Source organism: Phaseolus vulgaris, chromosome 1 (genome assembly GCF_000499845.2).
Source record: "Phaseolus vulgaris cultivar G19833 chromosome 1, P. vulgaris v2.0, whole genome shotgun sequence".
Lineage (NCBI taxonomy): Eukaryota > Viridiplantae > Streptophyta > Magnoliopsida > Fabales > Fabaceae > Phaseolus > Phaseolus vulgaris.
Window position 1 is genome coordinate 28,593,022 of NC_023759.2, and position 72,089 is coordinate 28,665,110.

Sequence of the window (72,089 nt, forward strand, 5' to 3'; positions counted from 1 at the left end):
GAAATGCTCTACATTCAGAAGGAATGAGTTATTCTTTTAAGACCGATATGTAAAGATTGATTTGGGCGGTATTTTGAAGAGTTTGTGATTCTTTGGGTCTGAATGGCTCCTATTATTGACCCTTCCAAATCTTTGTTATGTCTAACATTTCATTTAGCTGATAAGCTTATTATCCTCAAACATTGGTAGTCTCCTTTACAAAGCCTTGTTTGTTTGTTTTAATTATAGCAGCCCATGTCCTTGCAGGTATTGCGAAATGTTTGGAATTGTTGACCAGAAAGTTATTTATTCAATGCACATTGTTACTACAGGTTATTAGGCTACCGTTCTTTGTCAAATCCTGTGTGTTTGTATTTTCTTCTTCATACTAATTTTCTTAGGTTGATACTTGCTTGTACGATTCTATTTGCAAGGATTAGAATAATATGCATGTTTTCTCTTTCAATCTTGTCTCTATTTGTGCTCTGTTTTCTCATTTTTCTGTTTAGGGACAATGAAAAAGAAAGAAAATATGATGAAAGAGATAATGGTAAAATAAGGGATGACTGATTTTGAGTGAATATTCTAGACTTGAGTGCTAAATACACACTTAGTTGCATTATACATACCTAAAGATAATTAATAGAGTACAGTTCACAAAGAGGGCAATTGAACTATATCAATTTACGAAGATACAATGAACCAAAGCTAATTGGAAAGTGAGATATTAAATATTAATTACAATGGTTGTTAGGTTTGTAATTCTCACTCCTCAAGTTGGTTGTAGATATCAAAACAATCCAGCTTGATACAACATATTCCTGGTCCGTGTCCAGAGAGCTTTGGCAGCTAATTGATTGTTTGAGTTGACAATGGATGTGCACTGTCTCAAGCAAAGTTGGTACAAATTAAGTGAGAGTGAATTCAAACATCTCTGATTTATTTACGGAGGCTTAGATTCGATGTAATTTGAAAGAGCTGTCTGATTGTCACAAATTAACTTTATCGTTCTAATCTCAAAATTGTAACACTACTAAAAGTTATTTCAATACATGGTGGTCAAAATCGTAAGTCAACTTGTAGAAATGCACGATTGTACGCTTCTGCCATGCATGGCGACTTCATCCATGCTCAGAATCGCAAATGTGCAGAATCAGTAGACTTGTCAAGCAGAATTTTTAGGACGGAGGAATTTTCAAGTTTTTTTAGTGTTACTGTTAGAGTTGGTCCATACATCAGTACAAGGCCCAGGGAGCAACCCGTTTGGATGAAGGATTTTATAATTGGATAGGCCCATGAAGTTTAGGAATGTCTGCCATTATTATGTTGTTTTATTTTAGTTGTTTTATTTTACAATTAAACTGTAAGGCCCATGGCCATCTTATGCCCTTAAAAGGGACCAACAATATGAATGAAGACAGAGAAGTTTTTGGTTAGCCCTAGTTTTAGCATCACAGTAACAAAGGTCTAACAAATTTGGTGCTTTCATTGATCCTACCATGGCTTCCCACCCTCCATCAAAAGATATGGAAGCAATCTTATCCAGCATTCAAGCAACCCTCACAGACATGAAAAGCCAACTTGAGGACACCACTAGTAGGCAATCTACCCTAGAAGCCAGGAATGACCACCTTCAGTCCACCTTCACGACCATCCTGGACCAGGTAGCACTCCTAACTCAAACAGAAAATAGAACCCCCAATATGAACCAGCAACACAACCCTCATTCCACTCAATCTCACTCCCACCATCAACAATTTCCCACCAATGCCCTACGACCACCAACACTGAGCCTATCCTTCTTTGACGGTACAAACCCCTACACCTCCACCACCTCATATGCCCATTAAACGTTTATCCTCCTCCCAACTGCAAGAAAGACGAGCCCTAGGTTTATGCTACAACTGTGACGAAATTTTTTTTCCAGGCCATAAATGCACTTCATCTCGGTTTTTACTTCTATTAGATGACCCAAATATTGCAATTCAACCCACGGAGGAGATTTCCCATTCCGATGACTACCCCAACACTATTCACTTTCACCTTTCACCCCAAGCCCTCTCAGGTTCTGTGTCTCCCAAAACCCTCAAATTCACAGGTTTAATTCATAACCTCCCTGTTACGGTTTTGATTGACTCAGGCAGCTCTCACAATATCCTTCAACCACGCATAGCCCACCATTTAAACTTAGCCATATCTCCCAACCCACCCCTCTCTGTAATGGTTGGAAATGGGGAGTTCATTAAGTGTCAAGGTATTTGCCCATTGGTGGACATCTCTCTCCAGAACTCCACGTTCACTATTCCCTTTTACCTTCTTCCCATTAAAGGTGCTGATGTGGTTTTGGGCGTAGAATGGTTAAGCACTCTAGGGTCAATCCAAGCAGATTTCTCCATCCCTAGCATAGAGTTTACCCACAACAACCAACAAATGACTTTGCAAGCCTCCAACTCACCCAACCCCTCAGCTACCACGTATCACCAGTTTCGTCACTACCTGTCCAATAAATCTATTGCCTCTTTACACCTCCTATCTGTGGAAACCCAAGCCCGCTCCCACACATCCATAGACACGAACATTGATAATACCTCTCCAACGTTCTCCCACCTACCCTTACCCATCAAATCTCTTCTTCAAGAATACCAGGGTATCTTTCAAAAACCTCAAGGATTGCCTCCACAGAGACCACATGACCACCATATACCACTGTTACCAAATACACCACCAATCAAAGTGAAACCATACCGCTACCCACACCACCATAAGGAAGTTATCACCACCCTCATTTCTGAAATGCTGCAAGAGGGTATTATTCAACCCAGTACAAGCCCATTCTCCTCACCGCGTTTCTGTGTGGATTACAGGGCCCTAAATGCAGCCACCATTCGTGACCACTTTCCCATTCCCACCATTGATGAATTGCTAGATGAGTTAGGCTCAGCTATTGTGTTTACTAAAATAGACTTAGACTTACACTCAGGCTACCACCAAATACTTCTTATGCCAGAAGACACTTACAAAACAGCCTTTCGCACTATTGATGGTCACTACGAATTCTTGGTCATGCCATTTGGTTTAACTAACGCCCCTTCTACTTTTCAGGCAGTAATGAATGATCTTCTCAGACCATACCTCCGCCGGTTTGTCTTAGTTTTTTTTGATGATATTTTAATTTATAGCCCAAGCTTGCAGGACCATTTTGTTCATTTAAAAACGATATTGGAAGTGCTTCGAACACAATTTTTTTGCCAAGCTTTCCAAATGTAGTTTCGCAACCACAGAAGTAAGCTACCTCGGTCACATCATTTCTGCTCATAGGGTCCAACCAGACCCAGAGAAGATCATCGCCATTCACAACTGGCCTCAGCCACGCTCACTCACGACATTAAGGGGTTTCCTCGGCCTCACCGGATTCTACAGAAAGTTCATAAAGCACTACGCCACTCTCGTCGCTCCTCTCACCGACTTATTACAGCACCACAAATTTACATGGTCGGAGCTCGCGCAGCAAGCATTTGACAATTTAAAATTACACATGACCAAAATGCCTACCCTACACCTTCCAGACTTCAAGCTCCCATTTGTGGTAGAAACCGACGCGTCTGCAGTGGCCGTTGGAGCTGTTCTCAGCCAAACAGGGCACCCACTGGCTTTCTTCAGCAAAAAGATGAACCCCAAGCTCCAAGCTTCCTCCGTTTATGTTCGAGAGATGTATGCCATAACAGAAGCAGTCAAAAGATGGCGTCAGTATCTCATTGGTCAGCACTTCAAAATAATCACTGATCAAAAGAGTCTCAACACCCTTCTTTCCCAAACCATACAAACCCCAGAACAGCACAAATGGACAACAAAACTACAGGGATATGATTTTCAAATTATTTACAGACCTGGAAGGGAAAACGCCGCAGCTGATGCTTTGTCACGACAGAGTCAGGATTCCACACTCATCATGCTTGCAGTATCATCCCCCATCCCTCAATTGATTCAAGAACTCCAAAAATTTTTTGGCACCACAGAAGGCCAGGACGTAATCCACGCGTGCACAAGCGGTCAACAGCAGCCGAGCCTCTTCTCCACCAGTCAAGGATTATTATTTTTTCGCCACCAGATTTTTGTGCCAGCAGCAAACAACTTTCGCCAACGTATCATGACGGAGTTCCATGCTTCCCCTTACGGTGGCCACTCCAGCATCAAACCCACTCTCAAGCGCATAGCTGCTTCCTTCTATTGGCCAAAATGGACCAGAGACGTCCACCTTTTCATCCAACAGTGTTCCATATGTCAAAAAAACAAATATATGCCAACCAAAACTCAAGGATTACTTCAACCTTTGCCAATTCCAAAACAAGTATGGAAGGATATATCAATGGATTTTATTACTCACCTTCCGGTTTCCGCTGGCCACTCGGTAGTTTGGGTTATCTGTGACAGACTCACAAAATATGCACACTTCATTGCTCTTCCCACACATTTCACGGCCCAACAACTAGCAAGGCGTTTCTCGGTTGAAATCTGTCGCCTCCATGGCATACCAAAAACCATAGTTTCGGACCGAGACCCCTTATTCACTAGCACTTTCTGGCAACATCTGTTTAAGGCACAAGGAACCATGTTAAAATTCAGCTCATCATACCATCCACAAACAGACGGACAAACAAAGGTACTGAATCGCGGATTAGAAGCTTACTTGAGATGCTTTGTGGGGAGTCAACCGAACAAATGGTATCAATATCTTCACTTGGCGGAGTTGTGGCACAATACGACCCACCATTCGGCTATAGGAACATCCCCGTTCCATGCACTTTACGGTCGCCACCCACCCACTGTCGTCGACTTCTTACACGTCCCACACGAAGGCACCACCATTTCAACATCGCTGGCAGCGCACATCGTCATCCTCCATGAACTCCGAGAGCACTTGCGTCGCACACGTCAGCGCATGTGCGACCAAGCGAACCGCCACCGCACCGACCGGAGCTTTGAACCAGGAGATTGGGTGTGGGTACGCCTCCAACCCTACCGGCAACGATCATTGGAACCACGCAAGCACCGAAAGCTAGGCCCGCGTTTCTCAGGCCCATACAAGATACTTCGCCGAATCGGAGTTGTGGCGTACGAGCTCCAGTTGCCCGCATCTGCCCGCGTTCACCCTGTCTTCCATGTTTCCTTGCTCAAACCTTTCAAGGGGCCCTTGGGAGAACACCCTAATATGTCTTCAAAACCCACTGACTACATCTCTCCAACCACACTTAACTCATCAAGAAAAGTCACTCAAAACTGTCTGGACACACCGCGATCGGAATCCAATACCAACGCAACACGTGCCCCTTCACAGCTGGCCCACACTTACCTGACCTCGAGCCCAATGCGCATGCACCCCCTACCAAACCCACTCACATGCCTAATTCAAATTTGCACACGCCTTCTCATACTTCCAAGGATGAAGTGCCACGTGTCAGGAGCTGCGCAAGCATTAATGCTTCCCAAGGTCTCGAGCCCAACACCCATGTGCCCCACCAACAGATTCTTCACTCACCCAATCACCCTCACAACGCCCCATTATGAACCTAAGCCAAGGGAGCCACGTAACCACATCACAAAGGGCACAAGTTCCAAGGGTTTTGAACCTAGTGCAGGCACAGAGAACCTACTCACGCCAAACCCTAACGTGCGTGAGGCGCTACCCTCCCCAAACCCTAAAACGATGCCCCATTCCCCAAACCCATCTGCGCAAGCGGTGACCCTAGACATTCCTAATAAGCCCAACATGCCTCCTCCAGCCCAACTTCCTTTCACACCCCAATATCACTACCGAAACACCCCTCCTCACAGCCCAACAAACTCTCAAGTGGCCCAAACCCAACCTCCTGACTCCCCAATAGCCCAACTGACCCCGGAGCTTCACTTTGAAGACAAAGTGTCTTCCGCGGCGGGATAGTAATGTTAGAGTTGGTCCATAAATCAGTACAAGGCCCAGGAAGCAACCCGTTTGGATGAAGGATTTTATAATTGGATAGGCCCATGAAGTTTAGGAATGTCTGCCATTATTATGTTGTTTTATTTTAGTTGTTTTATTTTACAATTAAACTGTAAGGCCCATGGCCATCTTATGCCCTTAAAAGGGACCAACACTATGAATGAAGACAAAGAAGTTTTTGGTTAGCCCTAGTTTTAGCATCACAGTAGCAAAGGTCTAAAAGTTACCCTAACCCAAACCCTAAGAAATGACCTTCTCTAGGGTTGATCATCAAACCCATGTCCGACTGAACCAGATTTTCCTTTGACTTGTTAACTTTACAGATTATTCTTCCGTCAACCTATGATGTTCAATTTTCAATGCTAAGACCATTGATATTTTGAAATTGAAATTTTGAAAGGGTTTCTTTGTAGATGCCTTAATTGCAACCTTTCAGTCTCCAATTAACTAGAAATGTGACCTAAATAAAACTTGTGGTTTGTATGAAGCATTATGTACTGCGATGGATGAACTATTATCGGACTAGGAATTTAACTTAGGGTGTCTTTGCTTCCAAGACGGGAAGGAGGGAGGGAGTGTTTTTTTGTGTTTGTTTCCATGGTTTTGAGAGTAGGGAAGAGGATGGGGGAGAGGGTGGATGATTTTTTTCACTTCACAAAATGAAGAGATTTGAGGGAATTGATGTGGATTATTGTATTTTTATCAAAATATCCTTTTGCATTCATTTTATTACAATATATAAAATTAAATATTATATAAATTTATTTATTATTTATAATTTCAAAAATATTTAATTATACTATTAATAACAACATATAATTGTAAATAATAAAATAAATAAATAAATTATAATATATATCAACAATATATATAATATATATATATAGTTATATAGAGTAACAAATGAATATAATAATAAATATTATTTTCATAAATTTTAATATATTTAATAAATTTATTTCAATTTAACACAAATATTTTCATTATATTTTTTAATTTTTTATTAAAAAATATAAATAATTATGAATATTATATATTAAAAATACTTAATTAATTCAAATCTAAAAAAAATTATAATTTATTATTCAAATATTTTTTAATAACAAGGATAAATTTGTAAATTTACAATAAACCATCTTCACAAATTCACTCTATCATTCCTCAATCCAAACAACCTCACACATCCTCTCTAATCCTCACAAATCCATTCTCTTCCCTCCTCACAGAATCTCTCCTCAATCCAAACAGAGCCTTAATGCTCTCCGTAAAAGGATCGTAAAAGGATAGTCATCCCTTTTCTTGACATCCAACATCTACCAAGTTAATCGGTGCCAGAAAACTTTGATGGTCTTGCTGGACAATAACAACAGATGGTGGAGCAAGAATGACATGTCTTTGTGACCATCTTAATTGACAAAATCAGGCTATAAAGTTGTAGATAAAATAAGATCTATTTTGTTTGAATATTATTGGTGCTATACGCAAATAATTTATGCATGCATAATACTACACTTCGCGAAAGGGTTACTAAATTTCTTAATTTCCTAAGATGCCATGAACTGAATCTATTCTTTTTTTATCAAGTATCACTCTGACCTGAAATAACAATGGAATAGCAATTTAGGGAGTGTTTGTATTTAGCACTCACGAAAAGAAAAATGCAGAAGGAAATAATTCCAATGTCACTAAGCCTTTAATAGTTTAATGCTCTCTGCCTATAACAAAATTCCACTATTCTCTGCCCCCCCTTCTCTCATTAGTCTCCCTAAATACCCTTAATTCCCCTCTCACGTTTTTGGCAAAACATGTAGTTTTGCCAACTCAACCTTCTCTTATCACCCTTGTTTCTCCTAGCATACACCCTCCATATCTTGGGCCTTTCTCCTATTTCCGAGCCCACCCAATTATTAAATCTCAACTAGTTTCACACCTAAAAAAACATATACGTTTCTACAAAAATTAACACTAATAAAGAACGAAACATCATCCCACCAATAATAATCCTGATTTCCAATCCCAATCATAACAACAATGAATAAAATAGGAATGCTAGGAGTATTTTAACTCATACAAAAAAATCCCGGCATTAGCTATAAAATCCATTAAAAACCATTCATTTTCATAATGACGGTTATATGATTCCAAATTTACACCCCTCAACAAAAAAACCAGTTTTACGAATGCATAGGAATACCCATGATCACATACAAAAGAACTAAAAGCTTACTTAATCTTAATTCATCTTAGTTTGCAGCAAAATACATATATGTTATATCCCTATAAGAATATGACAATGGATCAAGAACTAAGGGGGCAAAGGGGTTGTCTAAGTCATACATGCTAACCTCTACTAATTGTGCAACTATTACCTTTCAAAGGGAGAAAAGACCAAGATTTGTAAAGAAGCTTTCACTGTCGTTACAACTTTTGTACCATGAAGATCTTGTTCGCAACATTATAACTTTGCATAGTTCGTTGACCAACTTTGTCTTGTATCACTTAGAAGACACCTCCACTAGACGCTTCTTTAGCGAACCATGTTTTGATATCATACACTGCTTCCCAAGACCCCTGCATAGCCACAAGAAGTGTCTTTTCCAGCCATCAAAGCAAGGAGAGCAGAATGGGCCTTATTACACCAAAACATAGTAGATACAAGACATAACAGATAAATATACAACAAAAAAAGAAGCAAAGTATTTAACATAAGGACGCCTTATACAACACAAACTCCCTATCTATGAGACAAGCAAATATAAGGATTCAACACCCAATCAAAGTAGAAAAAATTAAAAGAAGGAATTTTCGATTTCACTCATAACCAAGTCTTTAATTGGGTAGTGTAGAATACTTCCTCTACATCCACCCTTCCTTGTTTAAATACAAATTTATTCCTGTGCTCCCATATGTTCCATATCACTGCAACCTATAAACCTTTTCAAATCAAATTCTGCTTATAATTAAGATGTATGATGTGAAATTGTTCAAAATGGCACCAATGATTGACATGATGAATGCACATAATGCCTAACCAATTCCAACATTCATTCCAGACTCTAAATTTTTTTTACAGCTTAAGAAGAACAAGTGTTTGACTAACACAAAGGGTAGATTCTAGAGTCTAAAATAACCCCTCTTTTGACTAAATTAACTCTAGTTGGAACTTTACCCAAAACCACAACACACAAAGGTTTGTGCACTAGGAAATGCCTTCACAGACCAAAAGGATATAAAAATTGATATCTTCATTCCTGGCTCGATAATGTAGGATATCATAAGTAGTCTTAACAAAAAAATAACCTAGTTTCGTATGCAACTCACACCCTCGAGTCCATTACATTTACTTTGTTTGTAATTGTACATTATTTAAGATATTGTATAGTTCACCTTATTGTGCACATTCCCACACAACATCTTATCCACTGTAATTTCCACTACCACCCTGTGTCAGACCATTCACCAACCTTCCTCACAATGCAACATTGGTCAGATGAGATAGAGTACAACTTAGGAAAGGATTGCATCAAACTTTTTCACCTACCAATTTGTCCTTCCAAAATCTAATGGGAGGTTTATAAACTCAACTTGTAAACTCGACTTGTAGACTCAACTCATAGACTCGTAAGAGTTTACTATATAAACTCGACTTGTAGACTCAACTCATAGACTCGTAAGAGTTTACTATATGTAAAAATTCAATAGAAAAAATAAACATCCACGATATCAATTTTATAATATTAAAATAAATAAAATCATAAAAATACACCAATAAATTTTCAAAGTGATAAGATAATAGTTAAATAACGAAAATAACACAAATATTATTAAGTTTATACGTCTCAATCATGTAATCTATAATGAAATTATCTCCAAGATCTTGATAACTATATTAAAACTGTAATTAATTTTCTAAACACAACCAATAAAAAAATATTTTAATTATTATTTCAGCCACACATATCAAAAAAGACTACCCAAATAAGTCTACTTTAATCACCTTTTTATTTTTAATTTGCGCACCCTAATCCCAAACAAAAACAACTCAGATTAAACCCTAATCAAAAACTCAGGAGAAACCTAAACCCATGAACTAGAAACACAGTAGAAACCGAAACCTAAAAACTAGACCTACATGAAAATGCAGTAGAACATGACAACACATTAAGGCGATGACATGGCGAGGCAACAATGTAGGCGACGACAGCGCAAGAACCCTAAATCCATAAACTAAGCGGAGCAACCCATGAGTGGGTCATTTTGGGCTTTTTTCGAAACTCGTTTACTCGACCTCTGACAAACGAGTTTCTACGGAGTTTACCAAGTTTGTTTGAGTCAAGTCTACTAAAAAATGAGTTTACACACAAGTTCACTTGTGATCCACTAGTAGAATCTTAAAATCAAATGAGTTAGCGAGTTAATTCGCGAGTTTGATAACCATGATCCCCACCACCTATTTTCCAACAAAATGAATCATGAAACCAACTTGCATCTTCTCCTTCACTACACACTTTACCTAACTCTTTCCACCACCATTATTGATTCTTAAAATGTAATCCATTAGGTCGACCGGAATCTAGTTCAAATTTAGACCTTATAATGTCTCTCCCCTCCTTGGATCATCCGTCCCCAAACGCCACTTCATTTTTCTAAGAGTGCATTGTTAAATTTCCCTACATCTTTAAATCCTAAACCCTTTTCCTCCTTTGGCTTACACAATTTTTCCTAACTAACCCAAGATATAGTTCTGTTTTCCCTCTCCCAACACCATAGAATTTTTTTTCTGTATATTCGTGATTGTTTTATAAACAAATACTGGAGCTTTGAAGAAAGACAAATAAAAAAGGGGAAGAGAAGTAAACACAAATTTGATAAGATAAATTCTACCTGGCATAGTTAAATATCTACCCTTCCATGCATTAAGTTTACTCCTAATTTTTTCCACAAGAGGAGACCAAAATTGTTTTCTCCTAGGATTCCCACCCACCATTAAGCCTAAGTATTTGAAGGATATCTCCATATGTGTACAATTTAATGTATTTGCAAAGTTTTCTATCATACTCTTATTTACCCCAAGTGCAACAACCATAGACTTGTGAAAAATAATATTAAGCCTAGAAGCTAATCATAACAATTGAGAATGATTTTAATAGTGAAAATACTTTAATGATTGTCCTTACACATAAACAAGTTATCATTCGCAAACTGCAAAATACATGTCTCTACCTCAAGCCTACTAGTCTCAGACCTTGGAGAAGCTTCTTCTTGAGATCTTGTCTCACTAGACCAGACAAACCCTCAACTGCAACTAGAAAAGAAGGGCATCATAGGGTCCCCATGTCTTAGACCCCTAGTTGGTTTGAATTCTATTGTTGGGCTCCCATTAATTAGATTTGATATTGAAGCCAATTCCAATCCACTTTTTGTTAAAGCCTAATCTACTCATCATATGGTACAAAAAATCCCTCATAACATAATCACATGCCTTTTCATAGTCAATTTTGATAAAAACCCCACTTTTTCTTTGCCTTCTTATATCTCAACAACTTCATTGGTCCATAAGACACTATCCAAAAGCCTCATATATTTTAAAAAAGCTGATTGAAAGTCAACAATAATGAAGGGTAAAACTACTTTAATTTTGTTGGAAAGATATAAATTTTGTACAGAACCTCTACAAGGGAAATAGGTGTATAGTGATCAAACTTAATAAGGTCTCATACTTTAAGCACTAGAGCCACAAAAGATGCATTACAAACCTTATGAATCTTCCCAAAATTATGAAAATAATGTATAACCATCATGATGTCTTGTTTTAGGGTTTCCCAATTATACTTAATGAGTTTAAAATTAAATCCATTTGTTCTAAGCTTTTTGATCCTCACACATCCATACTACACCTTTAACTTCTTTAATGAATTTAAAATTAAATCCATCTATCCTAAGCTTTTTGATTCTCACACATCCATATTACACCTTTAACTTTCTCCTCTATGCTGTTAGAGGTAAGAAAATCATTGTCCTCCCCATATACAATCTTAACTCAACTCCCCCCTAATCTCACCCTACAATCATGGGTTACGGTAAACCTATTTTGGAATAGTTGTTTCAAAGCCTCCCTTCTGACTATATAAATGGCTCCTCGCACCAATCACTGTTTACATTAACAACCTTTATGTTAGTCCTAAACCTTCTCCAATGATAAAATTTGTATCTCCCTTGTTTAGCCAATTTGGCCTCGCGTTGTTAGATTTTTTGATGAGGAAAATGCAGGTCAGATGGAGAAAAAACTTGGTTGTATAGACATTGGGAATTCAAAAACGCACGTTAGGCAAGGGATACTTCAATTCAAGGCCACAACAACAGTGCCAAGTATGGTACAAGGAAGAAGCAGAACAAGTAGGTATGGAAGGAAAAGAAAATACACAACAATAAAAGACAGATGAATTATTTGTACAAATACTAAAATAAATTTGTATAGGAATTGTATTTTGGTTTCTTTTCAAAAGTATTTTGTAGATGAAACAAAGACACTCTAGAAATCCTAACTTATCACACAAGTAAGGGTTCCTAGAGTATCTCCAAGGAGCATCCACAACCTCTTTAAGCCACCACACCTCACTTTAGTTAAGTCCACTTAACTATGGTTATGGTAGCTTAAAGAGCAAGCTACCTTCATCTATAAAAACCCTAAAACTTACTCAAGTATTAAGATTTACATATATTGAATGAAAAGTTCAGAATTGAAACCTTATTCTCTCCCAAATCTCTCTTGCTAGTGAGCCTAATTGGCCTAGTGAACATAAGGAAAGTTGGTCAAACCTTTTTCCCTTCATTGCACCTTCAACTTCACCGAATTCTTTAATCATCTCTCAACTTTGGTGCCCCTTCTTTACTCCATTTCCACTACCACTCCAATCATTCCATCAACCACAAGCTTGGACTACATCAGGTGGATCACAGCTCACGAAATATCCTTCGGCCAAGCTAAGTTCCTTTTTCACAATTTTTTTTTTCTTTTGTCAAGTGTGTTCTTCACGGTTCATGCTTGTTCTTCCATATTTCTTTGTTTTCCACTATTTATAATCAATTTTCACCGATTATAATTTGTTTCCACTGTTTAAAAACAATTTTCCATTGTTTAATTTCACTTAAACATTCATCAAACACTTTTCCTTGCCATTCGTTGCATAACCTCACTTATTGCTCGCATTTTTGTTTTGTTTTGCATTTTTCTTGCTTTTAATCGGTTCAATTGTTGTTCTAGGTCATATTCCACCGTTTGACCTCTTTGTTTTACAATTTAATCCGTTCATATCATGTTTTGTTAGTTGAATTTTGCTTCTTTATGTTTCATATAACATTCATACCAAAACCTATCCAAAATAGTTTGTGTTCTTCGATTTTTGCTTTAATACTCTTCATTGTTTATTGAGTTTATGAGTTTTAATCCATGTATGTGTATGTTTACATGTTGTTTACTGTTTCTAATCCTCGGATGTTCAATGTCATGTCCAAATCTTCGTAGTTTTGCTCAAATCAGTCAAACCTTGTTGCTGCATTCTAAGTGTTTGATTTTTTTTTCTTATGCACACCCAATGTTTGTTAAAAGTTCTTTTGAGTTTTCCTAAGTTTGTGCTTTATTTCTTTTCTTGTTTACCTATTCATAAGTCTTGTAACTTGCTATTAGTTCATTAGGGAGTTTCTTTCATTAATTTCCACTTGTTGTCTTGAAGTTTTGTTTTTTTGTTTATTGCTTCTTTAGGCTTTTGTTTCAATTTCCATATGTGACTTTCACTTTGTTTCAATAACTTATTCTAATTTTGTTCTGCATCCAAACTTTGTGGATTTTTTTTTTCTGTATGTACCTTAACATGTCTAAAACACCTAGTAAAAAAGGCATGTCCTAATCTCAACTACAAAAAAAAATAAAGAATCACAAAAGCTAGGATGTTTTTGTTGTATCTTGTTTAAGGACAATTGAAGCTCTTGGATTTTAATTTGTTCCACCTATTGGCGATTTAACCTGAAAATTTTACCATATGTTTTTTCATATGTTACCTATATCTCGTTAAATGTTCAACTTAAAATTCGCTATAGAAAAATTACCAAAAATTTTACACTTTACTCGACCAGCGCTAAACCTAGTTTGCCTAATTGCCTTAAATTGCTTGCAGTGTTTGCAAACTTGTTGTATTTATTTCTCTATGAAAACATATCCAAGTGGCGTGATCATCCCCTTCATTTCACCTAAGCTCTCTTATCTTTTCTCTATTTTTCTTTTCTTCATTGCGCCATCATCCTTCATCTTACGTCTTGTTATCTTCTTTTGTTATTCGATATATATTTTTCTTTATCTTGTTCCTTATTTTAATTTTGCACCTCATCATCATCTTTACCATATAATTGTGTTTTATCTTTGCCCTCTAGAAGTGAACCTTCACACTTACTTAACCACTTGGTTAAGTTCGTGTCCAGTGAGAATCTTCTTTGGGTTTCTCACCATATTCTACTTAAAATAAAAAACCATAAACAAAGTGCAACCCATAAAAATGTGAAATTCTAAAATCAACTCACATAAGAGATTATCCTTCCATGTGGAGGAAAAATGAAAAGATTAGAAAGAAGATAATAAGAAAAGTAAGAGACATTAATGCTTTGTTTTTCGAACCTGTTTTGTGAAGCTTCATCCCTTCTCCCTGAAGCTTGCATCTTTTTATAGGTTTCTTTGCTCCAAAAATCTCAGAATTATACTTTGGTTTAGATATTGTTCACAGTTTCTGAGTTTTCAACTTTCTAGAATTGTCAAATTTTGTTTATAGTTTTATCGTGAATTCTATTTTTTCGTATTTTGCACAAGATTTGCTTCCAATTTTGTTTCTAAAATATTGTAAATTTTATTTTCTAAGTATTCTAATCAGATTTCGCTTCCTATTTTGATATAGAGAAACACCTTGGTCTTTCGCATGATTTGACCCACTCACAATGGTAGATGCTTCATTTAGACCATCTAGTGAAACACTTTTATCAGATCATCTTCTCTGAGAAATATTAGACCGTCTACTGCGACTAAAACACAAGATTAGCATAATTAATAGTTAAGACCAAAATAAACCTAATTAGATGAATATCAATTAAAATAGTTGATTTTTCATGATTACAGTTCAAAAATTTATGATTAAAATTTTAAAGTGTGAATAAAATTATGTTCAAAAAAAAAAAATCGCAACAATGTCTTGTAAATATATGTAATAATTATGGATTATACTCAGGAACCACAACAATAAATTCATGTTTTCATAAATCCTACGCCTTTGCTTTATAACAACAAGTTTCATAATCATTCTCATTCTTCATTTTAGAAAAAATGAAAAAAGAAAAATCATGCTCTTAATGCACGATTTTAAAATAATAAAATAAAATAAGAAAAATAAGAGTAACAGTCGTATATTAATATACGATTTCATTAAAAAAAATGTATATTAATATATGATTTCATTAAAAAAAATGTGTAATCAAAACACAACTTCTATTTTAATATAAAAATTATGTTTTAAAGACACGACTACTTATTTCAAAATTGTGTTTTCGAAACATGACTTATCTATTTTTATAATTTTTTTTCTATATTTTTTTTTAAAAAAATAAAGAAAAAATTACACTAATTTCGTGAAATTATTACACTAATTTTTTTAAAGCTCACTTTTATCACGATTGGTGGATTAAAATGTGAGCTCAACGGATTGAAAGGCCTGTAATGCTTAGATTAATAGTTGTGGCAAGACTTGAGAGTGTGAAAGGAATACACTGACTTTCTCAACTCAAAATTATTCTTACAAAGGTATCTTGTAAATCGGAAAAATGAGTCTGAATAGGGAGAGTTTTTTTAGTTAGTGCTTTCAAATAATGATAATCATTTCATGATAATGATGTGTTCCATAAAGCCACCCATTGCACAAATAATAGCATTAGACATTTTGATGAGTTATTGAATAGGAAGAAATCACCAAACTTTATAGGTTCTATATTAACTCCACAAAGTTACATCGTTCTCATAATTTAATTCCTTGTTTTCTCTTTAACTTCTCTAGGTTGCTTTTCTAAGGCTCGTCCTTTCTTTTCAAAATCTTTGAATATATTGTTTACAGTTTGGTCATTCCTTTTGCATTACATTTATTCATTGATACAATACAAAAAGAAAAAGAAAAATATTTTGGCACAAGTACCCTAGCTCTATTCACATTGAAACATTAATTAACATAAGCTTTGTTCTATGTTGAACCCGTTGATTACAAGTAGGTGAATGCGTTTCGAATTCATAGGTAAAGTATACATAATCATATTGGGAATGATATATGTGAGTAATAAATAGTGTTCTAACAGGGTAAATATCAATTTAAGAAGCAAGTTACAATCAATCATTAATGAAATAATAAATATTTATAACTTCAAAAAGTATTTATAACTTCTCTTGGTTGCTTCAAAAAGTAAAGGTAAAGGATGAGAGGTACTTTTGGAGAGATTTATAACTTCTCAACTAACATTAATTTTCTCACTTTTTTTTAGTCTGGGAGACCCTCTAACAACTCTAATTCTCATTCATTATTTTTGGACACCTTTTCTTCAAAAGGGAAAAAGATGAATGTATAATATCTCTCCCTGCCCAAAGAATAGACACTTTATAACATAATCCTTAAAATAACAATAGAAGGGAACAAATTCAGCTGTGGTTTTCTAGGAAGAGGCTTTCTTCAAAAAGGAGAAAATGAGACTTTACGGGCACTAATTTTGTAGAAAATGATTTTCTGATATTTTCCACTGTTTTTGTTTGTGAAATTCTACGATAAATGGTATTTCCACATTACCTTAATTTTTCAAGCTAACCCTTGTTAGTCCTTTGAAGCATATTCAAAGGAGCCTGACCCTATGATCTCCTTTCACTACAGCAGGCTTCTTATGTTCTATATCAATGATTTTATGTTTCAATAACAAATTTTTAAGTTTCGAATATTTTTTTACATATAGACGCTTAAGTTATAAATTTCAAACTTTTTATTTAAATATAATTATATTCTAGCAAAATATTTAGGAGAAATCTTTAGTAAAACTCTTATTTATAAGTGGTCACTTCATTTAAGGATATCATTAGGTTTAAATGGAAGGTCCATTGAATTTTTTAATTATATTAATGCGATTAAAATATTGTAACTTAATAAAATACTATCAGAGAGATCGACAATGTTATATGGATCAAAACTTTTAGAGAGATCGACAAGATTTCAATCATCACACATGTTAGATTCAACGTTTACTATTAGATCAAAAGTTATAACTAATAATCAAGACATAACTATTTTTTACTTAAAAGCTTAGCGCTACAACTTAATTATGACTTATTCCACCTAACATACACCATAGCACAATTGATATAATCTACAATAATCTTACCTCAACAATTATGTCGTAAGAATTACTAGTCTCCTAGTCTTGAGCATCTTCAGCATAAGTGAAGACATTGTCAAAGGATCAACAAAAGTCTTATAAGAACACAACCTCAGTTTTGAACGTAACTGAAGAGACTATCAAAGGAGTCAACAAGATTCTTGTTGACACATAGCGTAAGTGTAAGTGAAGAAATTGTCAAATGGATCGACAATATTCTTATGAGCACACAACCCCCAATGTGGAGTTGTCCCATTTTTCAAAAGCTTCTTTTGTAATGTAGAGTGAGACAATAAATGCCTAAATTTTTGTTGTTTTTTCCTTTTGTAACCACCTTATCAACGAACAAGACTCCCTAACTTGCCACATGCTTCCTTTCTATCACTATAAAAAAACATTAAATAGTAACTAATTTAGAAACAAAAATGATTAGTCATTATATTGATTAAGTAAAATACTATTATTACGAAGTGAACTTTACGCCTAACTCAACCTCATAAAACCGATTCATGGGTAAGGTTTGCACTCCCTTATATATAATGAAATATTTTCATCTCTAGTCGATGTGAGATCTCCAACAACTATTTTATAAATTAAAAAACTATTGACATTTAAAATAGTTTCTATAATTAATAAAAAATTATAATATAATTTTTAAATTGGTATATAAATTTATAAAATACCAAGTCGTAGACTTAGAGTTTTCATTTATACTTCTTTCAGTTAATCTATTTTCTGATTTTTCTTTTTCTTTTTTCTATGCTAAGACTTATTCTTTTGTAGAAAATATCATGGACTTCATCCGAAAAAGATGATGCACCGTACAAAGGAAATGCAGGCCAAAGAAGTTGTTGAGACCAACATCCCTATTACCAATGTAGTGAATGGACCATTGTTAACACTTGGAAAGTCTATAAGTGTTTAGAACCACTAGACCATCTCTCTACAAATAAATTTAATGATAAAAAAAATATAAACATGTTATCTTACAGGTTATATTATAATGTTTATGACCCTACTATTGTGTTCTTTGAAGTTGAAGTTGTCACACCTTCTAAATACCACAAGTCCATCACAAGATGGTCTAATATTACTTTATCTTAATTGATAAATCAATCACACATTAAAATTGTAATCATACAAATATTTTATACATAAAATCAATTATATTGAATAAATTTATATTTGTTTAAATAAACTTAATATGTAAACTCGGTATCTGAAGTGTTATTTTATAAATAAGAAAACTTATGATTTTAACGTTTCAAAAATCTATGTGTAGAATTAATTTATTCTAAATGAACATAAAGAAATTTCTTTCATCTAATATTGTTGAACATTATCCATCATATATTTGTGTTTGTTTTCTTGTTTAGAAAAACGCAAGAGTCATATAGAAGTGAAACCTAATTTGAATCAATTTTAAGAAATATCAATACAAGAGATCAATGATTATGTTATCAAGAAAAAAAGATTTTATCACTAAAGATTAAATAGGGTCATAATCATATTTTGAATGATCTATACATAGGCCAAGACTTGCAATAATTTATAATTCAAGTATTATAACAATGTTTTAAGCTTAAATATAATATGTTCTTTTATGGAAATTGTTAACTTTTGCATTTTTCACTATGTTAAGCAAATTACCTATGAGAGTCTTTTTATATCCTCTCCTTAAGAGTTACATTTGTTACCATGTATCGTATGTGTTTGCATCCAAGAGTAGTATCAAAATAATATTGATGTTTTCAATCTGAAGGAGAGAAAATTAAAAGTGATTTGTGACATAAAAAAAATGTACAAAGATGATCACAATTGTACAAAGATGATCACAATGAGAACTTCTTAAGCCAATGATATGGATCAAAGATTAAATAAAGAAGGCTTCAAGAAGTATTTTTTAGCTAAGATCAGAGTCTCTCTTAATAGAAAAAGTGTTTTCATAAATAAAAAATTTGATTTTATGTAATTTAGTTTTCGGATGGGAGAAATATAAAGATTTTATTACTTGACCACTTTAATTGACTAAACTATTTTAGTAAATTAAAATTGAGGTTAGAATTAAGCTCTCGGGATTTTACTAAACCTAGCTTCTAGAAAGCTCCTCTCATGTGTCGCCCCCTTCTCTAGCTTTCTTGCTCACCAAGACACTTTGGGTTATAAATAGAGTGCCTTGGCCCCTTGTAAAAGACATTGAATTGATAGAAAAGAAACTCTACTTGAGTGAAATCCTAAGTGGTCTCTTTTCCCATGAGTCTTATCTTGGCAAAGATTGTTGCAAGTGGAGACTCACTTCTTCACTCATCTCAGAGCTTCCAACCCCAAGTGGCGTGAATCCCCTCCATCTTTTCATCTCCATAAGCTTCTTTACCTTTTATCTCTTTCATTATTTCCTTTCTTTATTCTGCCTATGTTATTTCATTTTTTTTTCAATTCGCTTCCATTTTATTCGTCAATTCCTTCTCTATTCTATTTTTAATTTTTGTGTTCATCATTCATAGTGTGTGTGTTTTTCCTTTACTCTTTTGAAGAAAACTTTCACACTTACTTAACCACTTGGTTATGTTCATTTCCAGTGGCAATCTTCACTGAGTTATCACCATAGCTTGCCAATAAAAAATCATAATCCAAGTGAAACTCCTAAAACTATGTTTAATTGCAAAATCAACTCTCATCATATGGTATTCAGCGAACGGTTTCTTTGTGCTTAAATATTTTTTTGAGTCGATTTCGCTTTACATTTTCAAGCACCTTTCAATTTTGTCTTTATTTTCCAACACTTTGAATTTCGCTTTACAATTTAGAACCTTACAATTCCTTGTCATTTCAATTCCTTATGTGAGTTGATTTTATATTTATCCATTTTAAGGGTGACACTTTGTTTATGATTTGGATTTTAGAAAATATAAGGTGAGACCTAGGGAAGATTCCCAGTGGACACGAACTTAAGCAAGTGGTTAAGTGAGTGTGAAGGTTCACTTCCAAAGGCAAAAGGAAAAACATATTATATGGTGAAAATGATGCATATTGCGGAATTGAAACACATGAAAGAAAACAAAAGTAATGGAGAAAACCGAAATGGAAAAAGGAAGAAAAGACAAGAACACAATTATAAAGAACAAAGGCATAATGGAAAAATGGAAGAAGAGATGAAGGAAAGAAAGCTTATGGTGAAGGACAAGAGAAGAACACACCACTTGGAGTGTGGATTCTCCAAGATAAGTGTGGAGGACCGCCACTTGAAGAGCTCTCAACTCTCACAAGATAAGACCTAAGCTAAGAGAACACAAGTCTCACACAATTTGTGCAAAGTTTTCCTTCTATATCAAAATTCAACTTGTCAATACATGGAGTAAGGCACCTTATTTATAGGAATGAGTGCCTTGGAAAATAAGATGAGCAAGGATAGGATGGTAAATGTGTGAGGGGCTGCCTTTAGGGTTTGACTAAGTCAAAACCGCACCCTAGGCTTGTTCTTCTAGAAGTTATGTCAACTTTCCTTCCTAAAGGGCTAGGTACAAGCTAAAATGATAACTACACCCCCTATTATGCTAAAGGCACCTATTCTAGCCTATCTTGCTATTTGGACCCCTAAAGTGAGCCTAAATTATTTACAACAAGTTTTATTTTAAAGAAGACCAGAAGAAAGAACATTAGGTGTTCTGGTTTATGCCCATTTCTTCTTCTGGTGAGGTTTGTTAGATCTTTGGTGGGGTCTTGTCTTGATTGTTGAGATGACTCCTCATAGTGTGAATGGTCTCTTGAGGCCTTGGTCATCTCCTTGTTTACTTGGATTGTATCAATTCCGCTTTTACAATTCCTTGTCATTTACAATTATGCTTTTATATTCATTAAACAATTTAAAATTCATTTTTGAATTCCTTCATCATTTAAATTTTCCATTGCCATTTTCCTTGAGTAATGATGTTCTTAGTGTTCTAGGAGTCTTATTCTTTTCGGCTTATTTTGATTTTAATTTTGAAGAATTAAAAACAAATTAGAAGTTGTTTGAGTAGTGGTTAACTTAATTCCAAACATAGAATGCAAGTGTTCATATGAATGAATCCGAATCCAAAATTCATTTAAGAATTTGAAATGTGAATAAAAAATATGCATGAAAAGAATATGAAATTTTTGAATCCATAGAAACAAAGAAAAATAAGTGCATTCACATTTCAAAAATCAAGTTATTAAAAGGATTCTATTTGTGAGGCAAATTGTGTTCATAATTTGTGGAATTTTATCCTTATTCCTTTGATAATTTCTAAACATAAACTTCATAGTTAAAATTTAAGTAAGTTTCTGTGAGTCTTAGAAGTGCTTTTATTGATTGTCTTGTTAAAGTTTTTGTCTACAGCTTAATTCAACTTTGGTTTAGCTTTCTTGTTTTAAAACTTTTTTTCTTGTCTTCAAACTTTCTTTAAGTTTTGTGAGTCCCTTTTGAGTGAGTGATAAGAGTTTTGACATTTTTTACTTGAAGCATTTTTTGCAAGTTTGGTCTCTTTGGAGTTTTAGACCATTCTTGATTGACTTGATTGAGTAAACTTAACCTTCCGTCATCTTTTTCTCAAAAAAGGACTAGTGATACACATTTGAGGGTGCTTCAAATTTTTGTATTGAACTAATTGATTAACTTGTTTGTGCAATAAAGAATCATCCAAGCCACCTTCTCCTCAAAAGGCAAGCCTTATGGTGGAGCTTGAAGAGACTAAGAGGAGCTTTGTCCAAAAGGAAGAAAATATGTGGCAAATGATGGAGAGGTTACAAAGACTAGAAGAAACAAAAGAAAGGAAAAACTGAGAAAGGAAATGGGAGCCTAAAACAACAACAAGATATCAATGTTTAAAGTTAGCTTCCTTTAGTTTGAGGACTATGTCAGTCGCATCAAATTGTATTGGACATTGGGCTAAATAAGAGGACAATCGTGGTCTCTTGGAACAATTTAAAAGTAGTCATGTGTGCGGTTTGTTCCTCCTTATTATAGGAAGGAAATCTTGTTGCAGATCCAACAACTTCTTCAAGGACCTAGAAATGTATATGAATATTTTAAAGATTTAGAAACTACTTTGACTAAATTTAATATGCATGAAATTGATGAGTCAAAGATGTTAGAATTGTAGGTCTTAAACAAGAGGGGAGGTGAATTGTTTTCAAAAGTTTTTTGAAAGTTTTGAAGGTATGAAGAACGTCAAAGAAGAATCAAAGCCAAAGGACTAAAAGAATACAATAAGAAAACAATTTTAGTTGAATTCCAGAAATTCAACCGGTTGTTTTTGCAATTCAACCGATTGTTTTGATCATCAATGAATAAAACCAACTTAAAACAGATATTAAAGAGTTCAGGAAAAAAGATAAGCACACAAACAAATTTATACTAGTTCACTCTTATCCCAAAAGAGCTACATCTAGTTCCTAGAAACTATTGGGTATCCACTATGCAATCAATCACAAATTACAAACACACAACCACCAATGAAGTGATCTTAATCCCCTCAAGAACACACACTTCCTTTGGCACACCACAAACACACCACAGATCAGAACATCCTCTGACTCTGTGAACACCAGTACTTACAGAATTACAAATCAAGAAGAAATAGGATTGATCACACCTGGTACAAATCAAAACAAAGTACACAACAATTCCTACTTCACTCTTAGATTAAAATCCAAAGCCTTAAGCAATATTAGAGAAAACTTGATTTCAAAAACTGATCTTGTAAGTTCTCTACTATGAGCGTATAACAGAACATTTATACTCCAATTAGCAGTTGAGAATATTTATTATAAAAGCCGAATCAGTTTGAAAACATTTAAAGCAGATTTAACACACTTAACAGAATTCTGTTAAGGCAGTTAAAAAAATAGTCAGATTAAATTGGTTTGACAGCAAAGCCAACCAAGTTCAAATCTTCCAAAACCAGTTTCAAAAACATTAAGTATGAAATAACCGATTGAATCGATAAAACAACTGGTTGTTTTTCTACTTCTTCATAAAACACTTTTTTAAAAAATATTTGAATTAAACCAACTTTAGATTCAAACTAATGGTGTGTTTGGATTGGGGAGGAGATTTGAGGGAGTGAATTTGGAGTGATTTGAGAGGAAAGTAAGGTTGTTTGGATTGGGTTATGTAAGAGTAGATTTGTAAATAAAGTTTATTGAATTTCGTAAATGATGTGATGGTTGTGTGAAATTTTTTAATTTTCTTTAAAGATGTAAAATGTAAGTTTATATATTTATCTTTATTTCTAAAAATATATAAATAAAAAAATAAAAAATTATTTTATATATTTATTTTTTTATAATTAATATTAATATTAATATTATTATATAAATAACTATATTATTTTTATTTTTATTTATTTTTATTATTAATATTATTAAATATTTGATACAGATAAAATTAAGAATAATTTTGACTTTTTAATGTATTATGTAAATTTTTAATAATTATAAAATATATAATTAGGATAATATATATTTTGACTGGATAGATATAATAAATTATAAAATAATATATAATAATTTATTTATTTATTTATTTATATTATTATAAATTAATTTTAACTAAATAAAAAGTAATTATTTTATAATTAATAAGTAATTTTAATTTTATTATTATTACTATTATTTAGTTATATTTATTCTTTATAATTATTTTAATTATTTATTATAGTTATTATTTCATAAGTTTATTATTTATTATAATTATTATTTTATATATTTATTAATATTTTTTATTTTTTTATATTATATTATACAACTAATTGTATTTATTTCATTAAATATAAATATTAATAAATTAGTAATATGAAAATATAAACTTATATGTAATAAAAAATATAATTCATAATCTTGTAAATATATATTTTATTACATATAGTTAGTTTTTTCGCAAATCTTCGCAAGTGTAGAAAGAAAAGTTGCCAAAAATAATTTGTCTCATTTTTTGCTTTTAAATAATATTTTATTCATTGATATTTGTGTATTCCGCGACATTCTGCTCTTGCAACAATTCACGTCTTTCCGTCGTGGGAAACAAACAAAGCCTAAGAGTGAATTAACAAATTCAAACTACCCCAAAACACACCCAACTAAGCTACAATCAACCTTCAAGCAATCCATGGAGATTATTCAACAAAAGGTAGCTAAATTTGTGAGTGGGTTAAGCAGATAAATACAAAATGTTGTAGAACTATATGAGTATACATCTTTGGAAAAATTGGTTCACCTAGCCATCAAGGTTGAATCACAATTTTTTAAGAAAAATTCTATAAAAATACTCATAATGATGGCTTTGGAAGGACAAAACTAAATTTCAAAACCAAGATTCTCCTTCCAATTTTCCAAGAGAACCCACCCCACAACATCAAAATTCTAAAGACAACCCTTCTAGTTCTACTTTTAAATCGCCAATCAAGACCTGAAGTAAAAAAATTTAAATGTCTAGGTTTTAGACACATTGTTGCAAATTGTCCAAATAAAAGAACAATATTGGTTAAAGGGGGGAATAATAGTAAGTGACCATAGTACCCAATCTTCTAGATGCAACTCCCCTTCCTCTTCAAAAACCCCAAGTGAGGATAAGACCCAAAGAGAAAATATTTTTCACACCTGCTAACTTATCTATAACAAGTTATGTTCCATAATCATAAATCAGGGAAGTTGTGCTAATGTGGCAAGTAAGAGTAATGGAGAAACTTAGATTACCCACTAACCTCATACAAAGTCCTATAAATTACAATTCATTAGTGAAGAGGGTGAAATAATGCTTAATAAACAAGTCCTCATAACATTTTCCATTGGGAAATATAAACATGAAGTTTGGTGTGATGTGCCAATGGAAGCCACACGTGTTCTTTTGGAAAGCCCTTGCATGGTGGCCATACCAACAAAATTTCTTTCACCTTCTAAGGGCACAAGATTATATTAAAACCTCTCTCTCCAAAACAAATTAATGAGGATCAAATAAAAACGAAAAGAAAAAGAGAAAATGGAAAGGATGGAGAAAACAATCAAATCAAAACGGATCTGATCTGATCATTTCACCACACGCAGTCAAGACGATAATGTTGGCCTGCTCGAAAATAAATATCCTACTAAGTATTCTCCTTCGTTGTCTTTTCCATGTACTAATAGTTCTAAATACTTGAAATATTTGTTAGAGAAATTTGGGGATGATTTACACATCAAATTCACTTTATCCGTGAACATTCTCTACAAACACAACATGTATATAGAACTAATCCAGAAGAACTTCCAAATCTCAATGCACATAAGTTTGATTCACCTCTTATCCAAACCACCTTGACAAGCAGATGACTAAGGACACAACATACACTTCACAATTAAGTCAGTCATCTCAGCATACAAGACCAGGCCCCACCAAACCTCAAGAGAGCCTCAACAGAAGAAGAATCAAACATAAACCATAATATCAGATGTTCTTCCTTCTAGTCTTTTCACAAGACAAGTTTATGTAAATAAATTGGGCTCACTTTGGGGGTCCAAATAGAAGAATAAGCTAGAGTAGGGTTCACTTAGCATAAATTGGGGTGTACTTAGCATAAATTGGGTTTGTGCCAAGCCCACCTTTCATGACAAGTGCACCTAGGTTTAGGGATTTTTGACCTACCTTCTAGAAGGTTTCTCACAAATGATGTCCCTACCCCTCTCACTGTTTCTCCCTAAGTCATTCTCTCCTATATAAAATGTGTCTTGTCTCATGTAATTTACACATTGAAATTGAATAGAAAAGAAACTCTGCTTGAGTGTTTAGTGAGTTTTGTTCTCCTAAAGTTCTTGGGTCTTATCTTGAGTGTAGTACACCTCAAGTGACGGCTCTTCACCACTCATCTTGGATTCTTCCACCACTCCCCAAGTGGCGTGTTCTTCCTTTCACCATGCATAAGCATTTCTTCATCTTTTCCTTTCATCTTTTACACCATTATCTTTCATTTATGCTATTTGATTCCTCTGTTTCATTCAGTCATCATCTTATCATTTCTATCTTATGTTGATCTAAATTCAGTTATTCACCATCTTCACCATATAATTGTGTTTTCTCTTTTGCTCTCTAGAAGATAACATTCACACTTACTTAACCACTTGGTTAAGTTAGTGTCCAGTGGCAATCTTCTTTGAATCTATCACCATAACTCTAAATCAAAAACCTTACAAAGTGCAACTCATAAAAATGTGCAATTCTAAAATCAACTCGTATCAACCTCACAGATCTAGAAACATTCATATCTTTACTGTGAACAAAACTAACTATGTTATCTACAGGAGTTCTAAATTTGAGGTTGAATTCTTTCTAACCGGGGGGTCATGATATGACCCAACTTTACAAGAAGGTGACCAAGAGTCCAAAAGACTATTCAACGTTAGGTCAAACATCTCATGCTAAGACACTAGAACCCACCCAGACACTAGAATATCAACTGTTCTTTCTTCTAGTCTTTTTAAGACAAGATTAAATTGTAATAAATTGGGCTCACATTGGCCCAATAAGAAGAGAATAAGCTAGCTTAGGCTTCTTGAAACCATAGGTCTAGAAACACTCCCATGTGTCGCCCATGTGCTCCATGTTTAACCTAGTTTATAGAATGCCCCTCCCATGTGCGGCACCTTTGCTAAACCTATCTTCTAGAAAGCTCCCCTCATGTGTCTTCCCCTTCCCTAACTCTCTTGCTCACCAAGGCACCTTAGGCTATAAATAGAGTGCCTTGGCCCCTTGTAAAAACATCCAATTGATAGTAAAGAAACTCTACTTGAGTGAAATCCTGAGTGGTATCTTTTCCTCTAAGTCTTATCTTGCCAGAGATTGTTGCAAGTGGCGACTCACTTTCTCACTCATTTTGGTGCTTTCTCCCCCAAGTGGCATGAATCCTCTCCATCCTTTCATCTTCATAAGCTTCTTTATCTTTTATCTCTTTCATTCTTTCCTTTCTTTATTCCGCCAATGTTATTTCATTTGTTTGTTCAATTCTTTTCCATTTTATTCAGTCAATTCGTTCTCTATTGTATTGCCAATTTATGTGTTCAATATTCATAGCATGTGTTTTTCCTTTGTTGTTTTGAAGAGAACATTCACACTTACTTAACCATTTGGTTAAGTTTGTGTCCGGTGACAATCTTCAGTGAGTTATCACCATATCTTGCTAATCAAAGATCATAATCCAAGTGAAACTCCTAAAAACATGTGTAATTGCAAAATCAACTCACATCAAGTGTATTGAAGCAATCTATGGAAAATGTTGGTAGTATAATCATCTAAGTGTTTGTTAAGGTCTGTGGTTCCTCCATAGCGGTCAATCGACAAGCTTTTTTAGCATAACGACATGGCCATTTCGATGATCTCATCCATGAAGGAATATTTACAAGACCCACCAATAGTTAGGCAGGTGGGAGTAAATTTATGGAATTTCGAGCCAATTTTTTGGTTACTGTCCACTTTAGCTCCTCTTAGAGCATACAAGGGCTAATGATGTGGTTTCTGTTACAAACAGCTTAGGACCTCTTTCTCTACTTTCTCTCACTTTTTGCTAGGTGCACACAAGGTATCTGGGATCTTTTTTTAACTTTTTTCTCATCTAGTTGTTTTCTTATCTTATTATATTCGTCTCTTCAACATTTCACTTTTTTAGTTCAATTAACTCCTATCGAAGCTCAAAAACCAATGACATTTCATTTTGGGAATTTTCCTGCATTTGTGTTGATCATTGTTAATTGTTGTTGTTGATTATTCACTATGTTCCTTATTGATACTATGCAATCTACAAAAATTCAACTTGACTCCACGGTGAAAGCCAATTGTTCTTACAAAGACCAATGTGACCCCACTAGATGAAAGCCTTTTATCTATTAGTTGCTCTGTTTTATTGGTGTTCTCTACTTATTCTCTTAATAGGTTAAGAGGTATCTTCTTGGTCTTCTCGTCCAGCGGATGAGTGTGCCTACTAAGACACTTTGACACTCAATTCAACAAAAAAAAATTGTAAGATAGTAAATGGAAAATAAATGCACTATGCACACCTAATGATCTTGGATTTTTGCATGTCGATGGTGCAATTTACATCCTTTATTACAGATATGGATAAATAAAATTATTACGAATTTAAGCAAATTGTGCCCTAACTCCACAAATTTAGTTGAATTCATTTTATGTACAAGTTGTGTTGTGATGAATAGTTTTCTATTACATTTAATTAAAGTCGTGCTAGGTCGGCATGACATCAGTGTAAAACTAATACAACTACAGTCATGCCATGTAGAACATGACTTTAATTTTACTATTTTTTTTTTAAAAAAATAGAATACTTAATTGAATTATTAAAAATTTGAATTTTAAATTTTTTTATAAAATTAAGAATGATTTAGTTATTTTTAATTAAAAATTAATTAAAATGGTTTTAAAACCCTAACCCTAACTAAAAACGTAAACTAAAAGCCTAAAATATAAAATAAAATGCCTAAAATATACTTAAAATATAAAAAATAAATGAGTAGATAGTGGATTTTTTGAAATTTTGGTATCTCCAATCCCCTTTCGTTATTGTCCATCAGATTCCTAAGCTCATTTTGAACAACTTTAATTTTTAACTGTCTCAAATAAATTCTCTAAAAGTTATAAATATTTAAAGTTTTTTATACAAAATTTTATAAAATTAATCAAACTTTTAATAATCAATAAAAAATTTACTGTTAACTTAATTCTAAATTATACACTTAAATCCCTCTTTTTTTATTTCTTAACTATAATCCAAATATATTCAATTTAAAATTTATAATTTAAAAAACATCAAAATAAAGTGATGCATACTTGCATAATTTTAATGTAAAAAAATATATTTAAAATCTTGACACGACTTTATTTAAACGGTTTAAATTCAAAATTAATCAAACTCGTCAGTGTCACATAATGACACGACTGGTACAATCTTATAATAAGTTATTTTTTTACCCATATATTCAATCTTATAATAAATTATTTTTTACCCATATTCGTAATATGTATACTGAATGGTACCACATTCATGCAAAAACCAAAGATCTTGTATTATTGTGAATGGTACCATATCCATGCAAAAACCAAAGATACTACTTATATTATTGTAATAGCTATTTTACTTGAATGAGTCTAGACTAACTATGTAACTCGTTCTAATATTGAATTAACAATTGATTAGACGATTAGTTACACAACACAAATCAATTATATTATCCATGATGTCAACTCCATAATGAGTCTGCGTAACCTAAACCCACTTATACTGTGAGCTAAATATATCAAATAAAAAAATGACCAAATTTAATTTAAATTATAATTTTTATAGTGGACCTTAACTTATTTGTTGGATTATCATAATTTATAATTAAAACTACCGTATCCACTTATAATTATAAACTCAAAAATTAATTGTTTGTGTACTTATCCCAAAAAATTATCAATTTTAATTGTCCCGACCAGTCCTCGACCATCGACTCAGAGACTGACCTCAGACATCATGCACTCGATGCTTGGTAATGGAAGGGGGTCACGTGAGGTGGGTCCCAGACTCACCTACCAGAAAATTGGTTAGTCTTTGATATTTGTATCCTAAACTCTGATGTTGGAGATCGATATCGAACCTCAGCAGTAGAGGGAGAAGATCGGACATCGATCGTCAGGACAATGTAGAGGGCCACGTAAGGTGGGCCCTAGAGTTTCATTAAGATAACAGTTAAAGACAAGAGATGTGTGGGAAGCCTAAGTCACGAGGGATCCATGCACGTGGTGTGTATGACGCATGAAGGCGCAACACGTGTGGATAGCCGTAGGAGGCATTAAGGCCCATTAGGGTTAGGGTCTCCAGGGAAAGCTGCATGCATGGCACGTCAATACTTAGGGCACCCACAAGGCAGATGGCGCTAGAGATTAGGTGCACAAGTTGGTACCCACGCGGCCACTATGTCATTCGTTGCACTCCAGTTAAGGGAAGGTCATGTGCTAGATACGCTAAGATTCTATGAATAGCGACGCAAGTACATTCTCCAGGGAACCCTAGTCGAGGGTAACAACGCAAAGGTAAACCCTAGTTTCAACCTATATAAAGGGTGCCAAAACCCTAGTAAGGTACGCAGCTTCTAATATTGAAGCTAATATACACACTTGGTGTTTCTTTGCCCTAATACTGACTTGAGCGTCAGAGTGAAAACGACCGTTAGGGCGCCCCTTTGTCTTTGCAGGTGAGAGGTTTCTTGATCAAGAAGTGATGAAGAACAGATAAGAGAGGCTTTTACCAATGGAGGAAGAGGTCATTCACCCACACATTTAAAGTTCTTCCTTCTAGTCTTCTCAAAATTAAAAGAAGACAAAATAAAGAGAAGATCAAGCCTAAATCCAAAGAAGTATACAAGCTTTCAAGAATGGGCTTCAATTAAATATCTCTCTTTATAGTTTCTTTTGTATAAATTTGTAAATAATATAGAATAGTGTTTAGGTAGGTGATAGCTGTCGTTTTGCTGTCAAATTAATATGATTCTAGCGTAGACTTGTCTAACACTAGAGAGATGATGGTATAATCGTGGACAAATGTCCCCAAGTCGTCTCCCAACGAATCCAATAGTAAAATCAGTTGATCAGGGTTTAAAATCTATCTGCATGCAATAAAAGTTAGCAATAACAATAAAGATGAAAAGGGGGTTTGAGATAGTTGTGCAAAAAATATAAAAGATATTAAAATAGCAAATAAAAAGCGGTTGATCCCAAGTTCTTCCACCATTGAATTCTTCACAGGTTCTCTAAAGATTAATCTTTTCTCAATCCTCCAACAGAGCTAAACCAGATTGAACATGCGCCGATCTAATTCAACTGAAACTCATCAGTAAAGCATGCGTCTACTAGTTTAATCAATACCCACTTTGTTCCATGCGTATACTCCATGGGAATGCTTACCTCCTCTCCCTTGAATCATGCGCCCAAGAAATTAATTAGAACAATGCGAACTAACTAAGAAACCAAAGTTTAAGATAAGGAAGACTCTCAATCATGCGTTCAAGTACAACCTCTCACAAAAACCAGTTTTCCAGGAGATTAGACAATAAAAACAACTGCTATAGAGAATTAAAAATCGAAACTTTTATTGAACAAAACCTCAGAACTCAATGGGGAACATGCTGCACATGTATCATCAAAATCCTTTGTGTCTTCAGCAGTCATATGCACTTTGGGAGTGTCTGGATAAGGTTTTATTCCTGCAAATGAAATGGAAACTGGAGGCATGGCAGAATTAATCTCAACATATATATCAGGATCACAAGTATAGCATGTATCAAAGTTGGAAAGATTTTCTATATCTAAATTAGGATCATGATGTGAATTCAAACTTTGCTTAGAAATATCTTCAAATTGTCTAGTCAATTGACCAACTTTCTCTTCTAACTTTGATAGAGTAGCATCTATGCTTTGCTGAGATTTCATTGTATTTACCATTAATTGTCTCACCAGCTCCTCCAAAGATGGCTCTTCAAGATTATGAGTAATATTATCAGTTTGCAAAAATGGTTGAAAAGGTGTTTCACTTTCATCAAAATAGTATTGCTGATAATATGGTTGTTGTTGAGGTTGCTCATATGACGACTGACAATATGGATTAAAATGCTGAGGTTGTTGAAAATATGGTTCACATTGTTGTAGAGGCTGCTCATAAAACTGTGAACGTTGCTGCAAATATGGCTCATAATAAATATCATAATTGTAAATTTCTTCAGCTAATTTCCGTTCCATTTTAGAATTGAAAACAGGGGATGTATATTATGGACACCAACACCTATTAGACGCCTTAGAGCAAACTCTTTTTTGTTTAAATTGAAAAAGCAAACCAAGTAAACTCCCAGGAAAGAGAGGTGAGTCACAAATGGACAAACTTAGAAACCAAGTCTTTCCTAGCCAGAGTCTTCCTTGAATTGCTTTCAATATTAAAAAATCAAAGAGTAGCAATTGAAGTGTCTACCCTAAATGCAAGATCCTATAAAAAAAAAACTAATGTAAATGCTACACTTAATGCTTAAAAAAATAGTTAAAGAAAAAAAAAGATTATGTAAAAATAAATAAAGAAATAAATAAAATATAGAAAATAAAAACAGTAAACAAAAACAAAAATAAATAAAGATGACAAAACAAAATAAAAGAAATAACTAAAAACATAAAAGATATAAAATAAAGGCAAAATAAGATAAAGATAAAAGATATAAAGAAAGAAAATCAAAACAAATCAAAACAAAATAAAGATAAAAGATATAAAGAAAGAAAATAAAACAAATCAAAACAAAATAAAGATAAAAGATATAAAGAAAGAAAATAAAACAAATCAAAACAAAATAAAGATAAAAGATATAAAGAAAGAAAATAAAAACAAATCAAAATAAAATAAAGATAAGAGATATCCTAAATATTAGATTTTTTATTTTTATTTTTATTTTTTATTTTGTTTTTTTTATTGCTATACTAAATAAATAAAAACTAATAGGAAGAAAATACAGGTTAAATATTCAGAAAAAAAATTAGGAAAAAAAAATTATGCAGATAAGAAAGAAAAACCTAATAACCAAAATCAAATTGGATCCCCGGCAACGACGCCAAATTTGATAGCTGTCGTTTTGCTGTCAAATTAATATGATTCTAGCGTAGACTTGTCTAACACTAGAGAGATGATAGTATAATCGTGGACAAATGTCCCCAAGTCGTCTCCCAACGAATCCAATAGTAAAATCAGTTGATCAGGGTTTAAAATCTATCTGCATGCAATAAAAGTTAGCAATAACAATAAAGATGAAAAGGGGGTTTGAGATAGTTGTGCAAAAAATATAAAAGATATTAAAATAGCAAATAAAAAGCGGTTGATCCCAAGCTCTTCCACCATTGAATTCTTCACAGGTTCTCTAAAGATTAATCTTTTCTCAATCCTCCAACAGAGCTAAACCAGATTGAACATGCGCCGATCTAATTCAACTGAAACTCATCAGTAAAGCATGCGTCTACTAGTTTAATCAATACCCACTTTGTTTCATGCGTATACTCCATGGGAATGCTTACCTCCTCTCCCTTGAATCATGCGCCCAAGAAATTAATTAGAACAATGCGAACTAACTAAGAAACCAAAGTTTAAGATAAGGAAGACTCTCAATCATGCGTTCAAGTACAACCTCTCACAAAAACCAGTTTTCCAGGAGATTAGACAATAAAAACAACTGCTATAGAGAATTAAAAATCGAAACTTTTATTGAACAAAACCTCAGAACTCAATGGGGAATTACAAAAGAATCAACCAAAAAGGTTTAGCCTTCCATGAGGAGGCAAAACAAAAGAATTACTAAGAAGAAAATAAACTAAGAAAACCCTATGAAGCTCTCTCTTTTCTCCTTGATGCTTGTGTCCTTTTATAGGCTTTTCTACTCCAAGGATCTCGAGAGAATATTGTAGTTTATATTTTGTTAACCGTTTCTAAGTTTCCATCTTTCCAGAATTCTTGTATTTTGCAGAAGATTTGCTTCCAATTCTGTTTCTGAGATATTGTAGATTTTATTTTCTCTTTCTTCTCCTCAAAATTTGTTTTCTGTTTTGGTTCAAGAAGCAACTTGGACTTTTGCATATTTGGCCCATTCACAAAGGTAGATGCTTCCTCCAGATAATTTACTCTAAAAACACAAAATTAACAATAATAATAGTTAAGGCTCAAATAAACCCAATTATAAGAATATTAATTAAAACAATGGATTTATTTATTATTATAGTCCAATAATCTATGAAGAAGGCTAGTGAGTGTGAATAAATATATGCTCATCAGTAGGTGCTAAGAGGGAAACCCAAAGAAACCTCTTTTGTAAAGCATCTTTAGGCTTTAGCTTAGAAAATTCTAGAAGCTTAGGCGTTAGCTTAGGAGAGGCGTTAGCTTAGGAGACTCTTGAGTAGCTTAGGATACAAGCTTTGTAAAAGCTAATGACCGGCCCTTGCTCCTATAAAAGGAGGGCTTGGGTCCTTCATAATTCAGAATTGATATTTGAAGTAACAAAACTCTCCCAAATTGGTGATTGAGTGTACTGAGAACTTGTCTTCTCCTCTTCCTAGTCTCATCTTGAGAGTCTTGGTTCCCTCAAGCGGCGGCAATTCACACTTATCTTGGAGCATTCATACTTCAAGTGGCGTGTTCATCAACCACATAAGTCTTCTCTCTTTTCCATCTTTTCCTTTCATCTCCATGTCCATAAGAATTCATAAACATGTCTTAGGTTCTTTCTATTCGGTGTTTTAGCTTAGTTTCATGTTTTAATCGGTTCATCTTCCTTCTTCCTTGCTTTTGTTCGGTGCATTTCAATTGTGAAGCATTTTAATCGGTTCATTTCATTTCTTAAGCAATTTAATCGGTTCATTTGCATTCTTGCACCTTTTAATCGGTTCAATTGACAAGAAATGGAACTTCCATATGAGTTTTGGTGTTTGGCGCAAGTTTTTGGTGAGTTCTTGAAACATAGAACATTGATCCATTTCTATAAAAGTGTCTATTCAATCTCCAACTCAAGTTGATTCCATAAAATGTCAAAGAATCATCTATATCTTGCTATTGGAATCATATCAAGAAGGAACTTTTCTCAAGCGAGATTGAAGGGCGACGCCAATTGTTAGAGTCAAACGACAGAGCAAGTCAACCGGCAGAGCAAGTCAACCGGCAGGAACATTAATAAATTCTTACTATCTGTTATCCAAACCTATTAATATAGTTAAAGTTTATTATCCATATTTGAATATATACATAAATATGAATATAGCATGTATTAATATAGTCAAATTTGTATTCTTGCCTTAATGTATGTTGTATTGACGGTCAATACATATTCTGTTTATTATAATGTTATATAACTAATTCTTTATGTTACAAAAAGTTCACCATCACAATAATTAAATTATATAATTACATAATGTGAATTAAACTGAGAGGAATTTAAAACACAAATAAAATATTTATTGATTAAAAAAATTGTAATTAAAAGCTTATACAAACTACACCTTCAAATACAATGCACGCACAATAATGAATGTTGTTAAGGATATTAATTTGTACATAGATACCTAGATAGATGTATCTGGGCTGTGTAAATGATGAAGCTTTTTCAGTTAAATTTGCATATAGTTATTTGTAGTACTATAGGCAGAGTATTGGTTCTAATCTTTGCCTCCCGATCTTTCGATCCCTTTGGATTATTCAAGTTATCCAACTCTTATCCCGGGTAAGCTTGTTAAGGGATCATAAAGATGTTCAGATGTGGGGGTGTGATGGTTCAGGGTCCTTCTCTGTCAATTCTGCATATGACTGCTTAGCTAATCAGGTCAGAAGTACGCACCAGGAAGTGTTTGAGTCTCTGTGGAGAATCAAAGCCTTCCCCAATACAATAACCACAACATGGAGAGTCCTCCTATGTAGAATCCCAACTAGAGTGGGTTTGAGGAGGAGAGGAGTGTTGTCTTATGTGACTTATGTCAAGCAACGGAGGAATCTTGCCATCATATCCTCTTAGAATGTCCCTTCGCCCAGAATGTGTGGACGTTGTGCTTTAAATGGATAGGCATTTCGTTTGTTTAGCACAATGTGCCTTTCATGCACTTCAAAAATTTATGCTTGCCTCAAGTGAGTAGTAAACAAAATCTCTTGTGGAAAGGAGTTTGGGCGTGTGTTGTGAGGAGTATTTGGGAGCATAGGAACTTTGTTGTGTTTAAACAAGGTGTTTTTGATGTGGAAGAGACTTTCTTGATGGCTCAACTCAAATCATGGCAATGGTTAAAGCACAGAGGACACCACTTTAACTATTCTCTTGCTGATTGGGTTCTCAATCCACTTATCTGTATTAGAAGTTTCAAGTAATGGGTTGTTGGTTGGTGTATTTATGAGGAGAGGTCATAGGTGTTGCAGGAACAGAGGTAAAAGCAGAGGAGCTGTCAACAAAATCAGAAGAGAGGCTTGACAGAAAGTTCAAAGGGGTTGTCTGGTGCATAAGGATCTCTGGTGTTGGGGCTGGAGAGAGTGCAGGATGTTGGTGTGCTAAAGGAGTAGTTGTTGTAAGTAATGGAAGGTGTTATGGTGATGTGACTGTTAATGTGTTGTATATAACTGTAAGGAATCCAGTAGTAGTAACAAAATAGCAAGGAAGATCGAAGGACGCAGTATGGAAAACTGGCTGTGGAAGAGAGGTGTTTGTGTGCCCACACAATATCAACTAATCCTGCAGCTTGGTGCTCAAGTTGGAGAAAATGAAATTGAGGTAGCCTGCATGGATGAGTTATCAGGTCTGGTGATGCAGTTTGTTGTTGTATGGGCAGGTAGAGAGCTTGAGGCCCATGATGGAGCCAAAGGCTTGACCAGATGCTTGCAAGACTGGTGTTGGCTGGTAGTTGAGGCTAGTAAAAGCATACCAATGTGGTAGAGGCAAGGTAACCCAAGCACGGATGGTGATATGCATAATCAGCGAGTATGAGCTGCTGGTTTTGTTGATGTTAAGGGAGCTTGGCAGGCTTCTGAGCCAGCATAAGAGAGGCCTATTATGGGCTAGTTTTCTACAAGTTTGGTCCAACTAGTGGTAAGGAGGAGTAAACCTGTTGAGAATGGGGTGTTAGGTGCAAGGGAGGAAAATTTGTTGAATAATGCTGCTGGTTTTTCCACCTATAGTTTGTAGTGCATCTGAAAGACAAATATCAGCTGGTTTATATACCAATATAGAGGGCAGGTATATGGAGGGTGGATACTATGGTTCTCGATATTTTAATATCTAGGGGGAATGCCAATGTAACAGTACCCAATTTTGAACCTGTGCTGCTCTTTTGAGCTGTGAAGGTGTTGTCTGGCCTGGACTGGGTTTTGTTGTAGGCTAGTGTGGTATGGGATGTTGTTGGACCAATATAAGCTGCTACCTGATCTGGCTCTGTGGTTTGGAAGGTCTAGTGTATAGTGGCATAGGGTGAATGTGTCTTGCTTTAGCTTTGATGTAGGCCATTGTGCGACCCGAGCTAAGCACATTAGAAACTAAACTCTAGCACAACAACTTCTTAGACAGCTTTGAGGGAGTTGTTTTGTTGCTGCAGGGGCTTGTCTTTTGAATTTATTTGTGCAGATTTTTTCCTTTGTTGGAATTTTGAAGAGTGGATGCTTGTCCAGCACATCTAGGATTGGCGTGTTGCTGCTATCACAATGCCAATAGGCACTGTTGGGGAATCTTGGAAGTTGGATGGGATGAATCCTTTTGACTCCATCCAGCTTTGAAGCTACCAGCTTTTTTGGTTTTTAGCTCAATGGCACTTCGTTGGACAGTGTGCTAGATGTTTTATACAAAGTGTAATTGTTGTATTTAGCAGGTTCGTGTGAGCCTTGTATGTGCTCTCTGGTGACTGGTTTTATGTATACGGGTTGGGATACCCCTGAAGTGTCCCATTTTTCAATTTTATTAATTCTTTGCTGATAAAAAAAATGTGTTGCCAAATACTCAAGTTTTGGCATAGATAGTAATGCTTGGGAAGGTTGCAACTAGATATAATCTAGTTAGAAGAAGAATCTTGTTTAAGTTCCACCATCTGTCTGTTATGTCTACAACTTAAAGAAATAATGTTGCATCTCTTTGTAGCATGTCAGATTTTGTCTTCTGTGTGATTTCGGTGTGATATGCGTGTTGGAGGTGGGTAGGTTTTCAATCTCCACAACATAATAAACAAAATATATATATAATTAATTTTGATAATTTAACATATATATATATATATATATATGTATAATTAATTAATTTTGATCATTTAACATATGGTTTGTACATGTATCTGTATGAAGAACGTCATGTTGGTTTTGTTCACAGTATATTTAAGTTCGGTAAACTAATCATAATCACTTTATCGCAATCCTAGTTAGTTTTATTAGCAACAAAAACATAGATATGTGAATGTGTTTTCACATTTTTATTGTATTATTTTATTTTGTTAAGTTAAAGTTGAATTATTCTAATAATTTTTATTATTTTACATATTAATATTGTAACATCTTTATATTTTTTTCATATCTAATAACCATAATCTACATGAAGTATCAAAATAAATATATAAACATAATACAAATATGTCATATCTAGCTTTTAGCTCGTTACATACATCATTTAACACAACAATGTCATATTCATTCAATCACATCATATTTTAAAATTTATAAACATAGGCAATAATAAACTAGGCTTTAAAAAGAAAAAAAAAATTTAAGTTTTTTTTTTTACAAAGTCTAACTTGAGCGAAAAAATTTAGTTTGAGTGAAAATGCACCGCAAGCAACCCCCAGAAAATTTGGCTTTAGCGAAAATTTTTAGTTTGAGAAAAAATGCACCCGCTTTCGCACTTAATATTTTCATTCAAATTATTATTTTAACAAATATACTAAACCAAAGTAACAAACTCACGGCTAAAGTTGGATAATTACTCCAAATCAAAATCAAACAACCAATACTCAACAACATTATCCTTTAAGTGATTCATCAAACTATTTAAATACATTCGTTTACTTATTCAAATAAAAAAAAAACAATATAATTTTAACAATCTTATATGAAATTTTATATTCTAATCTCAATCAACTTCTAATATACTTAAAACAAACAATGTTGCAAGAAAATTTTGAGATTGGTGACCACGTTACCCTCACATCCAAATCTTCTAACATGTTCTATTGGAAATTTAAAACTTGTTTCCCTTACCTAAACTTCAGCAGATGCTCACTAAGAGTTGCAAACCTATCAAAAGCTCAAGGGTAACTTAATTTGCACCATAGAGTCCTGATAAAAAAATCTAATTATATCACTAGAACCCTGAGCTAACAGATATTAACCTTGAAGCTAAAAGAGTCAAGTGCAAAGCCTATGCAAAGACAAACCTAACAAGTTCAAAATTTGACTCGAAGAAAAGAGCAAAAATGAATTTACTCTATTAAAGATTCTGATTGGGAAGTCTTGTAGTATTCTTGTTAGGAGTCTCATGGCAGACTCCGATCGTTAAAATGATGAGCGAGGAGATCAAAATCTTATAGAGAAGGCAGAGGAAAGAAAAAAAATGAGTTTTTAGAGAGATTATGGTTCTTTAAAAATAAAACCTAAATAACTGAATTTCTATTTATATTCTCTTTTAATTTTAATAATAATATTCAGATGTCATTTTAATTGTATCACTTCTAGTCTCAGACTATATTTTTTAGTCCTTAAAAATATATCTTTATTTAAATTTAATATATTTTTAATAAATAATTATTTATATAATTTGTTTATTTTTATGTTATTTTATTTAAATTTGAGTTATTATTTAAGAAATTTAAAATTAAAATTAGAAGAATATAAAGTCATAAGCTAAGGAAAGAAGAAATAAAATATTAAAGAATAAAAAGAAAATAGATTTTTGGTCCTTATTGAAATGAATAAAGCAAATTACAAAATATATTAGAAAGTAAATGTAAGGTAAAAGAGAAGGAATATTTATATAGAAATGGAATGTAAAAAAATTAAGATCTTAAAATTATATGAAAATGGTGAGAGAATAATAAAACAAAATAATTTTAAATAAACTAAAGGACATACAAAGAAATAATACATAAATATAAAGGAAATAATTACATTTATAAAATAACACTTTATATATATTATAATAATAATAATAAATTATAAACAATAATAAATATAAATATAAATTACATTTTAATAACAATTAAAAAAAATATTAAATAATAATATTAATAATAAATTAATTTTAATTTAATTTTATGAAAATATTTTTTTAATGTATTTATTATAAGAAAAAAAATTATTCAATAAAAATAAATATTTTTTTACATCAAATATTTTAATTAACTTAAATCAATACAAAAATATCTCATATTTTATTATTCAAAATATTTTTAAAGATAAGGGTAAACTTCTAAACTTATATTTTACACGTTTTTAAAAAATTAAAAATCTCCTTACAAGCATGTTGACCGCTTTGGGCGTCGCCAGGCTCAGGCGTTGCCAAGTATGGGCATCGCCAGATGTGGGCGTAGCCAGATGTAGGCGTCGCTAGGTCGAGGCGTCTCCCATTCTAGAGGCCCGACTCATTATTCTGAGAGTATGTTTCGGCTCACATGGTGACACCCTCCGATACCCACGGGTAGGGAAGACTGTGGAGGGGGCGTCCCAACAAGAGGCCACGGTACGGACGAGGAGGCCTCGGGCCCCGGTACCCTAGAACAGTAACAAGGGAAAAGAGAAAGGTGGCTTTAAGGCCATATCCCCAGTACCAGTAGGGAGTAACCTGACTCGTGAGGTACCCACGCCACCTCTAGAGGATCCCTGGGATAGATACGACCCGGGAGAGGGACACGCCCAGGGGTAATCCATGTGCGTGGTATGAGAGGAAGGCTGATACACTCCCAGGGCGAGTGACTAGAGGCTGGGGCGCATGAGTTGGCACCCAGGTAGTCACCCCTTGCGCCAGATGCACTTCGAGGAAGGAAGACTTACACGCTGGAATTTCCCTAAGTTGGGTTACAGCGTCGTAAGGCCTTCCACGTGGAGTTGCGATTAAGTCAGAAAGGCCACGTGGCAGTAAGCACTGAAACCCAAGGTATATAAGCTTCTCTAAAAGCTTAGTAAGGTACGTTTTTACAGATTTCACACACACTCTATTCATTTGCTTGCTTACTAATTGTACGCACGAGTGGTTGGAGAGAGAGAGAGAGAGAGAAAAGTCAGTTACGATTCAGTTACACACCTTCAGAGCATTCAGTTACGGTGCTCCGATACGAAGGTGTTTGGTGTTTTCTACTTGCTGACTTGATCGTCGGAGTGCAAACAGCCGCGAGGGCGCCCTTTTGCTCTCTCCTTTTCAGGTAATCATGGCGAAGTAGGGTGAAGATCTGAGTTGGAGATGAAAGAGTCCTTGTTTGCGAGTCAAAGCAACGCACGAAGATCATTCTGGTCAACCGGCAGAAACAGTCGTTTCATACCTGGGGGATCGACATCGTGGGACCGTTTCCTCTAGCAGTTCGACAGATGAAGTATCTTGTGGTCGCCATTGAGTATTTTACAAAGTGGATAGAGGCTGAGCCAGTTGCACAAATCACAACTCACAAGATCCAACACTTTGTATGGAAGAATATAGTATGCGGTTTTGGAATCCCAAAACGCTTGGTGTCCGATAATGGCACCTAGTTTGCAAGCTAACAGTTGGGCAAATTATGCACAGAGCCCAGAATAAAGCAGGTGTTTGCATCAATCGAGCACCCCAGATGAATGGGCAGATCAAGTCTGCCAACCGAGTTTTGCTTAGAGGTCTAAAGAGAAGATTGGAGAAAGCCAAGGGAACTTAGGCATACGAGGTTCCTAAAATTGTGTGGGCCCACCACACCACTCCCCAGTCCACCACCAAGGAAACACCTTTTAGTTTGGTGTATGGTTCGGACGCGATGATCCCCGTGGAAATTTAGGAGTTCACCATGCTTCCTAAACTTCGTGGCCGAAGAATCCAACGAAGAAATAAAGGTGAACCTAGATCTATTGGATGAGGTCAGGGAGGAAGCACGCATCAAGGTTCAAGCCTTGAAGAGAAGGGTGTGTTGAACCAAGTGGTGTTCAATGTTTTGAAGAAACCAAATCCTTTGAAGGATGATGAAGCCTCTGCTTTGCTTGATGCTGCTATGCTGGTTTAAGCTTTGTTCTAGGGTAGTTCAATATTGTAATCAACCCTTAGATTAAATCTCAAAGCAATTAGCATCTCAATTTTATCAAAGCAAACTGTTTTTCAAACTAAGTTGAAACAACCGATTGTTTTGTCGAAACAACCGATTGTTTACACTTAGGTGTTTTGAGAAAGTTTGAAAACTGTTTTTGAATGGTGTTTTTGTTAAGTAACAAAACAACCGATTGATTCGAGGAAACAATCGATTGTTTGTTTTAAACCATAACAGAAAAACTGTTTTCTTTGACTGAGCTTTAAATGCTTTAACTGAATACGCTCCAGTCATTAAATGCTTTGACCAATCTATTTTAAATGCAATTAAGAGTTTGTTAAGATTTGATAACAAACTATATTCTTAGATATATTCTGAAAAACTGTTTTTATGTTTTAAGGATCTTGAAACAAAGTTTTGACCTATGAGTTTTTGAAAGAGTTCTGAGATTGCAAAAGTGTTGAGAGATTGATCAAGGTGCTGAATAGGATTTTACTTGTATTGATTTCATATTTTTCATCTGTAACAAGTGTAATCTTTGTAAACTGCTGAACAATTCGTGTATGTGTTTTTGCTGAGATTGGTTGTGTGTTCTTGAGGTGTTCAAGATCAGCAATCTTAGTGTTGGCCAAGGAGAGTGTGTTTCTTGAGGTGTTTCAGGTCATTCTCTTGGTTGTGGTGTAAGTGATCAAGTGGTGATTGCTTAATGGATATCCTCAGGGTTTCTGAGAAGACTGGATGTAGCTCTAGTTTGGAGTGAACCAGTATAAACAACTGTGTACAATCTCTCTATCCCTAACTCTTTAATTTCAGTTTGTTTGTTGTTTGCTGGTATAAACAACCGATTGTTTCGAAGAAACAACCGATTGTTTTTTCTAGTATTACAGTTTTGCTTGCTGTTTTTGCTAACTGAATTGCTGAATCAATTGGTTTATGAAATAAGTTCATTCTAGCTTTGAAAAGTTTGCTAAAACCCCTTTAAACAATTCACCCCCCCCCCTCTAGTTTAAAGCCATCTTTTCTAACAATTTGCATCAAGAGCTTGGTTCTTGAAAGTCATTCAAGTTGATCCTAAAAATCTTTCAAAATGGTTGATAGACTACCGTTTGGGGAAGGTGCCTCAATAAACAAACCACCCTTGTTTTGTGGTTTGAATTACCAGTTTTGGAAAGTTAGAATGAAAATATTTATGGAATCTCTTGACAAAGGAATTTGGGATGCAATTGAAAATGGCCCTTTTATCCCAACGTTTGAAAAAGATGGTTCTGTCATTGAGAAGCCATGGTCTCAATGGACTGATGCAGAAAGTAGAAAGGCCAAATTCGATTGCATTGCCAAAAATATTATAACCTCTGCTTTAAATTCTGATGAGTTTTTCAGGGTCTCACAATGGAAATCATCAAAAGAAATGTGGGATACTTTGGAAGTCACTCATGAAGGAACAAATGAGGTGAAAAGAGCTAGAAAGCATGCTCTCATCCAAGAGTATGAGATGTTTAGAATGCTTAAAGGTGAAACCATAGCTGAAGTGCAGGAAAGGTTTACACACATCATCAATCACCTTATGAGCCTAGACAAGACGTTTGATAAAGAAGAGCTGAACATCAAGATCTTGAAATGTCTTTATAGAGCATGGCAACCAAAGGTAACTGCTATTTCCGAATCCAAAGATCTAACATCATTAAGTGTTGCCTCTTTGTTTGGAAAGCTTAGGGAACATGAGCTAGAGATGAATAGACTCAATGTTCAAGAGAGTGAAGATAAGCACACAAGGAGCATAGCCTTGAAAGCATCCAAACATAAGGGAAAGCAAGATTCAAGTGATGATAGTGATGAGGAAAATCTTAGTTTGCTGTCAAGAAAATTCAGCAAATTCCTAAAAAGAAACCGCAACAAAGACAACAACAAGGATAGGTATGGAAACAAGAAACCCAATGAATTTAATTCAAATAACTATACTTGTTTTGGTTGTGGTGAGCAAGGTCACATAAAAGTAGATTGTCCCAACAAGAGCAAAGAGAAAAAGACAAGCTACAAGGAGAAGAAAGGCAAGACAAAAAGAGCCTACATAGCTTGGGATGAAAATGAGGTGTCATCATCAAGTTCTTCATCAAGTAAAGACGAAAAAGCCAACATATGCTTAGTTGCTGAGGATGATGATGATGATTCTTGCAGTTCAAGTGAGGTAAGTTCATGTGCTTCCTTAAATGAACAAAACTATAGTGAATTGCTTGAAGCTTTTCAAGAAACACATGATGAAGCTAATAGATTGGTTCTTTCAAACAACCGATTGAAAGATCTTAACAATGGGCTTGAAAAGAAAGTTAAATCACTTGAAGAGGAACTGAGAAAAGCAAAAAGTGATTTTGAAAAATTGGAAAATCATTTGAAAAATGCCTCTTGCAAGAGTGATACTCTCAATTGCACAAATTGTGAAAATCTTGAGAAAAAGGTTCACTATCTTGTTGAAACTGTGGACAAGCTTTCAAAAGGAAAGTCAAACTTTGAGAATGTCCTAGCATCTCAAAGCTGTGTTTTTGGAAAGGCTGGTTTAGGCTTCAATCCACAGAACAAGCAAGATAGGTTTTCAAAAAGCTTTTTGAGAAAATCAGAAAAACAACCGATTGTTAAGATGAAACAACCGGTTGCTACATGCTTTTACTGCATGAAGAAAGGCCACTCTGTTAGATTCTGCAAAATTAGAAAATATTATGTTCCTAAAGGTTTTATGAAATGGATTCCTAAGGGATGTAATGTTTCTAATAGCAAAGAAAAGCCAAATGGACCCAAATTTGTAAGGGGACCAAATCTTGCAACTTGAATTTGTTTATGCAGGAAAAATGAAGAGAAAAGGAAGAATTGAGCCTTCTGATCAAGCTGTTGAAGAAAAAGGCAGTCATTGAAGTTGAATAAATGCTATGCAAAAGGTCAAAACAGTGAAAAGAAGTTTTCTTGATCAGCAAGCAATTGGCTCATTAAAGAAACAACACAAGGATAAGATCTTCCTTTTATTTGTTCTAAATTTCTGTTTCAAAGTTCTTTTCTATGATTAATTGTCTTTTATACAATGTCATGTACTTTAATCTGTTTCTGTTTTTGGTTAAAAATTACAAAATCAAGTTTTTTACTGCTGCAGAAAAACAACCGATTGTTTTGAGTCTGACAGCACTGTGTAGAAATTGATTTAACTGATTTTTAAATTTCTAGCCGTTGCAGATATTTTTTTTCAAAGGGAGAATCTTGGTCAAAGGATCTGTGTTGAAAGCTGATCACGTTCAGAAAGGATTAACAACAGTCATAAAGGAATATATTCCAAAATCTTGGAAATTCAAGAGCCTTAATGACTAGTCAAAGATCACATGTGAAGACCATGTGATTTTTAGCTTTTTCTGACTTTTTCAGTGCAGAACAGAGTCAAGTCCTCTCTCTGAAAAATCAGGTACCCATTGAATGAAATTAAATTCAAATTGATTCTCTTTCTACTATAAAATCAGGTGCAGATTTCTTTCATCAAGAACAACCAATTGCAACATCTCTTGCACCATCTCTTGCAAAATTTCTGTGAAGAGAGTTTTCGTCTCTACTGTCATGGAATCAACCCCTCCCACCTCTAAAAGAGTCAAAACCAGACCTGTAAGGTCTGGAGGAAGGCTTGAAAGCTGGTTTTCTGATGACACCGATCTCATTGAGAAGTATAGATATGAAACAAGTGTCAAGAAGATAAACAACCCCAAGGTTGTGTGTTTTGACTGGCTGAAAAGTCAAAAGCTTGACAGTGTGAGGAGGCTTCTCAAGGACCAATCACTCAGAAAGTTTTTGGAGCTCAAAGGGAACATATATCCAGATTTGGTGAGAGTTTTCTACACCAACATGAAGTTTGAGGGAAACAACTTAGTCTCTCATGTGAAAGGTGTGGAGATGGAGATAACCCATGAGGTTTGGGCAGCTGTTGCTGGGCTTAAGTTCTCTGGATTAAGAATCAATAAAGGAAACCTTGGTGTGGTGGAAGATTTCAATAAAATCCAGTTTTACAAAAGTTGCTTGAAGAACAATCAATCTCAAGTTAGCACATGCTCGGTTGGAGGTTTGAAGCTTGATAAGAGGTTGCTTGCTCTCATTGTAACTTGGATTCTAACTCCAAGGGGGAGTAACCATTCTGTGTTGACTGAAGAAGATCTGGTTTACATCTTCTGCATCACCAAGAAAGTGAAGATCAATTGGATTCACATAATCAAATAACATATGCAAAAAGCCATGAGGTTAGGTGATTACCACTATCCCTATGCTGTTTTAATATCTAAGTTTCTACACTATTTTGAAGTTAATCTTGAAGATGAAACTTCTGAGCTGGTCAAGTCAACTCAAGAGTTGAACAATGGATCACTCAGCAAGATGGGCTTTACAAAAATAGGTGGAAAGTGGATAAGTAAGGATGGTGATCATGGTGCATCTTCTAGTGGTGCTGCTCATCTTGAACAAGATGAACCTGCTAACATGGATATTCAACATGAAGATCCAGCTGAAGATTTTCAAGATGCAGGTCCTAGTGCTAATGTTGAACATCAAGGAGAAAGAATGCAAACCATGTCTCCTTTTGAAAGACTCATGGTGAATAGGCTAGATACCTTTGCTGAAAATCAAAGGAGCCTTCATGATCTATGTGTTAGTAACTTTCAGAGGATTGACACAAGGTTTGACAACATGGATGCAAGGTTTATGACTCTGGACGAACAGATTGAAGCTGTCCAGAATCAAATCTTTGATCTTCAGTTTGCTGATGAAGAAGATTGAAAGAAAAACAACCGATTGGTCATCAAAACAATCGATTGTTTTTGGCTGTTCTCTTTTCTGGTTTTAAAATTTCTTTCCTTCTGCTGGTTTATTTCTGATGTAATGGAAACAATGTTTGTTTATCTCTTATCTTTGTCTATTTGTGAAGACAAATAGGGGGAGATATATGTTGTGTTTCCAATTTGTTTTAAGTTTCTGTTTTTTAAGTTGTTAAAAACAGTTTGAGTGATGTTTGGTTCTGATATTAGATGTTTTAAGCTTTAATTGTTTATCTGTATACTAACAGAATATCAGAAGTTCAATGTATTGCTCAAAATTCTATTGCAGGAATTGCTTCAGATTTAATCAAGAACAACACAAGCATCAGGGATTTGTCTTCATCAAATAGGGGGAGATTGTTGAACCAAGTGGTGTTCAATGTTTTGAAGAAACCAAATCCTTTGAAGGATGATGAAGCCTCTGCTTTGCTTGATGCTGTTGTGCTGGTTTAAGTTTTGTTCTTAGGTAGTTCAATATTGTAATCAACCCTTAGATTAAATCTCAAAGCAATTCGCATCTCAATTTTATCAAAGCAAAATGTTTTTCAAACTAAGTTGAAACAACCGATTGTTTTGTCGAAACAATCGATTGTTTACACTTAGGTGTTTTGAGAAAGTTTGAAAACTGTTTTTGAATGGTGTTTTTGTTAAGTAACAAAACAACCGATTGATTCGAGGAAACAATCGATTGTTTGTTTTAAACCATAACAGAAAAACTGTTTTCTTTGACTGAGCTTTAAATGCTTTAACTGAATACGCTCCAGTCATTAAATGCTTTGACCAATCTATTTTAAATGCAATTAAGAGTTTGTTAAGATTTGATAACAAACTATATTCTTAGATATATTCTGAAAAACTGTTTTTATGTTTTAAGGATCTTGAAACAAAGTTTTGATCTAAGAGTTTTTAAAAGAGTTCTGAGATTGCAAAAGTGTTGAGAGATTGATCAAGGTGCTGAATAGGATTTTACTTGTATTGATTTCAGATTTTTCATCTGTAACAAGTGTAATCTTTGTAAACTGCTGAACAATTTGTGTATGTGTTTTTGCTGAGATTGGTTGTGTGTTCTTGAGGTGTTCAAGATCAGCAATCTTAGTGTTGGCCAAGGAGAGTGTGTTTCTTGAGGTGTTCAAGGTCATTTCTTAGTGGATATCCTCAGGGTTTCTGAGAAGACTGGATGTAGCTCTAGTTTGTAGTGAACCAGTATAAACAACTGTGTACAATCTCTCTATCCCTAACTCTTTAATTTCAGTTTGTTTGTTGTTTGCTGGTAATAAACAACCGATTGTTTCGAAGAAACAACCGATTATTTTTTCTAGTATTACAGTTTTGCTTGCTGTTTTAGCTAACTGAATTGCTGAATCAATTGGTTTCTGAAATAAGTTCATTCTAGCTTTGAAAAGTTTGCTAAAACCCCTTTAAACAATTCACCCCCCCTCTAGTTTAAAGTCATCTTTTCTAACAGGGTGGAGTACAAATACAACTCCAAGTTGAGACCTCGGCAGTTCCAGGTCGCCGACTTGGTAATGCGAAAGGCCCACCCCTACCAACTAGAGAACAAGTTATCTCCCAAGTGGATTGGTCTATTTCGTGTCACAGAGGCACTTGGGGAACGAGACATACAAGCTCAAGACCTTAGAAAGTGGGACAATTACTCGAACTTGGAATGAAGCCAATCTAAAGTTTTATTTCAGTTAATTATATCATTGTACACAGTTAAGGGGACACTCTTTTTCCCTTATCGGGGTTTTTTAATGAGGTCACCCAATAAAAATTTAGATGAATAGATATATTTGCAAGTGTGTTGTACAGTGCAGCTAGTGAACCTCTCCCTTGCCTCTATACGCCAAGGTCAAGAATAGTATCGTTCCCAGTTAAATATCCCCCTTGCCTTTATACGCCAAGGTCGAGATCAGTAAAGTGAACCTCTCCCTTGCCTCTATACGCCAAGGTTAAGAACAGTAATGCTCCCAGAAAAATTGAACCTCTCCCTTGACTTTATAAGCCAAGGTCAAGAATAGTAAGGTTCCCAGTAAAGGCGAACCTCTCCCTGGCCTTTACACGCCCCAGGTCGAGAGTAGCATGGTTTGAAATAAGACATCTCCTTTGCCCTTATACGTCAAGGTCGAGAACATTGAGTAAACCTCTTCCTTATCTTTGTATGCCAAAGATAAGGCCAGATAGAGTTTGGGCAAACATCTCCTCTACCCCAATGTGTTGAAGATTGAACTAGTAAAGTCAAGCCGGTTTGTAAAGAAACGTGCTACTTAGATAAGGACAGTCATCAAAGCGTTGTTAGTTAACAAGACTAATCCAAGACAGGCAAGACGAACAAGTTCGAAGAAGAAAGCATTCACGCATATAAGAGACAAGTTAAAAGAAGAAAAGGCTTCATAAATTAAAATATATATATATAGAGAGAGAGAGAGAGAGAGATTCATCAAGTGTTTGCCAGGTTACAAAATAAAGATAAAGAAGAATCACCACCGCTACTCGGCGTCTACCAGCTGCCCATCGACAATTGTCTTAGTCAGCCCAGTTTGGGAAAGGTCCACCCCAGGATGCACACAGGTAACCTGGGCCATGGCATCCTCAAACCCTGCTACATAGGACTCTGCAGCATCTCGGGTAAGTTCATCCTTGGTCCGTAGGAAGAGTTCATCCTTGTGGACCAACTCCTCCTTCATTTTGGCCATCTCTTCTTCGAGCTTGATTGATTTTTCCGTCAGTTGGGCCACCTCTGCATCCCTGCTGCCAAGCATCTCCTTCAAGCCATCCACCTCAGCCCGAAGATTAGTGTTCCTGGCGTAGATCCTCAGAGTTTCTTGGGACTTCTCGAAGAGCTTTTTGGTCTCTTGATCAGACTTGCGAAGCTCCGCCATCTCCAAGATCATGCTAGTCTCACGACGTTTAAGTTCTTTGGCTTAAAGGGTGTCCTGGCCAGCTGCTTCCTTCAACTTCTGCATCTTGGACAGGAGAAGGTTGGATCCAACCAGAGTCTCCCCAAGGTTTCTCGAAATGTGATCCAACAGGGGGTCATCCTCCAAGTTCTCCAGCCTCTCTTGGGTCTGGAAGGATTGCAGCGCCCGCTGAAGGAAGGCTGGCAGATCAGCAAGGGGCTCACCACGGTCATCCCCAAAGGCACTCTCCCCCTACCCTCTTGCACCACGATGTCGCAAGGAGAAGAGGCACTAAGAGGGTGCTCCCTGTAAGAAGGAGCTTGACCATCTGAGCTCGATGACGCTTCCTTTTGAAGACGAGGCCTAAGCAGGTATCCTCGTCCTTAGAAGGGGCAACCTCAGCAACCTCGGGCACCCCTTTGAGCCTTTGGTCTATGGGGGCTGGGGCAGAAGGGCCAGAAGCAGAGGGGCCTGGGGAAACCTTCAGTTGAGCCGCCACAACAGCCAACTATCTCCTTTTCTCTGTGTTAAGCACCATGCCTGCATAAGAAGATGAAGGAGCATAAGAATTTAAGACAAATAACACACACAAGCAAAGAGAAAAACAAACAAGAATAGGGACTTAGGGTTGTATTCGAGCTTGAGCAACTCGACAGTGTTAAACACCGCTCCAAGGTTGGAAAAGAAGTTGCACACCTCTCGTTCCTGCGGGGGTAAGTCTTCGAGGCATCTGGGTTTCTTGAGCCCAGGTTCCTTCACCCAGTAAAGGGGAAACCCATCCAAGAGGGTGGGGTCGAATTTGCTACAGCGGATTTTAAAGAACTTCCCTTTGAAGCCCTTGTATGATTGCTGGAAGAGAGTTAACAGTACTCTTCTAGTGGCCTCGTTGAAGCTCACCCACAACTTCTTTCCTGGGCTCTTGGCTTCGAAAAAATACAAGAAGACGTGCATAGACGGCGTATGGCCTGTTGGGGTGTAGCTGGGCAGGAGCGACGTTGACCTCAGTGAGGAGAGCACGCTCGAAACCGGTGAGGGGTAGGTGAAGGGTAAGTCTCTTGAAGACCGTTGTGTAGATGAAACAAAAGGGTCCCTCTGGGTCCGACGACTCATCAGAACAAACAGGTTCACCTATCCTACACGAACTTCACGAATCTATCGTGCTTGTGTGCACTTCAGAAAGAAAAACAGAGAAGCAGGAAAACGAAGAACATTGATTGTAAAATGCGGAAAACTCAAACCGTCCCAGAACAATTAAAGCATGCCAAGAGCATCAGAATGATAAAAAAAAAGGCGATGATGAAATAAAAAAACATACCTTAGAGTGATTATGCTTCAGGGAGTTGAAGTGGGCAAGGGAAGAAGACAAAGCGTTTTGAGAAGCGGAAAGGTTTGAAAAAAAAGCCTAAGAGAAGTAATGAAACAGTGAAATGAGCGTAAGGGTTGAGGGGTTTAACGTATAAGAGAAACGCAAGCGGCAACGAGCCTCGACCGTTGGTCTTGCCACGTGTACGCTGATAAAAAAGTATGGTGAAACATCACCTCAGCGCACTGTTCACGTCCTGTCACTCACTCGCCATGGGCGATCATCTAGCCTCTTCGCTGAAACAAGTTACAGCTCGAGCCTGGGGGACTTGTGTACTGGTCATCAAAGATCAGCATCAGACATTGACATCGGACATCGGTGGTCTAGTCGCGATGATGGATCACGTAATCGAGCCCCAAAAATAGTAATGAGTTGTCATCTAGATATAAGAAAGACCTAAATCACAGGAGGGTTCATGCATGTGGTGTGTATACACAAGTAAGTATACCCTGGAGGCGCCAAGGACCATGAGTGTTAGGGTTTCCAAGGAAAGTTGCATGCATGACACGTGAATAATTAGGGCACCTATAAAACAGATGGCCCTGCAGCGGTGGTGCATGAGTTGGTACCCTGGCGGTCATACTGTTAAGATTTTGCACTCCAGAAGGAGAAAGTTCTGTGCGCCGGCTACGCTAAGATTGTGCAACACACAACAGGATGCCTCGCTAGTAACCCTAATTCCACTTAAGGAAGGGTCCTCGTGGGACAGGGAAGTTGACCTAGATATAGCCTATAAAAAGGGTGGTAAGAACCCTAGAAAAGGTACGTCGTTTTTAAGACTGAAACTATTTTACATACTTATTGTTTCTTAGTACTGACTTGATCGTCGGAGTGCAATCAACAAGTAGGACCCCCTCTGTTTCAATGGAGCCACCCTCTATCACCTGAGGAGAGAGCATAAACCACCAAAAATAGGAGGAGCCACCATCTGTCTCTGAAGTAAACGACGGCTAAGTCAACCGGCAAAAACAAAAATGAGTAAGACTTTTAAATTCAAAATATATATTAAACATAAAAAAAAAAAAAAACTGATTTGTTTGTAACTTCTCATTTAATTACTCATAGAAAGTTTAAAATAATATATAAGCATATAACCACTAGTGTGTATATATATAATTTTAAAAAATAAAGCTAATAATAAAATATTTACATTACAATAATTATAAGATATTAAATTTTAAATGTTAATATATAATTATTTAAATCACATTATTTTCACTCTAATTAATATATATATATATATACACTAACACAAATAGTTAATGTAACTGATTTATTGTGTTCAAATAAATAATTAACAAGTAATATTTTGACTAATAAAGTAATATATTTGGATAAAAACTGATAATAAAATATTAATTATATAATAAATGTGAGATGTTAACTTTAAAATTTTAATAAATAATTCTTTGAATTTACCATTTTCGTTCTAATAAATAACTCTAATACCATTTTGACCATTTTTATATTTATTTTTATTTTTATGTAGTTAGCTATACATTATTTTAAAATATTTATCATATTTTTTTTTCTATTCTATCAATCTCATTTACATATTACATGTAAAATATATTAAATACTTCAATATTTACAAGTTATTAAATTAAAATATTATACAGAAAGTTTAAATATTTTTCAAAACTAAAATTCTGGGCATCAAATTCCTGAACTATTCATACCATTTTTTAGATTACCTTTTTAAAAAGATTTCATTGAATCATGTAACATTTTATTGTAACGCTATATCACATCTATTAAATAGTTTCACTTAAATTTTTAAAACATTTGTATCAATTTAAACTTTCAAAATAAAAATGAGAAAATGTTAATATATAAAGAACAAGTACACGAGGATACAATGTTAAAACCATTTAATTATTAAAAGATTGAAAAAAAAAATGTATTAATTTTACTTTATCCAAACCATATATTCTTTTAATTTTTATTGATATTTTAGTTTTGAATGTTTCTTTAAAAAAATTATAGAATTTTTTAAATCTTATAAATTCGTAAAATTCTTACAGTATAAATTTATCAAAATCTAAATGAAAAAAAAGAAATCAATCATAAAATATTTTAATAAAATTTTATATATCATAATATGTCTCTAAAATTTTAGAGAGTTTTTCCATAGAATTTATTTCTATATATAAAAAAAAGCTTTTAAAAAAAATCTATTATTCTTTCTTGAGAACTCAATTACTGCAGTGTGAGTTGATGTTAGAAAGAAGTAAACCCTAACAGAAGAAGTGTGATAAAATAAATAAATTTAGCTTCAACCCTTGCAATGACAATATTTTGATCCTTTCTTGAACCAAAAGGCTCAGTCATTCTCATCAATAACTCAAACTTGTCTTTTCATATTTCATTATTATGATAATCATGATACCTTTCTCCTTCAACCTCTAATTCCTTCTTCTTTACTCTTCAAATCTTCTCTCTCTTTAACTTCTCACGTCATAGCCGTTATAGCTATCTAGAACAGCGGTTAAGTTCGCCCCCACAATAATAATAGTAATTAAAAAGCGTAAAGAATTTGGCTCTATCACTTTCCTTTTCACAACTTCCATTCTTCTTCTCACTCCATAAGCTCTTTCCCTCTCTCTCAAACAAGAATACATAGAAACTTGTTTGCTTTTGTTCATCTGGGTTCACGTAATCACATTCTCTGCCCTCTCTGTTTCTCTGGGCCAGAGGAAACAAACCAAGGAGAGAGAAAACAAGGAAGCTATTGTTTTTTTTTTTTTATTTTGGGGGGGTTTTGCTTACCAACATTGTTATATCAAGCTTTTGTTAATTGTGATCCTTTATACTGTTCTTCCCTTGCTTCTCTTTTTTCCTATTTGTTTATTCCGGTTTGATCTTTCACCGTATTAGGTCTATCACCGTCTCATTGATCGTAACTTCCTGTGTGAAAAAGTTGTGAAATTTTCGCTCATCTTCCAACCCCACTTTCAAAAACGGTTGCTTTCTACTGCCCCCACTTTCCATATAGAAACAAGAGAGAGTTTCCGTTTATGTTTTGTTAACCATTTACATACCCATTTTAGCTTTTCGTCTTTTTTGTGTTCCCTTTGGTTTTCTTTTTTCCTTGAAAATCTTGTTATTATTTTGTGAGGAAAAGTTTTTGTTGCTCTTGCAATGGAAGAAAACTGGGTTTTGAGATGGGTGTTGGTGGTGGGGGTGATGTGTTGGTGTGGGGAAGGGATTGGTGTGAATTGGGGAACCCAAGCAACGCATAAGTTGCCACCAGACACAGTGGTTCAGTTGTTGAAGGACAATGGGATTCAGAAAGTGAAGCTTTTTGATGCAGATGACTCCACCATGAGTGCCTTGGCTGGGACTGGGATTGAAGTAATGGTGGCTATCCCTAATATCCAGCTTCTTGAGATGAATGACTTTGGCAGGGCCAAACAGTGGGTTAAGAAAAACGTCACGCGTTACACCTTCAATGGGGGTGTTAACATCAAGTGAGCTTTGTTATTTATTTATTTTTTCAATTTGAGTTAACTGCTTCAATTGTTATTTTTCTAAATCCATTGTGTAAATTGGCCTTCCTTAAATCCATTAGGGTGTGTTGTTTGCACCAAGTCTTAGGTTTAAACTTGATTGTTGTTATTGTATACACTTTTTTTTTCTCTTACTTTCTCTGTGTTTTCGAATGAAGTTTAGAGGTTATTTGGTATGTGATGTGGTTGTTACTTGTTGGTTTATTTGAATATTTTAAACAAGTGCATTTTATGTCAAGTCCTTGATTCTCTGTTTTGGATTTCTTGGTGAATTTATGTTTGCCCTACTTCTTTTAATTCTGGCATTGATGTTGCTTAATCGTGGCCTGCTAGGCTTCTCCTCGGGGAAAATCTTGTATTGTATCATTCACATTAGGAGCGTTTGTTACTGCTGATGGCAATCCACCTGACTATAATAATAATATTATTACTATTAAGTATTTTCTTTGCTGATTAATTTAGGGGACTAACCCTGGGAAAGTGTGAAAGGAATCTTTCAAAAGTGAACCCAAAAGTTGTCTTTTCTTTTTTATCAGGGTAGCTCTGTGTATTGGGCGATCCCCCAGAATTTGATTCCTTTTTTTTGGTAGTGGTGCATGATGAGTCCTTTGTAACTTTGTATGTGGCATAGGAGAAGGATTTGTTCCAAGAATCATTATTCCATTCTAGAAGGTGATTTCTGCGGAATGTTTGAGGGAAGAGATATAAAAGTGTCAAAATTCTCTCACAGGACAGGATATACATTATCTAACCATCCATCTTAATTCCCATTGATATGTGCAAGTAACCAATGGATGTGAGGAATTTTGGTATGAGCATGTGTTATTTTTGGGGAAGGGAATATTTGTGTTTATGTCTATTGTGTGTACATGTATTAAAAAATTGATTTCAAGTTTAGACATGATCTCTAACAGAACATGGATAACTTATATTTCTAGGGTATGTTTGTTGTTGCTGTGGCTTGCAGTTCTGCATTGGTTAACGAGAAATTTCAATAAGATTAAAGGAGCTAGAAATTTAAATAATAGGACTTTATCTTTGTAAAAGGTTTATCATTATATTATTAAACGCCGCATGTTATGCTTTGGTGGATGGAAATTCAATATTATTTATCTCAACTCCTCTTGAAATGCTATTTTTTGTCACTCTTCAGCAAACTTGTAAAATATTTTTGGGACTAATTTGGAGGTATGCAAAATCTTGGCTTAACACAAGTAGTAACATTAATAGAGTCCGTTTTAGTCATTGGATTGCTCAAACTCTAAAGAATTGATTTGCTAAGAAAATCTTCTCAGATATCACAACCATATGTAGTAGGAAGCATTAAAATACTTCCTTCTGTTGTTAAAACCCTTCTGTCAATTTTGATTTTCAAAACTGTAAGTTGCAATGAAATATATACTTTCTTTCCCTGCCAATGTTGATTTTCCTTTTGACCTATTCAAGTGTAGGAGTATGCATTATAGCTATATTCTTTTGTAGGTATGTAGCAGTTGGGAACGAGCCATTTTTGAAATCCTACAACAATTCATTCTTGAATATCACCTTTCCTGCTCTGCAGAACATTCAAAATGCCCTTAACGATGCAGGTGTTGGAGACACAATAAAGGCTACAGTACCCTTGAATGCAGATGTGTATCAGTCTCCAGAGAACAATCCTGTTCCATCTGCAGGAATATTCAGGCCTGATATCACTGGTCTCATGACCCAGATAGTGCAATTTCTCAGCAAGAATGGTGCACCATTTACTGTGAACATTTACCCCTTCTTAAGTCTTTATGGAAACGATGATTTTCCTTTCAACTACGCCTTCTTTGACGGCGTAGACAATCCAGTAAATGATAATGGTACTCCATACACCAATGTCTTTGATGCAAATTTTGATACCTTGGTTGCAGCTCTCAAATCAGTGGGGTTTGGAGACCTGCCTATTTTGGTGGGGGAAGTAGGATGGCCAACAGAAGGAGACAAGAATGCCAATGTTGGCAATGCTTTGAGGTTCTACAATGGCCTTCTGCCAAGGCTTGCAGGCAACAGAGGCACGCCGTGCCGCCCAGGACACATTGAAGTTTATCTTTTTGGACTCATTGATGAGGATGCCAAGAGCATTGCTCCAGGAAACTTTGAACGTCACTGGGGAATATTCAGATATGATGGACAACCCAAGTTTCCAATGGACCTTTCTGGTCAGAACCAAAACAAATTTCTCATAGGTGCACAGAATGTGAAGTACCTTGCTCCAAGGTGGTGCATGTTTAATCCTAATGCTAAGGATCTAACCAGCCTTCCAGATAACATCAACTATGCCTGTACCTTTGGAGATTGCACAGCACTTGGATACGGATCCTCTTGTAACAACCTTGATGCTAATGGCAATGCCTCTTATGCCTTTAATATGTACTTCCAGGTGCAAAATCAGAACCCCATGGCCTGCAATTTTCAAGGTTTGGCCAAAATTACTACGGACAATATCTCAACACCCACTTGCAATTTTATCATTCAGATAGTTAGTTCTTCAGTCTCTTCTTTGATTCCCTCACTTGTTGCTTTCTTGTTTGTTAGTTTATTCATGATCCTGTTTTGGTAGGATTTCTTTGTACATACATTAGAGATTATTTATGGTTTTATTATTTCTTGGAGATGGTATTTTGATCATTAGTTTACAGATTCTTTCAATAAACAATTCACATTGAGCTCTGGTAGTAGTCAAGTTATACATGTGGGATATTCTTATTGTTTCTTAAATATGAAATTTATTTAAGAAATCTCAGCTTAGTTTCATTCTTCACATGTTAAGTTTGAAAGTTTGCATTGGTTAAAAGAAAGAAAACTAATTGATCTGAATGTCTGTAATTATATAAAAGCACTCCACCTTTCATATATAATAAGAGGATAGAGACTAACGAAAAGAAAGGTCATCGATTAGGTGAATGCCGACAATGAAATGGCCAATTACTACCTTCAACCACAAAAGAGGGGGAGCATGCCACGATGCTAAACATTAAAATACTGGGGACCAAAAGAAAGATGTTTGGAAAAATTCAGACGGAAAAATCTGAAAATCATAAGTTTTAATATGAAACAGAGTTCTAAAGCTTTCAGAAATTAAAGTTCAAGTTATCATCTCTTGTAACTGTAACTTGATGTAATTAGTCTTTTATTTTTGCCGACACATTAAATTCCTTTCTACAATGGTTTTAAACAGTATTCTGTATGATAATTTTTTCATTCTCATAGTCAATATTCATCTACATGTTTGTTTTAACAGAGAAATTAAACAATATTTTTTCAAAGTTTTGAAGACTAAAAATTAATATTAAGTTAAAAAGTTATACACAAATATAACTCAATTTCAGGAACCAGAAACATTTTTAGATTTAAAATTAAATTAATTTGCAGTTTAAATATTATGAAACTAAATTTATGGGAAAGATAATTAAAATGGTTGATGTTACTATTACAGTTGTAGCCGTTATATTTGAATTGGGCCAAATCTAATCACACATTCACACAATGAAAATGCATGCCCAGCTCCCTGTACTTTTTGGAATCAAATTATATTTGGCTATCTGTTCCTCTTTCTCCTCTTCATGTGATGATATTATGGTGGGACCATATTGGTTTTGGGGAGGCAGACAAAGAAATTGAAACTCATTGGCAGAGGTTGCTTTCAAGTCTCAATTATGAATGCATCCTCCAACACCTACCAAGCTCAATATGGGGTATTTGGTTGATGTGATATATGTCATCAAATTGCACTGATTATGTACCCCCATACTGGGTGTAGATAGGTGGAGCTGCAGAAAGATAAAAAGTTCAAACAAAAATCAATAATCAAATATAAAGGAAATATGGTAAAAGGAAAAAAAAAAGAGAGAGAGAGAGGGAGTGATACACTGATACATGTAGCACCACCTAAGCCTTCTGCATATTTAAACCCTACCTAGCTGTTATTATTCCTGATAAAGTGATGGATGCATTTTCATTTCTGAGTCTACATTTTTCTTTTTCTTTTGACTTTTGTTACTAATAATTAGAGACCATTTAAACATCTTTTTGAATAATTCATATTCTTTACAGCTCTAAGACAGGGTCATTCTGCTTGGTGTTGGTGACATGCTCATATTCCATCATGTGCACTGTGGCGCGGGTTAAAGTTGTTAACTTTTGTACCTACTGTGTATTGAACACAGACACAAATAGCCTCATAATCAGCGATTCCACCTTTGACTGAACCTCAGATTTCAAATTTAAATTTTGGGATTAGTGAGAATTTAATGGATTAATTACTTCAGTAGCAGTGTTATCAATCGTTTCAAGGTGGATTGGAATCTTTTAAAATCATAATAGTGGCTCCAATCTCCAACAAGTCCATGTCTTTATACGTTTCCTGCAATCTAGTACTCTGAAGACTCAGGTGCATGGTTTATGGTGTATGATGTATGATGTGTCAAACCAATGTCGGCTTGGATTTGGAACAAGGAATCATGAGAATCTATGGAATATTTTGACAAAAACAACAGTTTAAATTAACATCCTATAAAACTGTGACTCGTTACTTTTTAAATTTACATTAAAGATGATGATAACAGAAAATAAAATGAACATAATAGAACAGTGACATACTGTTTGCACATGCCAATACTGATCTCATGGTTCATGATTTAAAACATTGATTTGAGATCATGAGAATATAATTTTGAAATTTGAAATAGTTTTATATTTGAGAAAGTTAAGAGAAGAAGATATATTTAAACTATTTTTATATTATTTTTTAAACTATATAACTGTATCAGAATATTTCTTCTAATGGTTAAGTTTGTGAATAAAAAGTTTACATATGTAGTGATTTTAAAATGCGAATTATTTTAATCTTTTGAGTGATATTAAAACCTGTAAATGAGAGGTGTGAAAGAGTTTAGGGATTCTCTATTTTGGGCATATAGAATATTTGTTGAAGACAAGTTTATCTTTATGAACCTTTTGAGCTCAAATGTGTATTTTATTGACTATGGAATAAAATTAAGAACCACACGCCACAATGGAAGAAAAAAGGGGATAAAAAGAAAATTCCCTCACTAATGGATGCAACTGATTGACATTTCCCATATTGATTTCAAATATAACAAGTTATTGTCTTTTTTATAGGCCAAGTTTAACAATAAATATTAATAAAACTACATAAAGTAAAATTAACACTTATGGGTTGATTTAATTTTAACCAATATAATCTCTCAAGTTTGTATCGTTTTAAATATGTCTTTTTCTACTTGTTAACAATCTTTAGTGATTTTTGTAAAATTATCTGTAGCAATGAAAAAATGATTTTTTTTTCCGGTTATTAGTTTTCATATATTTTGAAACTGTATATCAATGTGTTTGAATAACTTAAGGAAAATAAGATTTTTACTATAATTTTTTACAAAATATTTTTATGGGAATATTTTGCTTTCAGTATTTCACTTATAAAATTCTTAGTCTTATTACCATTTTTGCACAATTATGTTATGTTTTCAGGGCTGATCACACAAAATTAGTAGTTGCACCTATTCCAAGAGGAAATGCATACCTTAGCATGTTTCTTCTAGTTTTTTTTTTTTTTTATCTTCAACCCAATTATTTTTTGTTTATCCAAAAAGCTTCACATTAGTGTTATTATATAAAACTTTTATATTGAGTTATATCTACTTTGTTTCTTAACTTATACTTGTTTGTTTGTTTTTATTCTTCTTTTACTAGTGTGAAAATTGGTTTTAATTTTTTTATTGAATTTATTCAAAATGTAACCTGCATATATCTTTTGGATGATAAAAATCTTAGTATTTATTTGAAGAAAATAAGACATTAGGAAGGTCCTTCAATTAAATGTAGAAAGTATTGACTCAATAAGGTATTGTTCTTTGACAGTGGGACATTTGTTACTTCACTCCCTAAACTTCATGTAAATCTTTATTTATCCTTCAATGTGACAATTTGATCATGTTTCCATTACACTTCACTTCTCAGTCCCACAGAAAAGGAATGAAAATTATGATTGTCCTATCTTAATTGGATATATGTAATTTAGTAACAAATTTTGACCAATAACTTTGTAAAAACTAAAATGTGTACATAATTTAATATAATTATAAGAAAATCACACATATTTAAAGAAGTCATTTGTTTCTTCAAATTATTCAACTCATCAATAACTGAATTAGAATTAAAAAAAATTTAAGAGACATAATTACTAAATTACCAAACGAGAAATCTATGATAGATAGATAAGTTATAGTTAAAAACTGGTTATAAAAAACATATAAATTAAGATCTAAAAAGAATTTCCATAAAAAAATTATAAAAACGAAAACACTTAAATTAGTTGATATTTCAATTATAAGATGGATGGATGAATTAGTTTCATTCAGTGGTTAAAAAAAAGTTAGTTAGAGTATAAAAACTTAATAAAAAAATAAAATATAACTATTCAAATTCTTATATTACAAACATTATTCAGATATAAAAAAAAAAATTCATTCTTTTTACATGAGAAACAATAAAATTTATGTATAAAAAATACTATAATATAAAACTAATATATTACCACCAAGTGGATCAAGAGAGAGTTACAAGTGAGAAATTGGGTAAAAACAATAAATTTGTGTTTTACTTTTTTTTTTCTTTACAAATGAAACAATAGAAAGGGTGAGAAATGAAATGATAAATTTATGTTTTACTGTAGAAAAAAGGATGAATGGAACACGTGAGAGTGAATATAAAAAAATATTTTAATTTTCTTCCCTACACATTTAATCAGTTTGGTTTATTCTTTATTATATTTAATTTTACGTGTTAATATTTATTATATATATATATATATATATATTATAAAAAATTTGGGAGGGTGACACCATCCCGCTCCTATCATTCTCCGCCACGGTCTGTGATGAGGTTTCTTGTTAACCTCGGTAAATTTTAAAATTAGGTCAAAATTCACAACTTTGCATGTAATTTAGAGAACAAAATCATTGAAAAAGCTTCATAACTTGAATAATGATTAAATTTTTTTATGAACTTTTTCCAAATTTGCAAAATAAGATTATTACTAATGAACCCTAAAAGAATTTACAAATAGATTTTAACATTAACATGTAAAAATGAAATTACACAAAAGAACGGAAACAATAAAATTTGATAAATCTTGAAGATGATGCACAAAATTAAGAATTTTTTTATAAAATCAAATAATTTATAAAGAAAGTAGGAAAGTTTCTCTAACTAACATTTTGTCTATTTATTCCGAAATTATTTATACAATTTAATTTTGTTATACTTAGTTAAAAGTATATAAAAAAATGTCATTTTAATATTATAAGCATAACTAATATGCCTTAATATTATTGGAGTTTTCTTTGCGTTTCTTGACATTCAGACTACTCTAGTTGCTGAGTTTTATGGAGTTACACATGTTATGGAGGAAGTCCAAAAGATGAGGTTCATTAATGTCTGGCTAGAATGTGATTCTGTTTTGATTTGTGTTGTATTTACTGTTATAACCAATTTTCATTATATGTTTCCTAATTGATGAAATGTTTGTCTTAATTAGTGTGGAAAAATCAGGTTTGGGGTTCCTCATATCTTTCGTGAAAGGAATGTGTGTGTTGATAAGTTAACTAATTTAGAATTTATTCATAGAGAATCTTTTCATTGATATAATAAACAATCTAGTCAATTCTTAAAATTCTTTATAAATAAGTATAGTCTACCTATGTATCATTTTTGTTAACATATGAGTTTTGGTCTAATCCCCTCTATTTTTGTATTTTCTTTCTTTTTTATTTTTTAATAATATTTTTTTTTCATGTAATGATAAATGACTGTTATTACTTAAAGTGTCAGTATAGTGAGATGTCAAGTTACATGATAATGATTAACATGAAAGTTTTTATTTAAGAAAAATAGACATAGAAAAACAACATAATCCCATTAATAGACCTAAAATATGATCATCTATAAAGTTTAATTTTTATGTAAGATCACTGTAAAAAAAAATATAAACAGGATCCACACAGTTTTAAGATAATTATTATAAAAATGATAAATCTGTATAGAATAAATTATAATTAGATAATAATAACTAAAAACTTGTTTATTATCTATGAATAGAATATCTATATAAGTCTCCACCGCAGCTATGCTCTTACTATGGCTAACTTTTGAATTTAAATATTGGCCCAATTAATAATTAAAGACATAGCTTTATCAAAAAGTGAATTTCAATTAGCAAAAGTACAAGGTGTTCTCTTGTGTTACCCAATATATACACATTAATGTAAACAGTTATGTATAAGCCCAAACTATAAATTCATTGGGACTGTAAGTGTTACCTAGTTATCTAATCTTCTTTTTTTCTCTCAATATATTATTAGTATTGTTTTTATTATCTAGGTCCCTCCCTACCTTAAAAATTATCTAGATCCACTTTGTGGGACTTTGATGAAGAGATCCCTATTAAAGGTATTCAATAGATTCATAGCTCCTCTTGAAAACCTATCAAGACGGAAAAGTACTTACAATTTTGAAAGGTTTCATTTCAAATTAAGATTTAATTAAATTTAAATTTTTTTATGATAAAATCTACTCTATTAAATATTTAGAATTTTGTTTAATTTTTATCTAAGTATTTTATTATTCATTTTTTATTGTTAATGAGATGACATAATCTTTACTTATATTTTTTTATCTATTAAAAAAGAAAAGAAAGAAACAAATAGATTGATAAGTCAGAGACAAAATAAATAAATAATAATACCTTATTGATGATTGTATTGGACAGGAGTGTTCGGGACTTCGGACCAAACACTTTGGTATGGTTAGCTTGGTTTTTGGGTCAACATGGGTCTAAAGGACGGGCCAGGAGCTCGACCCAAGGCTGGTAAGACAATTCAAAATAGATAGTTAAGATAGAAGGAATATTATGTTTGTTTATAACACATACATTAATTAAATGCAAATAACATATGTTGAGAATAATGTTGTTAGCACCCTAGAATAATGGTGCACATGTAGATAGAATATTATAGATAGAATATTTTCCTGTTGTTAGCACCCGAAGATAAGAGGTGCACGTGAACTAGTGGTTTTTTTGTTATGATTATATGCTTGTTGTTGAGATTATGTTCTCATTAGTAGAAGTTGTTCAAGGGAAATCTATAAAAGGGGCTTGAGACCCCTCGTAAAGAGACGTTTCTGAATACTTGAAACTGATTATTATTTTGTATGTTCTCACTAACTTGATCGTCAAAGTGTGATGAAAAGGTAGAGCCCCCTCTATCCCAGCAGAGCGTTATTCCAGTGCACTAAGAGGAGACAGACTAGAAGCGAAGCTCTCCATTTAGTCAAACCAAAGGTCAACCAGCGAGAACATTTGATGCTCACCGTGGGGCCCAGTAAAACTTGATTCCATCCACATTCGTGATTATGCCTTCTAAAGTTATGAGAAACATAAGACAAGGCCCGCAGGGATCTGAAGGAAGTGGTGCCCTTGTCTTACAGTAACTCATGGATGCCATGAGAGCCCTCTAGGAGGCCAACGAGGAGCACAGACGAGAGCAAGAACGAATCCAAGAGCGGATCCAAGGAGAAGCCAGGGTTGAGCAGGAGAGGCTACAAACGGAAGCCCGAGCTGAGCAAGAGCTTCTACAAGATCACTTGATGGAAAAAATTGATGCCTCTAGGGTACCTATGGCGGAGCACGCGCAAGCCAATGAGAAGTTTCACAAAACCAATGAGGAATTACGCAAGAGCCTACACCAACGTGCCCAACGTTCCACTAAGGAACGATCTTTGAACTTGCTAGCGAGAGATAATACCAAGCCATTCTCGCAGGAAATCATGGATGAGCCTATGCCAGCTTATTACATCACACCTAAAATTTCCTTTTTCATAGGAATAGAGGATCCTAAAAATCATCTTATGGCGTTCAACGCTCAAATGATTATCTCTGGAGAAACAGATGTCATCCGATGTGAGATGTTCATGGAAACTTTTACAGATACAACCCTACAATTGTTCAGTGGGATTCCAGATGGTCATATCACCTCTTTCTCTCAGATCTTCAGGATGTTTCGAGAACAGTTCTCGGTTAACAAGGTCAAACCCCCGAGGCTGCACAACCTTTTCGTCGTGAGGCAAAGGGAGGGAGAGTCGTTGAAAGATTATCTGAATAGGTTTTGCACGGTTACGGTAAGACTTCAAACACATGATGAAGATATGATGATCTCCGCTTTTGAGCAGGGTATCGTGGCAAGACCGTTCACTGATTCGTTAATTAAGAATCCAGAAGAGACCTTTTCCGAGGTACGTGAGCGAGTTGTCGCCCATATCGAAGCGAAAGAGGTCGTGCTTAGGAAGAACGACAACTCGCACTCAAGGCAACCTAGGTCTAAGGAGAACAACCGAGCTCAGCCCCTACGGGTCAACGAAACCTCTGCCCAGAAGAGAATGGACTCGAGGTATGTACCATACGTAGCCAGGAAAGATGAGCTTGAAATGAAGGCCATAGAAGATTCAACAGCTCGACCCAAGTTTCAAGTATCATATAAAGAACTCTTGAGCATGCCAGGGGTAGTAGACAAGCTAAAGTTTCCCCATAAGATGGATCGGAACTTGGGATCGCAGAGAAATACCTGGTGCGAGTTCCACAAAGCATTTGGGCATAATGTTAAATGATGCATAGCCTTGGATCACCAACTGGGTAGCTTGGTGAAGGAAGGTTTCCTGAAGGAGTATCTCAAGGCTAACCAAGAAGAGCCAAAATGAGAGATTGATGTTAAGGACCAAGCACATGAGACACCAGTCCATGGAGAGCTGAACACCATCTCTGCAGGATTTTTCGGAGGAGGAAGCTCTGCCTTCAAACGTAAATGATATGCACGAGCGGTGATGTCCTTTGATACGAGGAGACCTGATCACCCTCTAGAGCCCACTCTTTGCTTAAGGAGTCCGACCTGGAAGATGTGGTTCCTCACGAGGATGATCTAGTGGTGATATATGTCGTCACTGTAGGAAGGAAGGTGCACAGAGTCTTGATCGATCAAGGGAGCTCGACTGACATAATATTCTGGGGAATGTTCACCAATTTGCAGTTATCCCCCGACTAGTTGAGGCCATACAATAGATGCTTGGGCAACTTCATAGGAGATCAGGTAGAAGTACGAGGACACATTGAGCTAAGGACGAAATTCTTTTACGACATCGCGACCAGAATGATCACCATCAGGTACATCATTGTTAACGCTTCCTCCGCTTAAAATTTGCTTTTGGGGCAACCTTCCCTGAACAGGTTAGGTGCGGTAGCCTCAACGACCCATATGAAGATGAAGCTCCCTTCTTCTGAGGGAGGAGTCATTACCATAAAGTCCAACCAAAACACGACATGAAAATGCTACGAGAGTAGCGTGAAGAATAGAAGAGGGACTTAGGCAATCACTATTCAGGCAGGAAGGACAAGATGGATTGCGAAGGTAGAAGTCATCAATGACAGGCGACCTGGACCTGTAAGAGAGGTTCAAGAAAGGGAGATAAAAGGGAAGAAGTTTAAGCTCGGTACCTCATTGGGAAAAGAGCTCAGTGATAAGATAGTCGATGTGATATTGGAGAACATGGGTGCTTTCACATGGACATCCGCAGACATGCCCGGGATAGACCCTGACTTTCTATGTCATCAACTTACCATGGATAAAAGGGTCAAGGCCATGATCCAAACAAGGAGAAAGTTCAATGAGGATAAGCGTCTCTTCATGCGAGAGGAGACTCGAAAGCTAGTGGTTGTTGGCCACGTAAGGGAGATTCAATATCCTAAGTGGTTGGCAAATGTTGTGTTGGTGAAGAAGGCCAACGAGAAGTGGAGAATGTGTGTCGATTTTACTTATCTAAATAAGGCATGTCCCAAGGATTCCTACCTTGTACCAAACATAGACTTCTTGGTGGACAATGCCTCAGGTTATTGGTTATTAAGCTTTCTGGATGCGTTCTCGAGGTATAACCAGATTCGTATGCACCCGAAGGACAAAAGCAAGACAATTTGAAGCTTAGTCCAAATAAGTATGTGTTTAGGGTAGAATCAGGGAAGTTCCTTGGTTTCTTGCTAACTGAAAGGGGCATAGAAGCGAACCCCGACAAATGCGCTGCAATCATAGGAATGAAGAGCCTAGCCAATGTGAAAGAGGTCCAACAATTAACTGGGCGCATGCTCGTCCTCTTTCGCTTCTTGTCAGCCAATGGCAAGTTCCTTGGTTTCTTGCTAACTGAAAGGGGTATAGAAGCGAACCCCGACAAATGCGCTGCAATCATAGGAATGAAGAGCCTAGCCAATGTGAAAGAGGTCCAACAATTAACTGGGTGCATGGTCGTCCTCTTTCGCTTCTTGTCAGCCAATGGCGATAAGGGGTATCCCTATTTCCAATGCCTCAAGAAAAACAACCATTTTTTATGGATGAATGAATGTGAGGAACCCTTCACCAAATTGAAAGAGTACTTGGCCAGTCCCCCTGTTATTGGTAAGCCAGTTACAGGTACCCCTATTCGTCTTTATTTTAAGATTACAAATTGGGTGATTAGCTCGGTCATTTTGCAAGATCAAGATAAGGTCTAGAAGCCAGTCTACTTTATGAGTACAGTAGGGACAAAAAACTCGGTATCAGGCTATTGAGAAAGTCGCCTTAGCCGTGGTGTTTACAGCTCGGTGACTTCGCCACTACTTTCAGAGCTTCACCGTGATCGTGATGACCGATCTTCCCATTTGCAAGGTAATTCAAAAGTCTGATATAACAGGTCGGATGGTCCGTTGAGCTGTGGAGTTATCCGAGTTTGACATACAATATGAACCTTGAGGGTTGATTAAGGGTCAGGTGTATGCTGATTTCATGGTAGAAATTTTGTCTGAGAACCCTCAATCTGATCCCAATGACTTCCAGTGGGTCCTTTCAGTAAATGGATCCTCCAACCAACAGGGGAGTGGAGCTGGGTCATTTTAGAGGACCAAACGGGCTGTTAATCGAGCAGGCCCTAAGGTTCGCGTTTAAGGCGAACAACAATCAAGCCGAGTATGAGGCCTTGATAACAGGGATGTTGCTAGCCAAAGGAGTTGATAGCTCGGATTTTGTTGGTGAAGAGTGACTCGTTGCTTGTCACCGTGCAAGTCACAAGTGAGTATCAGGCCAAGAATCCTCAGCTAGCCTCATATCTCATATACGTAACGATCTTGAAAGCAGTTTTCTCTACGTTCGACCTCATTCACGTTCCCAAATAGCATAACTCTCAAGCAAATTTGCTGGCTAAATTGGCTAATTCAAGGGAGGGCGACAGAGGTCAGTAACCCAGGAAATATTGAAGTCACTCAGGACAATTGAAGAAGGTCCAATTGAGGACAACCACGTGGAGGTCTTAGGGATCAGCTCAGGAAAGGGGAGAAGACATCGGTCGATGACTCAGGAAACCCTGAAAGTCCAAAGAATAACCACTTACGGGTTATTGGGGGATGAGTTTCTTGAGGTTTTGTAGGTCAACACCACAAAGACTTGGATGACACCTTACAAGCGTTACCTAGCTGATGGGTTACTTCCTGCCGAGCCTGTGGAGGCCAAGATAGTTAAGAGGAATGTAGAGCGGTACACCTTGATAGATGGCAATCTTTTCCATCACGGTTATACCCACCCAATCCTCACATGCGTAAGTGGAGATAAGTGCATCTGCATAATGGTCGAGCACCATGAAGGCATTTGCGGTAGTCACATAAGAGGACAAGCTCTTTCGTTGAAGGTCACCCGAGCTGGGTATTATTGGATGACCATGAAGAAGGATTGCGTGAGATATACACAAAGTTGCAAGCAATGTCAGAAGCACGCTGATTAGCACCACATGCTAGCCGAGGAGTTGCGGTCCATTTATATCCCATGACCCTTCCATACATGGGGAATAGACATTTTAGGTCCTTTCCCTTTGGCGATAGGTCAGATGAAATATCTCATTGTGGCTATTGAATACTTCACCAAGTGGCTTGAAGCTAAGCCAGTGGCACATATAACTGCTCACAAGGTGCAACACTTTGTGTGGAAGAACATTGTGTGCCATTTTGGGATTTCGATGCACCTAATGTTCGACAATGGAACCCAGTTTGCTAGTCAAAAGTTGGGTAAGCTATGCTCGGAGCTCGGGATAAAGTAGATATTCGCCTCGGTAGAACACCCTAAGACAAATGGTCAGGTTGAATCAGTTATCAGAGTCCTATTGAGAGGGTTGAAAATGATGCTAGAAAAGACAAAAAAAACTTGGTCAAAAGAAGTTCCCAGAATTTTGTGGGCATATCACACCACCTAATGTGAGTTGATTTTATGATTGATCATTTTTATGGTGACACTTTAATTAGATTTGGATTTTAGACAATTAGAGGTGACAACCTAAGGAAAATCCCCATTGGACATTAACTTAACCAAGTGGTTAAGTAGATGTGAAGGTTCATTTCACAAAGGCAAAAGGAAAACACAATTAATTGGTGATGATGATGACAAGATAAAGGTGCAGAATCATATAAAGAATCAAGAACAAGAAGAACAAAACCGAATAGACATATGGAAACAATTAAAGGACAAGGAAGATACAAACATGAAAAGGAATGGATTAATGGAAGAGATGATGAAAGAAAAACTTATGGATGTGGAGCTATGGTGTATCACGCCACTTGATGGGATGGAACCACCAAGATAAGTGAGGGGAGGCCACCACTTAAGAGCATCATATCTCACAAGATAAGACCAATTTTGGAGGAGACTCACTCACTCACAACTCACACAAAAATTGTGCAGAATTTCTTTACTATAATTTTAACTTGTAAAATAGACTATGTAGGCCTCCTATTTATAGGTGAAGGAGCCTTGGAGAACAAGTTAAAGGGGTAAGATGGGAAAAGGGAAAAAATAGGCAGCTTTAGGGTTTGACTAAGTCAATCCCACATCTTTGGCTTGTCCTTCTAGAAACTAGGTCAAAATGTCTTCCAAAAGGACAAGGAACAAGCTAAAATGCTACCCACACCCCCTATTATGCTAAAGGCACTTTATTCTAGCTTATGTCTATTATTTGAACCCCTCAAATGAGCCCAACTTATTTACAACATTTTCTAAACATTTAAGAAGACCAGTAAGAAAAACTTCTGATATTCTGGTTTGTAGCTTCTTCTTTTGTTGATGCTTCCTCGAGGTTTGGTGGGGCCCAACTTTGTATATTGAGATGACTGATCTTTTTGTGAGGTGCTTGATTTATCCTTAGTCATCCGCTGCTTGCTTGGGTTTGTATCACCACGCCTCAATCAATGACTAAAGAGACATCCTTCAGTTTGGTATATGGGTCAGACGCCATGATACTAGTAGAAATACAAGAGAACTCTCCTCGGTTTCAGAGCTTCGTGGTTGAGGAATCTAACGAAGGAAGGAAGGTGATCATGGACTTGTTAGAGGAGGTGCGTTAACATGCTCGGGTTAACTCGAAGGCTTTAAAGAGAAAGTTAGAGCTTAGGCAAAAGATCAAGACGAGACCTCGGCAGTTCAAGGTTGCCGACTTGGTGATGCGAAAGGACCATCCCTGCCAGTTAGAAAACAAGTTATCTCCAAAGTGGATTTTCCTGTTTCGTGTAGTCGAGGTGCTCAAGAATGAAGCGTATAGGCTAGAAACCCTGGAGGGGGGAGCCATTCCTTGAACATGGAACGTGACAAACCTCAAGTTTTACTTCAGTTAAGATATTTTGTTTTAATTCTTTCTTTTTGAACAATGTGGTGATTAAGGTGATGTTATTTCTCCCTTGAAGGGGTTTTTTAACGAGGTCATCTAGTGATAAATTTGTTCTTGAAAGATGGTGCATTAGTTTTGTTGATTTATTTGAGTTAGCACACGATAAGTCGACCTTGCTTGGTATCAACATAGGCGCCCTGTGAGGCTAGTTTGTCTGATGATTCCCTTGATCTAAGCGACAGATAAGACGATCTAACTCGATATCAGTACGAGTACCTGAGTATAGGCGCCTTGTGCGTGGAATGGTTATATAGTGTCAGGTAAGACGACCTAGCTCGGTGTCAGTACCACTACCCGAGTATAGGCGCCTTGTGCGTAAAATTGATGTAAAAGAAGTATTTGGAAAGGTAAGATGCCCTAACTCGGTGTAAGAACGACTAATCGAGTATAGGCGCTCTGCAGATTGATTTGTTATGGCTAAATTTTTTGATCCAGTGCAAGGTAAAACGACCTAACTTGGTGTGAGAGCGACTACCCGAGTATAGGCGCTCTGCGATTTGGTTTGTTATGAGTAGAGTCATTCACGCTTGGCAAGATGTCCTGGCCCGAAGTGAGTCAAGTCATCTGCGTGCAGGCACCCTGTGGTGGTGAGTTTGTTAGATTTGGTACATGGTAAGTCGGGCTAACTCAGTGTGCGAACGGTCACCTGAGTTTAGGCATTCTGTGAAATGATTAGATGATACATAGTTGAATCCTTCGATTGTATATGTGGATAAGGCGACTGAGCTCAGAGCAAGTACGATTATCTGAGAAGGCGTTCTACGAAGCAAGGCTCAGAGAAGTCATGATAGGCGGCCTTTGCCCCAGTTTCTGAAATAAAGTTGTGCAAGTCAAGATTGAGTATAGGCTCGTTTAGCTATGGGTCTATGATTCATCGAAAGGTTAGTTCTCTATTAAGTGGGAATTCCATAGTTTTTCATGCTTAGCCTTGTCTAAGTTAGATTTTCGTTATACTTACTATTTCATGCCCAGGATGTAGAGAGGAACTAGTATGAGTAATAAGGTATTCGTGTGTGTATTGATAGTGGTTGTGTAAAGTCCTTTGCAATAAGGCAAGAAAGTTGTTATTTTCATACTTGAGCTAGAAGAAGCTCACTATATGATTTGTGTTAAGATAAGTTAAGGAGTAATGCATGCATTTGAAAAGGTATCAAAATAACTATACATGACAAAGCGAGTCAAAGACCTGAAATGAGAAAGAGCAAAGGTATTGATAACATAGAATCATAAAGTGCTTAAAGTGTTAAAGTGTCAAGAGAATTGAACATATTACAGACCATAAAATGTTAAGTTAATCATCCCTTAGTTAGCCATCGACCACGGTTTTACCAGGGCCGAGTTTTGAGTAGTCCAATCGATCATCATCTGCATCATCATGTACTGCATCATCCATGATGGACCCCACAGATTCTGCAGTTACGGAAATACGTGGTAAATTTAATAATTCACCATGTCATGTTCATGTTGTATAAGATCGAAGAAAACCATCACATAGAAGGTGCTCCCTGATATTC

The 72,089-nt window shown here is 35.2% G+C and overlaps 2 protein-coding genes across 4 annotated transcripts in view; both read left to right on the forward strand.

The window, feature by feature from the left end:
* Window positions 1–445, forward strand: part of LOC137813842 (uncharacterized) — a 12,784-nt gene extending 12,339 nt beyond the window's left edge. For both annotated transcript variants that reach the window (XM_068616285.1, XM_068616284.1), the window contains exon 17: window positions 247–445. The gene's annotated coding sequence lies outside the window, so the exon portion shown is untranslated. The remainder of the gene's footprint in view (window positions 1–246) is intronic.
* A 53,092-nt stretch (window positions 446–53,537) lies between these two features.
* On the forward strand, window positions 53,538–57,463 carry LOC137813843 (glucan endo-1,3-beta-glucosidase 8-like). Of its 2 annotated transcripts, XM_068616287.1 has the most exons (3): window positions 53,666–54,714; window positions 56,236–56,489; window positions 56,652–57,463. In XM_068616287.1, the coding sequence occupies exons 1-3, from the start codon at window positions 54,386–54,388 to the stop codon at window positions 57,338–57,340; spliced, it is 1,272 nt and encodes a 423-aa protein (XP_068472388.1). In that variant the 5' UTR covers window positions 53,666–54,385; the 3' UTR covers window positions 57,341–57,463. The 2 variants fall into 2 exon arrangements, with proteins under 2 accessions (XP_068472387.1, XP_068472388.1); XM_068616286.1 differs by having other exon boundaries at window positions 53,538–54,714; window positions 56,236–57,463.
* Window positions 57,464–72,089: the final 14,626 nt, after the last annotated feature.

Excerpts from the sequence above, each read along its gene's own strand:
- LOC137813843 (XM_068616286.1), top strand. The coding sequence starts at position 54,386 with ATGGAAGAAAACTGGGTTTTGAGATGGGTGTTGGTGGTGGGGGTGATG. Across the intron at positions 54,715-56,235 it reads AATGGGGGTGTTAACATCAA|GTATGTAGCAGTTGGGAACG; the intron begins GTGAGCTTTGTT and ends ATTCTTTTGTAG.